Source organism: Phoenix dactylifera, chromosome 3 (assembly GCF_051530095.1).
Source record: "Phoenix dactylifera cultivar Ajwa chromosome 3, Ajwa_hap1_PhDact_Kaust_v1.1, whole genome shotgun sequence".
Taxonomy (NCBI): domain Eukaryota; kingdom Viridiplantae; phylum Streptophyta; class Magnoliopsida; order Arecales; family Arecaceae; genus Phoenix; species Phoenix dactylifera.
This window is the reverse complement of record NC_143192.1, coordinates 14,815,539-14,887,627: the sequence shown is the minus strand read 5'-3', so window position 1 is coordinate 14,887,627 and position 72,089 is coordinate 14,815,539. Positions and strand designations below refer to the sequence as shown.

The 72,089-nt window shown below is 39.0% G+C and overlaps 2 protein-coding genes, 1 long non-coding RNA gene and 1 pseudogene across 9 annotated transcripts; 2 read left to right on the top strand and 2 right to left on the bottom strand.

The window, feature by feature from the left end:
* Positions 1 to 23,864: 23,864 nt before the first annotated feature.
* LOC149767918 (uncharacterized) lies at positions 23,865 to 26,508 on the bottom strand. Its single transcript, XR_016399766.1, has 2 exons — positions 26,155 to 26,508; positions 23,865 to 24,119 (listed from the first exon to the last, which is right to left on the bottom strand). It is a non-coding gene; the product is annotated as an uncharacterized LOC149767918 (long non-coding RNA).
* Positions 26,509 to 34,972: 8,464 nt separating this feature from the next.
* Positions 34,973 to 54,730, bottom strand: LOC103698572 (leucine carboxyl methyltransferase 1 homolog). 7 transcript variants are annotated; one of them, XM_089929474.1, is made up of 14 exons: positions 54,465 to 54,730; positions 53,819 to 54,131; positions 49,737 to 49,825; positions 49,491 to 49,633; positions 49,115 to 49,162; positions 48,733 to 48,814; positions 40,682 to 40,784; positions 39,657 to 39,777; positions 39,520 to 39,567; positions 37,930 to 38,013; positions 37,741 to 37,805; positions 36,622 to 36,673; positions 36,438 to 36,476; positions 34,973 to 35,356 (listed from the first exon to the last, which is right to left on the bottom strand). In XM_089929474.1, the coding sequence occupies exons 3-14, from the start codon at positions 49,801 to 49,803 to the stop codon at positions 35,270 to 35,272; spliced, it is 939 nt and encodes a 312-aa protein (XP_089785600.1). In that variant the 5' UTR covers positions 49,804 to 49,825; positions 53,819 to 54,131; positions 54,465 to 54,730; the 3' UTR covers positions 34,973 to 35,269. The 7 variants fall into 7 exon arrangements, 6 of the variants coding, with proteins under 6 accessions (XP_089785600.1, XP_088573972.1, XP_088573973.1 ...); XM_088717846.2 differs by having other exon boundaries at positions 53,819 to 53,905; XR_016399765.1 differs by lacking the exon at positions 53,819 to 54,131 and adding an exon at positions 36,857 to 36,990 and having other exon boundaries at positions 35,250 to 35,356.
* Positions 54,731 to 60,675: 5,945 nt separating this feature from the next.
* Positions 60,676 to 61,309, top strand: LOC120108841 (uncharacterized; annotated as a pseudogene).
* Positions 61,310 to 62,022: 713 nt separating this feature from the next.
* Positions 62,023 to 63,508, top strand: LOC149767917 (uncharacterized). The gene has a single exon (XM_089929473.1). The coding sequence runs from the start codon at positions 62,109 to 62,111 to the stop codon at positions 63,207 to 63,209; it is 1,101 nt and encodes a 366-aa protein (XP_089785599.1). The 5' UTR covers positions 62,023 to 62,108; the 3' UTR covers positions 63,210 to 63,508.
* Positions 63,509 to 72,089: the final 8,581 nt, after the last annotated feature.

The following is a 72,089-nucleotide window of genomic DNA, read 5'->3' as shown; positions in this document are numbered from 1 at the left end:
GTGCCATTTGATCTATGATTGATTGTGTGTTCTGATTACCTCCTTTTTGATACAATGACAAAAAGGGGGAGAAATATTTAATATATATGTAAATAGAATCAACATAAAAGGAATCAAAATGAAAATTAAAACATAATTTGTTCTTAGTGGATTTGGTACCTCGAGGCTCATTATCTCTCTGTTGGGGCTCCTAATGGAGTAATCTCCAGAATCTATTCAAGGGATATTCGGAGATTAGTTGAATCCAACTCAAGAACAAATTGACAGATTTTTTCTCTAAAAACCAAAAATTCAGTTCAAAAACTTCAATGCATTAAAAGGAAATTCAGAGAATCAAAACAAAGTAGAATGCATATGTTGAGGGGGAGAATCTGAATTTTTAAGAAAGCTAAATCATTAATTATATATATAAGCCAAACAATTGATTGCATAATATGAAGGCTTATATAATTCCAAATGAAAGGGGGAGCTTTAATTCCAAAATTTATTGTTTCACACCTTTCAAGCTTGGATAAATTAAATAACCAGACACTTGAATTCATTAATGGAATTTATTTTTCTTGTTTATTGAGCAATTCACTTTACATATACTCAATGTTTTGTCATCATCAAAAAGGGGGAGATTGTGGATTGATTGATCATAACCCTATTTGATTTTGATGAGCTCAAAGCATCTGAGTATATCTCTTGTTTACTAATGAATTCAATTGAGTGTTTCAGTGAAAATCTTGTCTAAAGTGTTTCTAGACTTGGTTCATAATATTTTGGATAAGTTAAGAAGTCAGTTTGAACCAAAGTCTGAGACTCGAGTCGACTCCAGGATATTACGAGTCGACTCCAAGCGTATCAGAATCACTGGCACGGGCTCGAGTCGACTCCAGACCAGTACGAGTCGACTCCGACTGAGAACAGACAGACGAACAGAAAGCATCAACTCAAAATCTGTCAGCGAGTCGACTCCTGAAGTGCGCGAGTCGACTCCGATGCCTACCGAGTCGACTCCGGAGTAATATGAGTCGACTCCAAGAAGCTACAGACAGAAAAGTCAGAGAGCGTTTTTTCGACCCTGAGATTCGAGTCGACTCCTGTGGAACGCGAGTCGACTCCGATGGTTGGCAGGTCGACTCCAAAGAAAGTGAGAGTCGACTCTCAGTGGAACACAAGGCAAAAGTCAGAGAACCGTTTTCAGACTCTGAAATTCGAGTCGACTCCCGCAATACGCGAGTCGACTCTAAGACAGCGCGACCCAAGTAGACAGAAGATCAATTTGTCGTCTCTGAGAGCCGAGTCGACTCCCAGACAGCTCGAGTCGACTCCAAGGCAGCAGTACACCAAAAAGGCAGAAGACTAAGTTTCGGAAACTGAGAGCCGAGTCGACTCCGGGGAAGTTTGAGTCGACTCCAAGACTGGACGAGCCAAAAGACAGAAGATCGGGAGTTCGGGCTCTGAGCGCCGAGTCGACTCCCAGGATTGTCGAGTCGACTCGAGCGGACCAAATTGAAAAGTTGATCTACGGATTTCATGGGAGGAGCCGACTCCAAAAATGCCAAGTCAGCTCCAGAAGTTGGCGAGTCGACTCCGGGTCAAGACGAGTCGACTCCCAGTCGAAGAGGCTACTTTAATTCAAATCCGGAACAGTTGCCGAGTCGACTCCAGAAAAGCATGAGTCGACTCCCGCTACAGCCGAGTCGACTCCTGATCGCGCGAGTCGACTCCAACCCCAACGGACATATTGTCAGGTTGTGCAGAGTGTGCAGAACGGGCAGAAAAAGGTGTCTAACGGCTAGTTTCCGTGGGGGATGGCTTAAATAGCCACAGAGGACTGTAGCAAGGCAGAGAACTACCATTCCATTCAAAGAGATCAAGCTTTCATTCTCTGCAAGTTGGTTTTCAACGAAAAGAGGGAAGAGCGGCATTAACTCCATCCAACTTCCTCTTCCCAGCATTTAAAGAAGACTCCTCCTGCATTCAAGTCGACCAGACATTCAAGAGGAGACCCGAAGTTCAAGAAGCCCTACTCAACTCCAACTCAAACGTGTTTGAGGGCTTCTAACCTCTCTTCAGTTTATATTGTTATTTATCTGCTTTTGAGAAGCTTTGTTTTTCTGTTTGTCCTTTTTCTTTACATCTTATCTTTGCTTGGTTCAATCGGGGGATTGAATCAAGGGTGTAGAGGTTAGTTGGTGAGCCTAGGTTAAAACCAACGTGTAAGGGTTCGATTGTGATCCCGGAAAAACAATCGGGGTGGTTCTAGTCGGTGAGCCTGGAAAAACCGACCGAGTTCGTTGTGAGCTCGTAAAACAACAAGTTAGGTTGTGAGCTTGTAAAACAACCGGCTGTAATCCAAGGGGTTATAGTGAATTCCCAAGTAAGACTTGGGGAGTGGACGTAGGAGCAAGGGTTAGCTCCGAACCACTATAAAACTTTGTGTTTGTGATTGGTTGTCTCTTTCTATTTCTCTCATTTCATTCACAGCACATAGTAACGAATTAATCATCACGCTAAAGCATTAATTAGTCATCCACAAACGTTTTAAATAGCTAAATTATTTTAAAACCCAATTCACCCCCTCCCTTGGGTTGTCTATCTGGGCAACATCTTTTCTGCACATAATTAAGTCTTCTCTATATACAATTAAGTCTTCTCTGTACACAGTTAAGTTAAGAAAGCTCAATGTTATAAAAAGTTTGAAATCAGTTAACTCTTTTTTGAGTAGTTAATTCTTAACTTAACTGTGTGCAAAAAATATTTAACTGTATGCAGCGAAGACTTAATTGTGTGCAAAGAAGACTTAACTGTGTGCAGAAAAAATTTAACTGTGTTCCAAGATGATTTAACTGTATGCTAAGCAAGATTAAGTGTGTTCCAAGCTTATTTAACGTGTGCCAGGCTAGATTAAGTATCCAAACATCGATTAACTGCGTGCCGAGCTTACTTAAATGTGTGACATGCTATATTACCTGTGTACCAAACTTACTAACCTAATTGCAATGGTGAGTTAACTGTGTTCGAGGCTATATGAATTGAGTTCCAAGCTTACTTAACTAATTGTAATGGTGACAAATCCACTGTACCTATCAATATCATAAAGATCAGATTATTTTCTACTTACTCAATATTTTCTTTTCTTTCTTTTTTCTTTTCTTTTCTTCTTTTTTTCTTTTTTTCTTCTATTTTTTCCTCCCGTGAGGTCGATGGTGCCAGAACAGGGCCGGGCCGTGGTGGCCGCAGCAGCCGCAGAAGGGGGCCCAACGCAGCGGCTTTATTTATTTATTCGTTTATAATTATTTTATTTCATTACAATATATTATTTATTTATTTATTCATGCATTCATTCATATATATATATAAATATTTATTTATGCATTTATTTATTTATTTTTTTCTCTTTTTTCCTTTTTTTTTCTTTTCTTCTTTTTCTTTTCTTTTCTTCTTTTTTTTTCTTTTCTTCTTTTTTTTTCTTTTTCTTTTTTTTCTTCTCTTCTTCCCCTCGAGCGGACTTCTATTCTCGAGCTGGTGTCAAGCTTCGAGCAGATTTCTATTCTCGAGCTGGTCTCGAATTGGTCTTTCTTGTTCATCAGCGCCGCCCTTCGAGCCAGGCTCAAGGTGACCTGTGATATCAAATGAAGAGCTACAAGCTCGTTCGACTGAAGGATTATCTCCAAGCTAGAAGTAAATGCCGAGCATAAGGACTTCGGCAAACGCCCAACGCGGCTCCTGCTATGTGAGATAGGCCCGAACCTAAGCTACGCAGTTCGGATTTTGATAATCGGACACAAAGCAGGACGAGCTCTAATGCCTAGCTAGATTCCAAAAGCAAAGTAAAGCGAGCTCAAATACTTGGTCAAGGGTACAACATACTAAAAGAAATGTATACTTTATTGATATCAAAGAAAGGCCAAGGGCCAAATACAAGAGACCCCGACCTTGAGGTTGGGTTAAATACAAAAGGCCCAGGCGGCCGACTTTACAGAAATAAAAACAAAAACTAGTCGACCTGGACGACCTCTACATCGGCATCAGGGGTAGTAGCCCTGGATCATGGCGGTAGTAGCCCCCTCCGCCAGCTCATCAAGGTATTCCTCTGACTAGCGGAATCTCCTGACAGCCTCGCGGGCAGACTCCTCTATGAAACTTTAGAGTTGCCCGATCCTTAGCCTCAGGGCCTCGGCCTCGCCCTGCAGGCCGATTAGAGTGGCCTCGAGCTCGGAGATACGGCCTGTGGCGGACAAGCAAGCCTGGGAGTACTCGGCCTCCATATTTTGAATCTGGGCGAGCCTGTCTTTAATCAGGGCTTCGGCGGCCCGCACCTTCCTCCTGGCTCTCCGAAGCCGCTGCGCGGCCACTGTGGCCTTCTCCTCGGCCTCACGCCACTGCTGCTCGACGACCACCGCCCGCTCCTCAGCCTCTTGCTGTCGCTGCGCGGCAGTTACCACGCAAGCCTCGGCTTCCTGCCTTCGGAACTTAGCATGCTCCATCTTCGGCCGGAGTGCCCTCATCTCCTCCTGGCAAGCGAGCATGCCAGACACTAGCATATCGACCACATGAAGAGACTGGCACGAAAGATAAAATGTTGGTAGCGGTCGGGCACTTGCAAAGAAAATGAATGAGGGACAGGAGGGCTGTGTCACTCACCTGGACACTTGCCTGAATAAGCATGACGAACAAAGTCATCAAAGTCCTCTTCCATCCGAGCTTGGTCGCACGGGAGCATGATGCTGCGCACGAGCTCGCGAGCAACGTCATCGGACTCAAGCACCGTGTCATCCTCGAACACGGGACACTGATGCCGCCATCGCCCCCTCTCGGACTCGGAAAGAATGGAGCCAACCCCAGCTGGGTTCAAAGCCTCAGGGGGAGCCAAAATCCTAGCTGAGGTTGGAGCCTCAGAGAAAGCTGCGACCCTAGTAGGAGTCAGGATCGCAGGGGAAGTTGGGAGCTCGGGTCCGCTCCCCAGCTCGAGACCCAATTTGGGTAGCTAGACGGCTTCTCCAGCCTCCTGAACTCGGCCGATGGACACGACCGCCACTTGATCAGAAGGGCTCCCTCATGCCGCCAATGGGGCCTCCACTGCGAGAACTTGATCGGATCCAGCCCGAGCAGGGGCGGCGGTCTCAATTGGAGCAAGCTCACCCCGCTCAATTCCGGAACCAGAGGTAGCTCTGGCTTTCTTTGGCCTCCTTTCTAGCTGAGCCCACTCTGAGGTGGCCACCATCTTCCTATATTTGGGCATTAATGTCTCAGCACTAATGATTATCCCTGCAATGTCTAACGACAAAAGATCTTATTAGAATCCGGCACGGAAAGAGAAAGGGAGCAATATGCTACTCTTACCCTCAAGGCAAGCCGGCCTCAGGCCTATATTTACTAAGGCCTCCTCGCTGAGCAGGTCGGAAAGCCGTGGAGTTCCTTCCAGTCCGAGCAAACTGTCTAGAATGCCCTGCTCGGACTGTGACAACTGTGGGAGTCTGTTGTTCACCGAGGCCAATGGAAAGCTCCAGGTCGGATTAAAACCCCTCGACCACTTGGAGGAAACAAAGAAAAATTTGTCCTTCCACCCATGAATGAAGGTAGGGATGCCCCTGAAGAGCTTGTGGCCTCTCCGGTGGGAGAAGTACCACCATCCTTTGTCTGCGGAATTGCTTTTTAACATAAAGCAACTCCGAAAGACACTTATGAAGGGGGACAGACTATGCGCAAGGCAGAGAGTGAGGAAGCCGATTATCATTCTCCACGAGTTCGGGGCGAGCTGTGTGGGCACAAGACGGTAAGCCGTTAGAAGCTCGTTCACGAACCCGTGCAGAGAAAACCTCAACCCCTCTCGGAGCGTCTCTACGTACACCTCAATCCAACCTTTAGGTGGGTTGGTAACTCACCCTCCGAGTGTTAGGAACCCGCCCATGCCGCAGAAAAATTTCAAAAATTCAGATGCAGCGGAAGAGGCATGCGCGGGATCAACCGTTCATCGCATGAACGTTGTTTAAAACCGTTCGTAGATAGATAAGGATTAAAAACTTTTAAATAACATTAGAAGATCAGATCTTCACCGTGTGCGGGTAGATGATCACCGCAAACTGATGATCGTAGTTTTGGATGAAGGTTCGCTTGAAGCCGTTCAAGTGCCCGGCCTCTACGGATATCCACACGAAGCAAGAACCGATCAAGCTTCTTTGTCTCCCCGGGGTGCTAGCTCCCTTGCAGAGACAACTTTTAATGGCTGATCTCCTCTCTTTCTTTCAACTCTTGAATGTGCTTGAGAGGAGGAAGAAAAAAGATGAAGAATAGTAAAGGAACAAAACCCCTGCAGCCTTCTTTCTTTTCCTTGCGTTGGAAGGAGGAAGGGAGGATGAAGAGGCCACCTTTCTTTTTCTTCCTTTGCTTGCGGCTGAACCAAGGAAAGGGGAGGAGAGGGAGCCACGAATTGGAGAGGGAGAGGGCTTCAATGATACCCTAGGTCAGCCCCCACGCCTCCTCTTAAATAGCATGTAGAGCTCCTACTTTGTAGGAGCTCCTTGATAAACTTCCAAGAGGGGCGCCGACCCCTCTTCTTTGCCGCACCAAGCAAGGAAAAGGAGGAGGGGCATGTGCCCCTCCTTCATGGTTAACCTAATCCTCCTTTAGGAAGGTCACTCATGGTTAGGTCCTAATCTAATTAGGCTTGGACCAAGGGTGAACCAATTTGGGTTTAATCTAGGTAAGTCCTAATCCAATTAGAACTTAATGAACCATGACTCAATTGAACCCTTCAATCCTAATCCAATTAGGAGTCTTGTTGATTCATTGGATTAATAATTAATTAGGACTTAAGAAATCCTAATCCTATTAGGACTTATTTAATTTTGGGCCTAATCCAATTAGGACTCTTATTTGAATTCGAAGTCCTAATCCAATTAGGACTCTAGAAATCCTACTCCAAGTAGGAATCCAAATTTAATTCAAAACTCTTAATCTAATTAGGATTGTAGGAATCCTACTCCAAGTAGGAATCCCAGTCCTACTCCAATTAGGATTCCCAGTCCTAATCCAATTAGGACTCTAGGAATCCTACTCGAAGTAGGATTTGTGTTTAAGTCCAATTAATTAATTCCATTGTTCCTCTTCAACTGAATATCAATCGAATTGATTACTTGTGATTTCTAATTACGATTCAACCATCGGATCGGTCAATACTTCTAGTGTGTGTGACTCCATAGGTTCTACTCTGATTGGTAGTGAGATATATTATGATCTTTATCACAATATCATTGAAAACTCCTTTCAATGGGTCGGAACGATTCCAACTCTACTCATTAGGGTTTATCGATCATCAAGATAATCCCTATGAGTCCCACCATCCATCAGTGACACCTAGCAGCATGTAGTGGCTACCCAGCAGAATAGAATGATGAACCTCTAGGTGCAGTTATCATGTGATACAGTCCTTCTATCATGGATCCCTACAGACGGAGGTCATGGATAACTCGTCAAACCCCTTCGTCTGTCATATGTCAAGATTTATTCGACTTAAGTTCGAGAGCGGAGAACTCTTTCTCCACTGTGCAATCTGCCCCGGCCGAGGTCTTACGAACTCAGTCTTATAAATCACATAGGATCTCTCCTTATCTATCAAAGTCGATAGATTCCTTATAGGTGCATACCCTACACCTACAGTGAACCTACTGCAGCCAATCTACACTGCATGGACCCATATGGCTAGAGACCATGTATATGTGCAGTCAAACTACAATAACCTCACTGTGAGTAGCCGAAGCATCGCAGGTCAAAGGACCAGTCACACTGCTGCAACATCAAGCAAGTCACTGACGAGTGGATAGACATCCAAGTGACTTCTTGTCTTGGTCACGCTCAGTACCCTTGTTCTCTAATAAGCACCTGCACTATTAATTCAGTATCTCCACACCATGGACTCGAGTCTCGTCCATCCATAGGGAAAGTAATGTGTGCACTGATCTCATCGGATCGATCACCGTCCTCGTGATGATCCATCGATCAGGAGCCTTTTAGAAATTAATCACTAATGATACATGGCTCAACTTATTAACTCTTAAGAATACGCATCATCATCTTATTAATTCTTTGGACGATTCATAGACACATAAACAATATGAATAAAAAGATGCCTTTTATTTATTCAATAATAAATAGTCAAGTACAAAATTATGTCCCTAGAATTAACAATGTGTTAGCTAGATTGGCTTCTAGGGCATACATCTAACAATCTCCCACTTGCACTAAAGCCAATCAGTCATATATCTTAGTCCCATCTTCTCAAGGTGGGCATCAGTCTTTTGTTGACTTAGCTGCTTAGTGAATGGGTCTGCCACGTTGTCCGCGGAGTCTACTCTCTGCATCTCGACATACTTCTTCTCAACATAGTCGCGTATGAGGTGGAAGCACCGCTCTATGTGCTTGGACTTCTGATGAGACCTTGGCTCCTTAACAAGAGCTATGGCGCCATTATTATCGCGGTAGAGTGTTATGGCATCTGATGTCATCACGTCCAACTCTGCAATGAATTTCTTGAACCAGAAGCCTTCTTTAGCAGCTTCAGAGGCGGCGATATATTCAGCTTTCATAGTAGAATCAGCAATGATCGGTTGTTTAGAACTTTTTCAATTCACCGTACCACCATTGCACAAGAACACATATCCAGATGTTGACTTCCTATCATCGACATCAGTCATGAAGTCTGAATCTGGGTACCCTTCTACCTTTAACTCTTATGATCCTCCAAAGACCAAGAATAAATCTTTAGTTCTACTCAAGTACTTAAGAATATTCTTCACAGCTGTCTAGTGTTCTTCACCTGGATTCGACTCATATCTGCTTGTGACACTCACAGCAAGGGCTATATCAGGTCGTGTACATAGCATGACATACATGAGGCTCTCTATTGCTGATGCATAGGGGATCTTGCTCATGCGTTGAATCTCTTTAGATGTGTTGGGGCACATCTTCTTGGAGAGGTGAATTCCATGCCTTAGGGGTAAGAGACCCCTTTTAGAGTTTTCCATGCTGAACCTTTTCAGCACTTCCTATATGTACATCTTCTGTGATAGGCCAAGCATCCTTTTAGATCTATCTCTATAGACCTTTATTCCTAAAATATAGGATGCTTCCCCAAGGTCTTTCATGGAGAACTCTTTTGACAACCAGACCTTGACCGAGGTTAGCATGGGAATATCATTCCCTATCAGGAGGATGTCGTCCACGTACAGTACGAGAAATACGACAGCACTCCCACTAACCTTTTTGTAAACACACGGTTCCTCTTCGTTTTTGATGAAATCAAACGTTTTGATTACGTCATCGAAACGAGTGTTCCAACTCCGAGATGCTTGCTTCAGTCCATAGATGGACCTTTGCAGCTTGCAGACCTTGTGATCTCCATCACTAGAAGTGAAACCCAAAGGCTGTTCCATATAGATATCTTCATCAAGATATCCATTTAGGAAAGCAGTTTTCACATCCATCTGCCAGATTTCATAATCATGAAATGCTGCAATGGCAAGCAATGTTCGGATGGATTTCAGCATGGCTACAGGTGAAAAGGTCTCCTGATAGTCAATGCCTTCGTGTTGACTATACCCTTTCGCCACTAGCCTTGCTTTATAGGTCTCTACCTTTCCATCCGAACCTATCTTCCTTTTGTAGATCCATTTGCATCCAATAGGTACAATACTTTTGGTGGATCTACTAGGGTCCAAACTTGGTTGGAATGCATGGAGTCTAACTCTGATTTCATAGCTTCCAACCATTTTTCGGAATCGATATCATATATCGCCTCGTTGTAGGTTTTGGGATCCTGTATGTGATCCCTATCTCCTACTAGGAACATTTCCTCGGTATCCTCTTCTAGTATACCTAAGTATCTATCGGAAGGATGGGAGACCCTATTAGATCTGCGAGGTGGTTGAGGGACATCGTGTACTGGCTCTATATGAATGGGTTCGATAGGATCCATGACTCGTTGCTTTTCAGAGACTTTCTCTTCAAGCTCAATTTTTCTCCCACTGCCTCTATCAAGGATAAACTGGTTTTCCAAGAAGATGGCATGACGGCTCACAAACACATTGTGATCCTCTGAGACGTAAAAATTGTATCCTAATGACTCTTTAAGATATCCTATAAAACGAGCACTTATGGTCCTAGCCTCTAGCTTGTCCGCCTGTAGTCTTTTGACGTGGGCCGAACATCCCCAAATCTTGAGATGACCAAGACTTGGTTTCTTACCATGCCATATCTCATACGGTGTGGTAGGAACGGATTTAGAGGAAACTCTATTCAGTAGATATACTGCGGTAAGTAAGGCATCTCCCCAAAGAAACATTGGTAAATCAGTGAAGCTCATCATGGACCGCACCATATCCAACAGAGTCCGATTTCTTCTCTCTAACATCCCGTTGAGTTGAGGTGTACCCGGAGGAGTCCATTGTGAGACTATGCCATTGTCCTTGAGATAGTCCCGAAATTCTCCACTAAGGTATTCTCCTCCTCGATCTGATCGAAGAGCCTTAAGAGGTTTTTCAGTTTGTTTTTCTACTTCATTTCTGAACTCTTTGAACTTTTCAAAAGATTCAGATTTGTGTCTCATAAGATACACATACCCATACCATGAATAATCATCGGTAAAGGTAATGAAGTACGAAAACGTCCCCTGACTTGCACATCGAATGGGCCACACACATCTGTGTGTATCAGGGTAAGTATTTCAGTGGTCCTCTCCCCATGTCCTACAAAGGGTAATCTAGCCATTTTTTCTTGAAGACAGGACTCGCAAACTGGATATGACTCGGAAGTCAATGAGCCGAGAAGCCCATCTTTATCCATTTTGTTCATTCTGTCCTCTCCAATATGGCCAAGCCTGAGGTGCCACAAATATTTTTGGTTTATCTCATCCCTGGATCTTTTGGATCCTTTGGCATTCACTTCTTGCTCAGACATATTTACAGATACATCCATATGCAAATGATAGAGACTGTCAATTATAAAACCACGTGCGACTATTTTATTTCTGAAATAAATAGAACAGCAGTCTTTGTCAAATGTAAAAACATGACCTTCCTGTGCTAGACATGAAACAGAAATCAAATTTCTGCTAGCAGCAGGTACATAATAGCAGTCTCTAAGTAATAAACTAAAACCAAACGGTAGTCGCAGATGGTAGATGCCCACAGCCACAGCAGCAACTTTTGCCCCGTTGCCAATCCGAAGGGTTACCGCACCTTCCGCCAGCCTTCTACTTTCATTTAGACCCTGCATGGTAGTGCACAAATGAGCACTAGAACCAGAATCTATAAGCCAACTAGAAGTAGAAGAAACCGTTAGATTAGTTTCAATTATGAGCAAGTCTATACCTTCTGAAGGTGTGTCACCTTTCTTGTTCTTCAGGCTCTCGAGGTATGAAGGATAGTTTCTCTTCCAGTGGCCGTCGACATTGCAGTGGAAATATTTTCCTTTGTCATTAGCCTTTTTCTTTTGAACTTCCTTCTTTGGCTTCTTGTCTTTCTTCTGCTTCTTAGCAGGCTTCTTTTTCTTCCAAGTAGACTTTCTCTTGGAACCAGAAGTCAACTCAGCAGCAAGGACATTGCCCCTTGAACCTTTCAAGGCTCCCTTAGCAGTTACCAACATATTTATCAGTTCAGTCTTAGTGCATTCAATCTTATTCATGTGGTAGTTTACTATAAACTGTCCAAATGAATCAGGTAGGGATTGAAGGATCAGATCTACTTGCAATTCCTTGTGCATGTTCATACCGAGCTTCTCAAGCTCCTCTAGGTCCTTGATCATAGTCAGACCGTGATCATGGACCGACTGCCCCTCGCGCATCTTTGCTTTGAAGAGCCTCTTGGACACTTCAAAACAAGCTGTGCGACTCTGCTCACCATATAACTCTTGCAGGTGTGCTAGTATGTCCCTAGCAGTCTTCATATTCTCATGCTGGCATTGGAGTTCATTGGACATGGATGCCATGATATAGCACTTGACTCTGATGTCATCATCCGTCCACTTTTGATGTGTCACACGCTGATCATCAGTAGGACGTGCTGGTAGTCTAGGGATATCATTTTCGAGTATGTAGCCCAGTTTTTCACAGTTCAAAATAATTTTGAGGTTTCTTAGCCAGTCCTTGTAATTGGTTCCAGTCAATCGGTTGGTCTCAAGAATACGGGTCAAAGAGTTTGAGGCTGACATTATGATCTGCAGAGAGTAAAGATTCTAGTTAGACTTTTGTACTTGATCCTTAATCTGTTCTAAGGACTTTTAGAACAAATGTACCTCCCACTATTTTCTCGAATCCCTTACACTTCCCTGGTAAGAAAACAGAAATCGTACGTGACTAGGGTTTCTAGTAGGTACTACGGTCTCACCAATCTACATGGCACCTCACCTAACAGTTATTGGTGACACATAGATGGATGAGTGTACAACTCTTGTACAATGCTTCTCAAGCATGTTGTAGTACAACTTGGTCTCTAAGCCATGAAGACCTCACCTAACAGTTATTGGTCCTATTTCTTAGTTAAGTCAGACCCACCGTATAACCGTAGAAATAAAGTCGTCATTGGGTCCTCACCCAACAGTTATTGGTGCCCAACCCCACCTTTACCCTACAACATCTCATGTCTATAGAGAGGTCCAGCCCCCCGATGCAACTTGCCCACTGTATCCAGCCGAGACAAATCAACATTAGAAAGACCTTAGCAGCTCTACTACAGTGGAAGACCTATTGACTTAATATTGGTTAATCAGGTCTTAGTGTTTGCAACTTGAGCTCTTCATAAGAGGTAATCGAACAATTGGTCAGGTAAGCAGGTGGGAGGCTCCCCTTACTTAGAGAGTAAGGTCCTAATTAAGTAACCATCTTTCATCCTTTCCTAGACACCAATTAGATCAATTAATCTAATATGACTCGCTCATGTTGGTTCACTCTCGACTTGATTGAGGAGGTTTTAATTTAGGTCTCAATTGGGTTTGCTACATCACATGTAAACCTATCTACCCCGCTCTCATTCACATCACATGCAAACGGCACATCACAGGCAGTTATAATCGCAGCATCAAATAAAGCTAAACTTTAAATAGGTGATGATCATGGATTCTAGTTAGGTCGTATTACAAGCACATGCACGTCAATCGATCAATTGGTCTTCAACTCTTGAATTGGTTCCAAGCCTCCTTGATTCGATCCTTGATCAACTCTTGATCCCATCGCCATCAACCGCTTAGATCGCCGTTCATCTCATGCCTTGTTTTCAACTTGATCGTTGACGTACATCACATCACAGAAATACAACCAGATGTAAAATAAAAATAATAATAAATTACATCCCTTTTTAGGAGGCACGCAGGCCTCTCAAAACATCAAATAAGATGCATACAAGCATCTGAAAAATTACATGACATTACTGATTACATCGCAGGTCATGAAATTTGATACCAAAAGGATTTGAACCTATGATCATCACCACATGCAGTAATTATAATTTTCAGATCTGAAATCTAATTGATTATCTCATGACATAGGTTGCTGATCATGCAAATCATGATTCTAAACTTTGTAATCCCATTAACAATGCAATTAGAATCATCTTTTTATCACATAAAAATCAGCATGCAAAAATCAGCACCCTAGAAAAAAATCTGTATGCAGAAAATTTTCAGCATGCATAATCATTTAAATTTCAGATCTAATAAGCCTATTAATAATTAATCCTTACCTTAATCTATGATGCCTAGGCTCTGATACCACTGTTAGGAACCCGCCCATGCCGCAGAAAAATTTCAAAAATTCAGATGCAGCGGAAGAGGCATGCGCGGGATCAACCGTTCATCGTATGAACGTTGTTTAAAATCGTTCGTAGATAGATAAGGATTAAAAATTTTTAAATAACATTAGAAGATCAGATCTTCACCTTGTGCGGGTAGATGATCACCGCAAACTGATGATCGTGGTTTTGGATGAAGGTTCGCTTGAAGCCGTTCAAGTGCCCGGCCTCTACGGGTATCCACACGAAGCAAGAACCGATCAAGCTTCTTTGTCTCTCCGGGATGCTAGCTCCCTTGCAGAGACAACTTTTAATGGCTGATCTCCTCTCTTTCTTTCAACTCTTGAATGTTCTTGAGAGGAGGAAGAAGAAAGATGAAGAATAGTAAAGGAACAAAACCCCTGCAGCCTTCTTTCTTTTCCTTGCGTTGGAAGGAGGAAGGGAGGATGATGAGGCCACCTTTCTTTTTCTTCCTTTGCTTGCGGCTGAACCAAGGAAAGGGGAGGAGAGGGAGCCACGAATTGGAGAGGGAGAGGGCTTCAATGATACCCTAGGTCAGCCCCCACGCCTCCTCTTAAATAGCATGTAGAGCTCCTACTTTGTAGGAGCTCCTTGATAAACTTCCAAGAGGGGCGTCGGCCCCTCTTCTTTACCGCACCAAGCAAGGAAAAGAAGGAGGGGTGTGTGCCCCTCCTTCATGGTTAACCTAATCCTCCTTTAAGGAGGATTAGGAAGGTCACTCATGGTTAGGTCCTAATCTAATTAGGCTTGGACCAAGGGTGAACCAATTTGGGTTTAATCTAGGTAAGTCCTAATCCAATTAGAACTTAATGAACCATGACTCAATTGAACCCTTCAATCCTAATCCAATTAGGAGTCTTGTTGATTCATTAGATTAATAATTAATTAGGACTTAAGAAATCCTAATCCTATTAGGACTTATTTAATTTTGGTCCTAATCCAATTAGGACTCTTATTTGAATTCGAAGTCCTAATCCAATTAGGACTCTAGAAATCCTACTCCAAGTAGGAATCCAAATTTAATTCAAAACTCTTAATCTAATTAGGATTGTAGGAATCCTACTCCAAGTAGGAATCCCAGTCCTACTCTAATTAGGATTCCCAGTCCTAATCCAATTAGGACTCTAGGAATCCTACTCGAAGTAGGATTTGTGTTTAAGTCCAATTAATTAATTCCATTGTTCCTTCTTCAACTGAATATCAATCGAATTGATTACTTGTGATTCCTAATTACGATTCAACCATCGGATCGGTCAATACTTCTAGTGTGTGTGACCCCATAGGTTCTACTTTGACTGGTAGTGAGATATATTGTGATCTCTATCACAATATCATTGAAAACTCCTTTCAATGGGTCGGAACGATTCCAACTCTACTCATTAGGGTTTATCGATCATCAAGATAATCCCTATGAGTCCCACCATCCATCAGTGACACCTAGCAGCATGTAGTGGCTACCCAGCAGAATAGAATGATGAACCTCTAGGTGCAGTTATCATGTGATACAGTCCTTCTATCATGGATCCCTACAGACGGAGGTCATGGATAACTCGTCAAACCCCTTCGTCTGTCATATGTCAAGATTTATTCGACTTAAGTTCGAGAGCGGAGAACTCTTTCTCCACTGTGCAATCTGCCTCGGCCGAGGTCTTACGAACTCAGTCTTATAAATCACATAGGATCTCTCCTTATCTATCAAGGTCGATAGATTTCTTATAGGTGCATACCCTACTCCTACAATGAACCTACTGCAGCCAATCTACACTGCATGGACTCATATGGCTAGAGACCATGTATATGTGCAGTCAAACTACAATAACCTCACTGTGAGTAGCCGAAGCATCGCAGATCAAAGGACCAGTCACACTGCTATAACATCAAGCAAGTCACTGACGAGTGGATAGACATCCAAGTGACTTCTTGTCTTGGTCACGCTCAGTACCCTTATTCTCTAACAAGCACCTGCACTATTACTTCAGTGTCTCCACACTGTGGACTCGAGTCTTGTCCATCCATAGGGAAAGTAATGTGTGCACTGATCTCATCGGATCGATCACCGTCCTCGTGATGATCCATCGATCAAGAACCTTTTAGAAATTAATCACTAATGATACATGGCTCAAATTCTTAACTCTTAAGAATACGAATCATCTTATTAATTCTTTGGACGATTCATAGACACATAAACAACATGAATAAAAAGATGCCTTTTATTTATTCAATAATAAATAGTCAAGTACAAAATTATGTCCCTAGAATTAACAATGTGTCAGCCAGATTGGCTTCTAGGGCATACATCTAACACTGATGTCCGAGAGCTCGAGGACAAACTCTAAAGGAACGAAGAACCGGGCTCAAACCGAGCCCAAATCCTCATTACTCATGAGCGAGCTGGTCCCATACGGACCTGGGTCCGTCTCGAGCTCGGCCTCCGCCACATCGGAAGAAGCCTGGGCTCGAGACGAACCTGCGCCGAGCATCAAGGCCCTCATGGGCGAACTCATTGCCTTGGTCATAGAATTATAAAGAAATGAGAAGACAAGGAACTCTCCGAACGACCGAGAGAGGGATAAAATGCCTACCCAAAAGCTCGCCGAAGAAGATGACTGGAGAAAAGAAGAATGATCGCCGGAGATCGAAAATAGCGCTCGACGCAAAGGTCGACGTGAAGCTCCCAGAACGCCCAAGGAGAAGCTCCAATGCTACAGCAATGGCGGCCGGAATGAAAGGAGGTAGAGGCGAAAAAGATCAAATAACGACCCTAGGGCCCCTCCAGGTCTTATATAGCCCACTACGACGGCTCTGATTGGATAGCCCGAGCAATCAGACGAGCTAAATTCCGCCACGTAGCAGGCCCCAAAATGACCTCAACAAATCTTTCTCGATCGCGGCACTAAATGCCAATCATTATGGCGAGGTGCTCCGGAGAGCAGAACATTAATAACCGGGTTCTCATGTTCCGTCAGGCGAGACGCTTCGGAGAAGTGGAACATTAATAGCCGGCCTTTCGCGTTCCATCCAACAACCCCTCAGAAAGGAGCACGCACGTGGAACATTAAGAAGCTCCCACGGTGAATTCTGATTAGGGTGACGTGGCAGCTTAAGCCACCTAAGCCCGGCTCCAAAAGCCTGACTCAAAGCCCACAGCTATAAAATACACCAAGTGTCCCCTACTCGGCGTGCGCGTCTTCGCAAGCGTTTGGCCACACTGCAGGATGACCAACAATCTGACTTCTTCCTTCGTCCGAGCCACAGGGCAACTCGACCTTGGAAGTCGGGGGGCAAATGATGGGGGCCAAAATGGATCGTCCTGCTCACAACGATGGGGCCACTCAATTTTGGGCAATTGGGCCCCAGCACCGACCAGGCCGGATATCGGCCCCGGCAAGAGCCAATCCGAGCCTAGACTCCACCGAAGGCATAGTTGACCTCGGCCGAATCTCTCCACTGCTGCGACCTGCAGCAACCTTCTGATGCTCATGATGACGCTCCGTGCCCAAGCATGGGATGCCCCAAAAACTTCTTCGACCTCGGGGCGCCTCCTGTATTCACCGACTCGCCCCGACCAAGCTAGGGGCGCCTCCTGTATTCGCCGACTCGCCCCGACCAATCTCGGGGCGCCTTAGGTATTCGCCGACTCGCCCCGACCAAGCTCAGGGCGCCTCCTGTATTCACCGACTCGCTCCGACCTAGCTCGGGGCGCCTCCTGTATTCGCCGACTCGCCCCGACCAAGCTCGGGGCGCCCTCTCCAATGATACGCCCCGACTCTTGAACTCGTGGTGCTCTGCCGAGCACACCTCGGAACCCGGGATGCTAGGCTAACCTCAACACCCGTTAAGTCGACCTCGCCAAATGCATGATGCAACCTTTCAACGAGCTCAGCCTTGCCAACGGCCGCACCCATGTGCGTGCCTACGCCCTTTACGTAGCCGTACATTGCGACACCACTACGCCATGCATCCTGGCTCACGACAGTCAAGGACAGCGCCGTGCTACTTCAGCCATACCCTACTACGACTGTCGATGCCTTACCACTCACAAGGATGGACCGCACCATGTGCCACAAGCAAGCTCTGGCTGCGCGTTATCTCCACTCATGATGAAAACAGGCCATACCTCCACCACCTGGGCGTCACTACCGGGGCTATAAATGACCCCATCAGGTAACGGTTAAGGGACTTTTGGCTGGACCAACTGAATACCACTCTAACTTGATTGTCGGAGGGTCTTCACCAGAAGCACCGGTAAGGCTTTGTGCAGGTACACCGTCGTGCGGAAGGTGGCTCTCATCCTCTTCCTCCACAGACCGGTGCTCCTTCGACTCCACCGGCGTGGTCACCCTCGGGCCAGATTTGAACCACAACAGGGCTCATGTACGATTTGTTGATAAACTTTTAGATCAGCAAATAAATAAGTAATTAACATGGATAAACATTTAGATGATGTCCTTGCAATGGGTTGAGCCCATCGTGGTTCATAGGTCATTTATGGTCTTTTACTCTAGATACAATCACAAGTAATCGCCATGGACTACACTACAGCAAAAACAATATTTTCCGACGCCTTTTTTGGCTTTTACCGATGCTAAAAAGCGTCTCTAAAATTCTTCCCGACGCACCCTCAAGCGTGGCAACCTCGTCGGCTATGCGAGCGTAGAAATGGATTTTTGCAATGCCCAGTTTTGCGTCAGCATTAGATGATGCTTTAAAGCGTCGCATATTAGCGACGCTGTTGTCCAGATAGACAACCCAAGAGGAGGGGTGAATTGGATTTTAAAATAATTATTACAATTAAATGGTTTGTGAAATACTAATTAATATTTTTTGCAAGTTGGTTAATTAGATGCTATGTGCAGTGAATGAAATGAAAGTAAGAGACACAAAGGCAATCACAAACACAATGATTTTATAGTGGTTCGGAGCTAACCCTTGCTTCTACGTCCACTCCCCAAGCCTCACTTGGGAATTCACTATAACCCCTCGGATTACAGCCGGTTGTTTTACAAGCTCACAACCCAACTTGTTGTTTTACGAGATCACAACGAACTCGGTCGGTTTTTCCAGGCTCACCGACTAGAACCACCCGATTGTTTTCCCGGGATCACAATCAAACCCTTACACGTTGGTTTCAACCTAGGCTCACCAACAAACCTTTACACCCTTGATTCAATCCCCTGATTGAATCAAGTAAGAACAAAATGGATAGAAAGAACAAACAGAAAAATACAGCTTCTAAGCAAGCAGATATTAAGCAATTTAAATAATAGAGAAGTTAAGAGCCCTCAAACAAGTTTATGATGATGTAGAGGAGGGCTTCTCGAACTCTGGGTCTCCTCTTGAATGTCTTGAAGACTTGAAGGCTGAAGGAGACTTCTTTAATGCTGGAAAGAGTTGGTTGAATGGAGTTAATGGCCCTCTTCCTTCTTTTCCGTTGAAATCCTTTTGCAGATGAAGATTTCTTGTTTTCTTAGAGTGGAATGTCACTTCTCTACCGTGCTACAGTTCTCTGTGGCTATTTAAGCCATTCCCCACGGAAACAAGCCGTTAGACACAATCTTCTAGCCTTCTGCACATTCTGCACATCCTGACAATGTTTTCGTTGGGATCGGAGTTGACTCGCGCGATCTGGAGTCGACTCGGCTGCAGCAGGAGTCGACTCATGCTTTTCTGGAGTCGGCTCGGCAACTGTTCTGGATTTGAATTAAAGTGCACTTCTCGACTGGGAGTCGACTCGACTTAACCCGGAGTCGACTCCCCAAACTCTGGAGCTGACCTGGCACTTTTGGAGTCAACTCATTCCAAGGAATCCATAGAGGTATTCTTCAACTTTGCTCACTCGAGTCGACTCGAAAATTCTGGGAGTCGACTCGGCGCTCAGAGTCCGAACTCCCGATCTTCTGTCTTTTGGCTCGTGCAGTCTTGGAGTCGACTCGGACTGTTTCGGAGTCGACTCGGCTCTCAGTATCCGAAAAACAGTCTTCTGTCTTTTTGGGGTAGCGCTGCCTTGGAGTCGACTCGAACTGTCTTGGAGTCGACTCGCCTCTCAGAGACAAAAATACTGTCTTCTGTCTTTTTGGGGTCGCGCTGTCTCGGAGTCGACTCGGCTCTCAGTGTCCGAAAGTTGCTCTCTGACTTTTGCCTTGTATTACACTGAGAGTCGACTCTCGCTTCCTTTGGAGTCGACCTGCCAACCATCGGAGTCGACTCGCGTTCCTCAGGAGTCGGCTCGGCTCTCAGGGTCCAAAATAACTTCTCTGTCTTTTTGTCTGTAACTCCCTGGAGTCGACTCATACTACTTTGGAGTCGACTCGGCAAGCATCGGAGTCGACTCGCGCTCTTCAGGAGTCGACTCGCTGACAGGTTTTGAGTTGGGTCTTTCTGTTCGTCTGTCTGTTCTCAGTCGGAGTCGACTCGTAATGTTCCGGAGTCGACTCGAGCCTGTGCCAGTGCTTCTGATACGCTTGGAGTCGACTCGTAATATCCCGGAGTCGACTCGAGTCTCAGACTTTGGTTCATATTGACTTCTTAACTTATCCAAAATGTCTTGAACCAAATCTAGAGACACTTAACCATAAATTTAAGAGAATTTCACTGAAACACTAGATTGAATTCATTAGTACACATAAGATATACTCAAATGCTTTGAGCTCATCAAAATCAAATAGGGTTATAATCAATCACTCCACAATCTCCCCCTTTTGATGATGACAAAACATTGAGTATATGTAAAGTGAATTGCTCAACAAACAAGAAGATTTATAATAAAATTTTAAAATGAATTCAAGTGTCTGGTTATTTAATTTATCCAAACTTGAAAGGTGTGAAACAATAAATTTTGAAGTTAAAGCTCCCCCTTTCATTTGGAATTATATAAGCCTTCATGTCATGCAATCAATTGTTTGGCTTATATATATTTAATGATTTTGCTTTCTAAAAAATTCAGATTCTCCCCCTCAACACATGCATTCAACTTTGTTTTGATTCTCTGAATTTTCTTTTAGTGCATTGAAGCTTTTGAACTTAAATTTTTGGTTTTTAGAGGAAAAATCTGCCAATTTGTTCTTGAGTATGATTCAACTAATCTCCGAATATCTCTTGAATAGATTCTGGAGATTACTCTATTAGGAGCCCCAACAGAGAGATAATGAGCCTCGAGGTATCGAATCCACTAAGAACAAATTATTGTGTGTTTTAAAAGTTTTCTTTTTATTGATTTTCATTGATTTCTTTAACATATCTATTAAATATATTTCTCCCCCTTTTTGTCATCGTATCAAAAAGGAAGAAAGCAGAACACACAAGCAATTAGAGATTAATGTGCACAATAATTGAGGAAAATTGTCTACTCATTGTATTGATGTATATGTAGGTACACTTGAGAATACAAAGAGTAAAGCAGTAAATACATGTCAAAATAAAAAACAATAAGCTAGGGCTTCCTCGAGGAGGATGTGGCTCCCTTGGTCAGTCTTGATTGTTCCATGAGTAGACTGACCCCATCAGTGACGTTCCCTAGCTGTGTGATGATCGCCGAGGTGGCCCTACTGTGCGTCGTGGAAAGCTCAATCAGAGTCTCCTGGAGTTTGTCCAACTTGGCGATCAACACATTCGCCATTCGCTCGGCCCCCTGACTCTTAGTGCCCATGTCATGTCGGATGTCATCTCGCATCTTCCGTGTGTTGCTTGTAACATCGCTCATGTTGGAGAATTGGGCTTGTATAAGGCTTCTGACATTGAAGATCTCCTCCCTCAGATGAGCCGTCATCTCGGTCACGGCTGATAAGGAGGGAACTAATGCAGAAGAGGGGGCAGTGGCTGGACCTCGGAGCTTCCTCAGTAGGTCGTCCCGAAGATCCTGTACAATCTCCTGCCGCAACTCCCGGAGCTGCTCAGGAGAGATCCTGACCTTTGTCGGCTGAGTGGGTGGTGCTGAAGAGGAGGGTCCGGCTGAGGTGGATGGTGCTGAGGTGGAGGGATAGGTGGAAAAGTCAGAATTAGGATCAGGATTGGGGGAGTGTCGAGTGGTAGGTGTGGAAGAGGATTTTCTGACCCAGACTCCCTATACCTTATCAAAACCCATCCTGTGAAGGGTTCCCTCACCCATGCGATCTGTGTATCGCAGTGCGCGAGAGGGTTCCCCCTCAGGAATGGGGATCTCAGACTCCCTAAATATCAGGGTATACATCATCCCATATGGAAGGGTGAGCCTAGGTTTGTCTAGTGGCTCACATAGGTATTTGTAGATCATCTTAGGGAAGTTAATAGGGGTGTCTTGGAGAATGTAATACATGAGGGCTAGGTCCCTCTCGGACACAAAGTCAAAACGGCCGGTCTTAGAAAATAGGGTCCTAGATATAATACTTAGGAGGAGCCGCATCTCAACAGAAAGTGAACTAGCGGACACCTCATCTAGTGGGGACTGGGGTGGACTCCCTAATATGGCCGTAAGGGCCTCAGTCCTATCGGTCGGGTGTGTAGGAAATACCCCTACTTGAGAAAGATGTAGGATTTGTGCTATAAAATCCTCAGAAATGAATAAAGGGACACCCGCTACGGTTCCCTGAATTTCACCATTACCCCTAGACACAGTCCCATAGAACTTCCTAACTAGCCCTAGGTAAGTGGGGAGATCTAGTGAGCAAAGGAACTCTAGTCCTTGGGCCCTCAACCTATCTCCTATAGTGAAGCCTTCCCGGGAGAGATAGTCGAAGTTGACATATCTCCCGGTGGAGACCGCCTTCCCGGCGCACGGTCGCGAGGGAACCGGCCTCGGCGGGGAACGAACCGGAGGTTGTGGCCTCACGGGATCATTCCAAGCCTTGGACCGTCGCTCGGCGCCGCTCGCGGGTTGGGGCCTCTTCCGGCTTGGGACAACCATCTTACGGGGCATTCTTGACCTAGGGATGGGGAATAAACCTAATGGACGGAAGAAGGTCGACGGAAAAACCCTAACGGAGGTCGGAGACGATGTCGGAGACGGCTCTAGGGTTTGTGAACAGTGGAGGTGGTGAATAGAAGTGTTGATTAAACGCTTGGATTAGGGTTAAAACCTCGGATCCCGACCGCGAGTCGACTCCAGTAAGTCGCGAGTCGACTCGACCTCGAGTCGACTCCAAAATATGCGCGAGTCGACTCCCCTTATGCTGCCATCGTCCTCGAGTCGACTCCCGTCTATGTGCGAGTCGACTCTCCTGATGCTGCCATCGACCTCGAGTCGACTCCCGTCTATGTGCGAGTCGACTCCCCGTCATGAGCCGACTCTGAAACTTATCCGAGTCGACTCCAACTCTGGTACGTACCTTAAAATCATGTTATTTTCGTGCCAAACAAGGGACAATCACTAAGTTATGATCTGATTTGATGATCATAGATGAGAAACTCTATATTTAACACAAGCTAATCATCGAAATCAATGAATTAGAAGAGAACATCACTAGGATGGATCAATCACTCCTAATCCTCTCCTAAGCACACTAAACCTCTCTTCACTCAAGGGTTTTGTGAAGATGTCTGCTAGTTGATCATTTGTGCAAATAAATTGAAGTGTAACATCACCATTCAATACATGATCTCTTATGAAGTGATGTCTTATTTCAATGTGTTTGGTTCTTGAGTGCTGAATTGGATTCTTAGTTAAGTTAATAGCACTTGTGTTATCACAATTAATGGGAATTTTATCTTGTTTAATTTCATAATCTTCCAATTGTTGTTTGATCCACATGATTTGAGCACAACAACTCCCGGCTGCAACATATTCAGCTTCAGCAGTAGATAATGCAACCGAGTTTTGTTTCTTGCTAAACCATGAGATTAAATTTTCTCCTAAGAATTGACACGACCCGCTGGTGCTTTTTCTATCAAGTTTACAACCAGCAAAGTCTGAATCTGTGTATCCTATTAAGTTCAGGCTAGATTCTTTAGAATACCATAAATCTATATTTTTTGTTCCTATTAGGTATTTAAAGATTCTCTTGACTGCAATTAGATGAGATTCCTTAGGATTAGACTGATATCTAGCACACATGCATACACTAAACATGATATCAGGTCTACTTGCAGTGAGATATAATAAAGATCCTATCATACCTCTATACATCTTTTGATCTACAGATTTACCTGATTCATCTTGGTCTAGTTTGCATGATGAGCTCATGGGTGTGCTGATTGACTTGTTTCCCTCCATATCAAACTTCTTAAGCATCTCCTTGATGTATTTAGCTTGATTGATGAAGATCCCTTCTTCAGATTGTTTATTTTGAAGCCCGAGGAAATAGTTCAGCTCTCCCATCATGCTCATTTCAAACTCACTCTGCATCAAGTCAGCAAATTCTTCGCAGAGGCGATTGTTAGTAGCACCGAAAATAATATCATCAACATAAATCTGCACTACTAACATATCTTTGTTTTTCTTCTTTAGGAACAGTGTTGTATCTACATTTCTCCTAGAGAACTCATGTTCTAATAGAAATTTGCTGAGTCTTTCATACCATGCTCTAGGTGCTTGTTTCAAACCATAAAGTGCTTTGTTTAGTTTATACACATGATTAGGGTATTGATGATTTTCAAAACCAGGAGGTTGTTCTACATACACCTCCTTATTAATATACCCATTTAAAAATGCACTTTTTACATCCATTTGAAATCCTTAGAGCATGCAAATGCTAATAATAATCTAATTGCCTCAAGTCTAGCTACAGGAGCAAAGGTTTCATCAAAATCTATACCTTCTTCTTGATTATAGCCCTTTGCTACTAGTCTAGCCTTATTCCTAATTACAATTCCATTTTCATCAAGTTTATTTTTATATATCCATTTGGTACCTATAATTGAATATTCAGAGGGTCGTTCAACTAGGTTCCATACCTTGTTTCTAGTAAATTGGTTTAATTCTTCTTGTATTGCATTTATCCAATTTACATCTTTTTCAGCTTCTTCTATGTGTTTGGGTTCAAAATGTGAGACAAAAGCTAGATGATTATTTAAGTTCCTAAGAGATGCTCTAGTCCTAACAGGTTGAGATGGATCATCTAAAATTAATTCCTTAGGATGCCCGTGAGCATACCTCCAAGCCTTAGTCAGCCCATGATCCACAATAGCCTCTTGGCTTGATGATGCATTTCCAATTAATTTTTGTTCATCATCTTGTAATGTCATCTCATCAATCTTTTCTTCAAGAATTTCAGCATCATCATCAAGATCAACTCTCTTGCTAGAAGAGATATCACTAGAATCATCAAAAACAATATGTATAGATTCTTCTATAACTAGAGTTCTTTTATTAAATACTCTATAGGCTTTACTAGTTGTAGAGTACCCCAAAAATATACCCTCGTCAGATTTAGAGTCAAATTTACCTAGATTGTCTTTCCATTATTATGAACAAAACACCTACATCCAAAGACATGAAAATAGTTTACTTTTGGTTTTCTGTTTTTCCAAAGTTCATAAGGTATTTTCTTTATAATGGGTCTCAATAAAACTCTATTTAATATATGACATGAGGTATTAATGGCTTTTCCCCAAAAGTACTTAGGGAGGTTACTTTCACATAACATGGTTCTAGCCATTTCCTCTAGAGTTCTATTTTTCCTTTCTACAACTCCATTTTGTTGTGGTGTCCTAGGTGCAGAAAAATTATGAGTTATTCCCTTTTTACTACAAAACTCATCAAATAAATGATTTTCAAATTCGGTTTCATGGTCACTTCTAATAGCTATGACTGAAGTATCTCTAGCATTTGTTACTTCCTTATGAAATTTCTTAAAAACTGAAAATGCTTGATCTTTATGAGCTAAGAACATGACCCAAGTATATCTAGAAAAATCATCTACAATAACTAGGCCATATTTATTTCCACCTAGACTTGTGGTTCTAGTTGGTCCGAATAGATCCATGTGTAGTAGTTCTAGAGGTCTAGAGGTAGAGACACAATTTATGGATTTAAAGGAGTTCCTTGATTGTTTGCCATATTGACAAGCTTCACATATTTTATTCTTTTCAAACTTCAGTTTTGGCAAACCTATCACGGAATCTCTTTTAACTAGTTTTGATATTGTATCCATGCTTGCATGACCTAACTTACGGTGCCATAACCAACTAGCATCATTATCCTTAGTTTCATTAACAACTAAACATGGGTTATGTTTGGCTAGATCCTCAAGGTCTACTACATACACATTCTCACGTCTTATTCCTTTAAAAACTAAACTATTGTCATTTGAGTTGGTTATGATGCATAGGGATGGTTTGAACAAAACATCAAAACCTCTATCACACAATTGACTAATGCTAAGTAGATTATGCTTAAGACCATCAACATATCGAACATTATCACTAAAGGTTGAAGGGGTGATTTGTACTTTACCTATACCAATGATGTGACCTTGGTTATTGTCTCCAAAAGTCACAGCACCTCCCTTCTTAGCCTCAAGGGTGAAGAATTGGTCTTTGTCACCCGTCATGTGTCTTGAGCAGCCACTATCCAAGTACCAACAATTTTTGTCGACCTTGGCTGCAAGACACTCCTACACAAGCAAATCATACAATTTTAGGTACCCAAGTTTTCTTGGGTCCTTCATGGTTAGTAATGTTGGTTCCTTTTGGAACCCAAACCCTTTTAATTTTTCTTTTAGTTTTTTCTTTTCTATAATCACACACATTTGCTTTATGTCCTAATGTTCCACAACAAAAACAGGTTATTTTCTTAGTTTTACTTTCTCCTGCTTTAACAAAGAAATTACTAAGGAGTTTTTGCTTATTTTTAGGTTTATACCCTAAACCAGCCCTATTGAACACAGCTCGTTGACTATTAAGTATCATTTCTAATTTTTCTGAGCTATATATAAATTTTTCTACAAAAGGCTTGTACTTTTCAAGTTCTAGTGTCAATTTTTGATTTTCTGTTTTTAGTCCATTTAGGTCTTTTGTGAGACTCTCTTTTAAGATTTGTTTATTATTTTTAAGTTCTAATATTTCTTTGTTCAGCCTTTCGTTATCTTTAGTTAAGGTATTAGTCTTTTGAATTAAGATTTGGTTGCTTGTCTTAAGTTCTGAATTTTCTTTAATAATAACGTCTTTATCCTTAACTAATGTATCATACTTACGGAGGTGAGTTTGGTTAGTTAGTTTTAATTCTTTGTTTTTAAGGTTTATTGTCTTATATTCGTCCATTAATTCATTGAAGGCATCATATAATTCATCGAAAGTAAAATCTAAATGTGTTCCGAATATTACCTCATTGTCGTTAGCCATAAAACAAAGGTTGGCCTTTTCTTCTTGTTCCTCATCCGATGAAGATAATGATGTGTCGGAGTCCGATAGGGTGGAGACAAGGACTTTCTTTTTCTTGTACTTGCTCCCCTTCTTCAGCAAAGGACACTCAGCTCTGAAGTGCCCCGGCTTCTTACACTCATAACATCCGATCCCCTCATTTTTCCTTTCCTTACCTTTATCCTTGTGATAGGAACTTGAGGGGCCTCTCCTTTAATGAGAGGACTTCTTCCGATTGATGAATCTACGGAATTTTCTTACAAGGAGAGCCTCATCATCATCTCCCTCATTGTCTTCTTCTTCACTGCTACTGCTGCAAGACACATCCTTGTTAATGGAAACAGATTTTAGTGCTATTACCTTTTTCTTGTGAGAGGATTCTTCTTCATTGTGTTGTTTCATCGTTAGCTCATGTGTCATGAGGGATCCAAGTAGCTCCTCGAGTGGCAGCTTGTTTAAATTCTTAGCCTCTTGGATTGCCGTCACCTTGGCTTCCCATGACCTTGGTAGACAACGAAAAATCTTCCTGACAAGCTCACTGTTAGTATAATTTTTGCCAAGGCTTTTTAGGCCATTGACAATGTCAGTAAATCTGGTGAACATGCAAGTGATTGTTTCATTAGAATCCATCTTAAATAATTCATACTTGTGAACTAATATATTTATTTTGGATTCTTTGACTTGATTCGTGCCCTCGTGGGTCACTTCAAGTCTATCCCAAATTTCTTTTGCAGAATTGCAAGTAGAGACTCTATTGAATTCATTTCTATCTAAAGCACAATAAAGCACATTCATTGCTTTGGCATTTAGTTGTGCCTTCCTAATGTCATTCTCATCCCAATTCTTTTCAAGTTTGGGTACAGTGACACCCTCTAGATAAATGGATGGGATGTATGGTCCATTTAGTATGATGGTCCACATCTCATAGTCTTGGGCTTGGATAAATATTCTCATCCTAGCCTTCCAATATGAGTAGTCGGATCCATTAAAGAATGGAGGTCTTTGGGTGGACTGGCCCTCAATATGAGAAGATCTAAATGGGGTTGTCATTTTGATCTTTTACTCTTTGGGTAAAAGAATTCTGGCTCTGATACCATTTGTTGCCCAGATAGACAACCCAAGAGGGGGGTGAATTGGGTTTTAAAATAATTATTACAATTAAATGGTTTGTGAAATACTAATTAATACTTTTTGCAAGTTGGTTAATTAGATGCTATGTGCAGTGAATGAAATGAAAGTAAGAGACACAAAGGCAATCACAAACACAATGATTTTATAGTGGTTCGGAGCTAACCCTTGCTCCTACGTCCACTCCCCAAGCCTCACTTGGGAATTCACTATAACCCCTCGGATTACAGCCGGTTGTTTTACAAGCTCACAACCCAACTTGTTGTTTTACGAGATCACAACGAACTCGGTCGGTTTTCCCAGGCTCACCGACTAGAACCACCCGATTGTTTTTCCGGGATCACAATCAAACCCTTACACGTTGGTTTCAACCTAGGCTCACCAACAAACCTTTACACCCTTGATTCAATCCCCTGATTGAATCAAGTAAGAATAAAATGGATAGAAAGAACAAACAGAAAAATACAGCTTCTAAGCAAGCAGATATTAAGCAATTTAAATAATAGAGAAGTTAAGAGCCCTCAAACAAGTTTATGATGATGTAGAGGAGGGCTTCTCGAACTCTGGGTCTCCTCTTGAATGTCTTGAAGACTTGAAGGCTGAAGGAGACTTCTTTAATGCTGGAAAGAGTTGGTTGAATGGAGTTAATGGCCCTCTTCCTTCTTTTCCGTTGAAATCCTTTTGCAGATGAAGATTTCTTGTTTTCTTAGAGTGGAATGTCACTTCTCTACCGTGCTACAGTTCTCTGTGGCTATTTAAGCCATTTCCCACGGAAACTAGCCGTTAGACACAATCTTCTAGCCGTTCTGCACATTCTGCACATCCTGACAATGTTTCCGTTGGGATCGGAGTCGACTCGCGCGATCTGGAGTCGACTCGGCTGCAGCAGGAGTCGACTCATGCTTTTCTGGAGTCGGCTCGGCAACTGTTCCGGATTTGAATTAAAGTGCACTTCTCGACTGGGAGTCGACTCGACTTAACCCGGAGTCGACTCCCCAAACTCTGGAGCTGACCTGGCACTTTTGGAGTCGACTCATTCCAAGGAATCCATAGAGGTATTCTTCAACTTTGCTCACTCGAGTCGACTCGGAAATTCTGGGAGTCGACTCGGCGCTCAGAGTCCAAACTCCCGATCTTCTGTCTTTTGGCTCGTGCAGTCTTGGAGTCGACTCGGACTGTTTCGGAGTCGACTCGGCTCTCAGTATCCGAAAAACAGTCTTCTGTCTTTTTGGAATAGCGCTGCCTTGGAGTCGACTCGAACTGTCTTGGAGTTGACTCGCCTCTCAGAGACAAAAATACTGTCTTCTGTCCTTTTGGGGTCGCGCTGTCTCGAAGTCGACTCGGGCTTTGCGGGAGTCGACTCGGCTCTCAGTGTCTGAAAGTTGCTCTCTGACTTTTGCCTTGTATTACACTGAGAGTCGACTCTCGCTTCTTTTGAAGTCGACCTGCCAACCATCGGAGTCGACTCGCATTCCTCAGGAGTCGGCTCGGCTCTCAGGGTCCAAAATAACTTCTCTATCTTTTTGTCTGTAACTCCCTGGAGTCGACTCATACTACTTTGGAGTCGACTCGGCAAGCATCGGAGTCGACTCGCGCTCTTCAAGAGTCGACTCGCTGACAAATTTTGAGTTGGGTCTTTCTGTTCGTCTGTCTGTTCTCAGTCGGAGTCGACTCGTAATGTTCCAGAGTCGACTCGAGCCTGTGCCAGTGCTTCTGATACGCTTGGAGTCGACTCGTAATATCCCGGAGTCGACTCGAGTCTCAGACTTTGGTTCATATTGACTTCTTAACTTATCCAAAATGTCTTGAACCAAATCTAGAGACATTTAACCATAAATTTAAGAGAATTTCACTGAAACACTAGATTGAATTCATTAGTACACATAAGATATACTCAAATGCTTTGAGCTCATCAAAATCAAATAGGGTTATAATCAATCACTCCACAATCTCCCCCTTTTTGATGATGACAAAACATTGAGTATATGTAAAGTGAATTGCTCAACAAACAAGGAGATTTATAATAAAATTTTAAAATGAATTCAAGTGTCTGGTTATTTAATTTATCCAAACTTGAAAGGTGTGAAACAATAAATTTTGAAGTTAAAGCTCCCCCTTTCATTTGGAATTATATAAGCCTTCATGTCATGCAATCAATTGTTTGGCTTATATATATTTAATGATTTTGCTTTCTAAAAAATTCAGATTCTCCCCCTCAACACATGCATTCAACTTTGTTTTGATTCTCTGAATTTTCTTTTAGTGCATTGAAGCTTTTGAACTTAAATTTTTGGTTTTTAGAGAAAAAATCTGCCAATTTGTTCTTGAGTATGATTCAACTAATCTCCGAATATCCCTTGAATAGATTCTGGAGATTACTCCATTAGGAGCCCCAACAGAGAGATAATGAGCCTCGAGGTATCGAATCCACTAAGAATAAATTATTGTGTGTTTTAAAAGTTTTCTTTTTATTGATTTTCATTGATTCCTTTAACATATCTATTAAATATATTTCTCCCCCTTTTTGTCATCGTATCAAAAAGGAAGAAAGCAGAACACATAAGCAATTAGAGATTAATGTGCACAATAATTGAAGAAAATTGTCTACTCATTGTATTGATGTATATGTAGGTACACTTGAGAATACAAAGAGTAAAGCAGTAAATACATGTCGGCGAATAAAAGTCGGGAATTTAATATTTTTACGTAGTGCTAGCTCTGTGTGTATGAACAAAAACCAAGTCTTTAAACTTGCAGGCTTTAGGTGCCCACGAACTTTGTATAATTAAGAAAAAAAAAAAGGAGAGTTTCTCTATTTTGGACTTTTATCTCTGATACAGATATAACAAAGAGATGCAATAAAGAAAATTTGACCTATGATCTTGTGAGAGGAAGTCCCATTTGATAGAAAGTTAAGGTTTTGTCTAGTGGCTGATAGCTTTGAGTGCAGTAAGAAACCCATTCAATGATCTTAATGTTTTCTAACCAAAACATCTATTCATATAATGTTCTTTGAAAAAGATGCCAAATAGTATTTCCAAGGCAAAATAGTGCCTGTTTTGAGATGGATGTAATAAAATGCAAATTCATTGATTCATTGGTGCATTGTCCTTACAACGTAGTTGAATCAATTTATCCTTTCTTTAGCAAAAGTTTTAGACATTTTTGCATTTTTTAATTACCTAAAAATAGATAATTTCTATGAAAGTTTTTTTTAAGAGAGTGCACTATTTATCTCAGAAAATGGTCTATAATTATCAAATGCTATACTTATATTTTTAATAATAACTTTAATATTTTTATAAATAATTAAATTGAAAATTAAATTTAAAATTTCAGAATGATCTAAGAACTTTTATTAATGGAAGGCTTTTTAAATATCTGTCCCATGTTCACAACATGTAAAAAAAAAATTGTCCCAAACAATGGTGTTTTAAGTTGAGTTGATTTACACTATACAACAATTTTGGGTTGAGATTAGGTGGAACCCTAGCACGTTCAAACCATGCCCATTTTGGTCCTAGGATGTACAAATCATTCCATTTTAAGATTAATTTTCATTTAAATTAAATTATTAGAAGTTAATAGCTAGAAACTTTATTAGTTAAGGTTCTAGGTTAATAGTATGTACAAATCAAGTTAATAGCATGTTAATATGGTCATTTATTTTTTAAAAAAGTTTGTGAATGCCATATAAAATTACATAGAGTTACAAATGGAATCGGATATTCGGATACAGATCGGATAGTTGTCTATCCATATCCATATCCATTTTTCTTTGACGGATATAGATACAAATACGGATATTAGTCGGATGCTCAAATTTCTAGCCATATCCAGTTAGATTCGAATACGAAAACGGATCCAGATGGATATTATCCGATCCACTTTCACCTTTATATCCATTTAGTATCTGTATCCGTATTTGTTGAAAAATATAGATATACCAATATCCGATCTATATTCGATCCATTTTTAACCCTATTTGAGTGCCATATTAAGTTCTTACATTATGAGGATTTAGCATTGCTCCCTTATCAGATTGAAGTGCTATGTCAGAGGAGTGCATAAATATAAGTTGTATCATTTATCAGACATAATTTACATGAGTTATTGAATGTATCCTGTATAAGCACTGCCATGCCTGATCATTGGATTTTTGTTATTGGTAATGTATGAATGATACAATCAAAATATTGTCACTCACCCTAACATACTGCCAGTACTATGTGGCCATTAAGTAGTCAATTAGGAATCAGGACTAAATGGGTATGATCTGGTTTCTTGTTTCCACTCCTCTATTCACGTTGGACTACCTCTGACGGCCATCTAACACAATTCATTGTTTTCATTGATATCTGCTCTATGTTTGATTAAGGACAGGAATGAAAAATAGGATTAGAAAGGGCCTACATTGCAGTATGCTTTGCTTATCAACTGAAAAATGAGTCAAATTTTTCCTTGCCAAAATTAAGTCTTTGTTCAACTGGTATGCAGAGAGAGCAAAATCAACTTTAGTGAGAGAAAATTTTTCCTTGTCTAATTTAATTCTTTGAAGAAAATGCAATCCAACTGAAAGGGAAATTGATATCAGTAGAAAAAATTTATTGCAAGTGTCTGTCGCACCCTAAATCCTGGATATAATACAACCATGGTACTGAGTGGCACAGCCGATGATAACATGAAGCCACAATCATAATCTCTATCTGTTTTAATACATTGCTTTCCCTCCGATTGCAGGTAAGGATAATAATCTTACAACATTTATTTAGAAGAGATAATAAAAAGAAGCTGTAGTCTAGCCTCTTCGTTGCATTGTTGAATCTCCTACATCTTACACTGTTTCTTGTGCTGCTCTGTATTGTTATTAAGTGTGTAAACCCTTTCTATATTTCTTTTCTTTTAGAATTTGTACTCTTCCATGTAAGTCCTGAATTTATACTTATTTTGCAAGATCTATGTTACTTCATATGCTCTTAAGGCATTCAATATCGTTTGCTATTATCCTATCTCTACTTGAATACAAACAGATGTATCTATATGATATTTGTATTCAAATTGCAGTTCAAAGGAACTGATAGTTTCCCGTCTTTAGATTATATTAATTTTAGATCTTTATATTATCGGAAAATACAGAGAAAATAATTACCTACAGAAATACTATCAATAATGCCATTAGTTTTTATTTTACAATTTTTTATGTTATTAATTTAAACATGTTTCAAACAAGTTGGATTACTTTACCTAAGCATTCATCCGATGTTTTCTACTTCCCAAATTGCAGCATTTACTTGACATTCTCCTTGAATGTATTGGTGAATGATATTCTTTTATTTTTTTTTGGGGGGTACATGAATGATATTCTTTTCAAATCATTGATAGCAAAGCAAATTTCCAGCAGATAAATTACAGGAGCTACACCCTATTGGTATTCATAGAATTGTGAGAAACTATGCACTGCCCTCAACACTTTCTGATGTTTCTGATGACGAAGAAGAGATCCAAGATGACACAGATGTATGTTCTGAACAACCACATCCTCTCAGCAAGGCTTAACATTTGCCCATGCAAACTGAGCAATTATGCTTCTGGTCATGCAACAAACCTATATAAATAGTGTTTTGCTATCCTAGACTATTAAGCCGAATCAACCTTGTGGCAATCTTAAGCTGAAGTCTACTTTAGAATGTAAAGAAACTGTTACCAATGATTAAAATTGGCCAAGACAATCCAGTATATTCTTCCTATCCTGTGCTAGGTAACATAGGATATATAGATGTTCAACAGTTCCTGCTTTTCCTATTTTATTATATAACTATTGTATTGTGTGGGAACAGTTTTATTATATTGATATATTATTTTGGTCCCCAGCTCAACATTTGCCTAAACCACTTTAGTTTTTAACTGGGATCAAGCAATTTCAATGTTTTTGACTTGTTCTATATTTGAGGCTTATTATCTCATTTCTAAACAATTTGACCTATGCAGATATAACTACCCAAGCATGGAGTGCAATATTATGTTTGGATTTGATAGGTGAGTCATAATGCTGCTAGAAGCCTTGCATATATACTTTTATTTATCTTTCTTTCGTCTTTCTGGACTATGTTAGCTAATTACTATATCATACAGACCTTCTGTAACAGTCCCAGAACTGCAACCCATGCATCATGCAAAGAAAAAGCTAGTTTCATAAAATAGGTGTTCCTAAGATGTTCACCAAAGCTTGGTTCAGTTGGGTGAGAAGCCTCAAGCCTAAGATGTGTTAGAGAGCACCTCAAAACCACACCATGGGGCAACAGAGCAGATCTAATGCCTCACAACCACGCGATTTGCAGGGGATACATCATTTTGTCATGGCATTTTTAAGCAATAATGTACAAACCAAAATACATTTGCCACATAAACTAAGCCCACAAGGCTGATTACCTCAAACAACTCTAACCAAGATGATGATTATGCTACTCATAACTATTTTCATTTTGCTGAGGCAACTTATTTGCTCCTGAATGTCATTTTCCTCTGAACAAATCAGGTAATGGTGTCTCCAGTTATTCATCGATACTGTACTGTGTGGGAAAGGACCAAGAAAAAAGATAGTATATATGTACAGACTTTTCTGACACTTTGATTATTAGCTAGGGTTAAGGCTGCACCCCTGCTGACCAAAACAGCATTCATCATCGGTGGCATTAATTTCTAGGTATATTGCAGTTATCACAGTATGATTCCTGCAGATCAACAATACTTCCCACTTGATCACTAAAATTCTAAGAAAAAAATAATGGAGGAAGAAGAAAAGGAGTGATCATCTTTAAATTGCCAACCAATCCCCCCAAAAAGGAGATTTCATAAAAGCATAATAAAAATTCAATTTTCCAAAACATAGTCTTGAATGGTGGCTAAAAGACATGTTTCTTCAATCTAGACAACCCTGCGCTGCAGAATACTATCATGCCACCAGCACATGCATGGGACTTCATATAATACATCCCTAGATGAATTATCTTTTCTTTGTTTTTTTTTTTTTTTTTTTTTTTTTTTTGCGGCAGTTGTGGGAGGTTCGGTCCAACTAATAATGGTTATTCCTTGATCTGCAGAGGATGAAGCTTCTGAGATTGGCTGCTAATATGCGGGTCCTTGGAGAATCCAAAATCCCTAAACAGGCCCTGCAAGTGAACAGGTAGAACACAAGCTTCGTCAACAAATCTTAATCAAAAATAAGCTGATGAACTAAAATGTTCTTCTGTAAGGGCAACAACTCTGGTGATGCTAAAACATTACTCAGAAAATTCAACTTTTGCATTAGCATTGATGATATTAATTATGATAGCTAGTCCATTCTAATGATAATCGAGAAACAGGTAAAATCTCTTCTTCCATAAGTCCAGCTTAAAATATTGTTACAATAGCTTTTTTTTTTTTTAATGATGATTCAGACCCATTGGTTTCATGGCTAGATATTCTCACCAAACATCATTCCACTCTCTTGAATTGGCTTTAGACTGGTTTGCAGCATAAGCTATTTTTTTAAAGTAGCATTCTTCTCTCTGACGCCTTGAGGCATTTCAAAGATTCCACCCATGTAGTTGTATAAAACATGAATTGTAATATTGACAACACTTATCAAGCTATTGCATGTTGAAACTTTAAATATAAGAAAAATATTATAAATTAAGGAAAAAGGGACAAGGGAGAAAAAAAAAGAATTTTAAATTATACTTAACCAGTGTGTTCATCGAGCCTGGATCCTTCGAGGCTAAAATCCCGTGGCTAAAATATTGTACAATAGTTTTTTTTTTTTTAATGATGATCCTAGCCATTCAGACACATTGGTTTCATGGCTAGATATTCTCACCAAACATCATTCCACTCTCTTGTATTGGCTTTAGACTGGTTTGTAGCATAAGCTATTTTTTTAAAGTAGCATTCTTCTCTCTGACGCCTTGAGGCATTTCAAAGATTCCACCCATGTAGTTGTATAAAACATGAATTGTAATATTGACTACACTTGTCAAGCTATTGCATGTTGAAACTTTAAATATAAGAAAAATATTATAAATTAAGGAAAAAGGGACAAGGGAGAAAAAAAAGAATCCATGGCCCACATCACATGGGCAAAGTATGGCCATACAGAATCCATGCTTGTGTTTTCAGTTTTATTATCTTTGTTTTCATGTAGTGGAAGCAAGTAAAATATGCCTATATCCACTTCAGATATCTGAGCTGCTGAATGTATTTGCTACCAACCTCAGCATCATTAATTGCGCAAGCCACACAGTAATGTTCCTGGAGGAAAAGAATTAATTTATTAGAAAATGCCTTTGACGATGAATGGAGATGCTGCTACTTAGGTAAAGGCTAATGAGATACTACAATGTTGACCTGAAATCATGACATTAACCATTCCACATTATATTAAACATGCACTTGCCTGCATCATGTACCACTCTTCAAACTCATCAAACAACTCTAGCCGTTCGATCCTGCAACAGAGTAAAGTTAGAGGCTATTATTACCTTATTATTCGGATGACTTATTTTAGCTTCATGCTTAGTTTTGGACTCATAAATGCAATTCATGCCTTCAGTGAACTGGGGCCAGAAACTCAGGTTGTGGCAATACAATTTACCCATATTCAGATTTAATAGAGTATGATAGTCATATACCATCGGTAATCATAGTAGAGCTGAATAATCAAGAAGCAGCAAGAAGGAAGGCATTTAGAAGCCAACTTTGCAGTTGAAAAATGAGTTGCATCAATTTTTTACTTTTTTGTGAAAAATACTTGCATATTGCAAACCTGTCCAACCGCACAACATAAATGAAATTAGTGTGTGCACACGTCACCAAAGTCAACGTCCAGCACAAACATGAAGTTCCAGAAACTACTATTTAGCTTAAAACAGCTTTCAGTGGTAGCCCAACCAAGATTTGAAGTCTCGGAATCAGGCACCAGACTGGTATGTTACTGATTCAGTATGATATGGTCAGCATAGCATGGTAAGCACCCCATATACCGAGATAGCTCCCGACCCCATTTCTCACTTTTATCATGGTACCATCTGAAACTGGGCAGTACGGGTCGATATGTGACACACCCCAGTTTTGGACAATATCGGGTGGTAGGGTACAATTTAGGCCGATATGGATCGATTCAGGGCCTGTATCGACCCGAATGATGTTTTCGTGCGGATCCCATATAGTGCTCAGTAATCATGCCTAAAATGTATACAAATGACTCTAATATTATAACTTGAACAACTACCCATTTTGTTATGCAGCCGTGCATGGTAAGGAGTTTGTCTGGCGATGATAAGAATAGTAGTGAAGTAAAGAAATGCAAAAAACCAAGAGGGAAATGACAGAATATGAACCATGAGAAAATCTTATGTGAAGACAAATCTTGGTGCTCATTTTCTTCCTCTAGCATGTAGCAAACAAAATAACATTTCTAAATTTCACACTGCATTTATTAAAAGAAAGTTGTCAGCATTGTTAGTTTTACACCCTCTGCAGCAATTTTTGTATAATTCAATAAGAAAAATCTTACCTGTGTTTTTCTTGAATTTCGATAAATTCATTATATATCTGCAGCATATCCCATGCAACAGCTCTCTGCATCATCAAATATTAGAGGGAGTGGATCATGAATTTTAGCTTCAATATGTGTAGGCATTGTTTATATCTAACAAAGAGAGAGTCTTTTGCTAGAAAAATGCCATCTATTGAAAGAACACACCTGCCATCCATGATCAACGAAGAGTTTCTGCTTAGATTGTAAGCTCGGTGTAGCATGTATACCAAGGAGAGGGCATCCTCGACTCTGCAAAACAAGCCAATATGCATACATCACTTCTATGATTTGTCCGGGCAATTTTTTATACATCATCAGTTAATAAATAAAAAATACATGGTAAAGACAATTATCAGAAATGCAGAGAATGAAAAAGAAGCATATTTAACAGGATCATATTTAAAGAAAAGGGTAAATAAAAAAAAATAGAAACTTGAAATCTATGCCAAGGAAGATTGAAAGCCTACAAAGTGGTTTTTGATGATCTATAACCTCAAGATAAAAGAGGGCATAGGTGAATGTTGAATATGTATGTTATGTTGGCAATCAATAGAAATAAGTTGTGACGATAGTCGAGCTAAAATGAGAACATTATTTCCAAGATTGAAAATAGACATGGTTGCATTGATTAGGAAAAAGGGGCAAGCTTGCATAGACCCTAACAGCACTTTAGTCAGAGAATCTTGGTAAGTCCAAGAAATTAGTTTTTTTTTTTTTTTGTGAACCTATCAACAACTTAAAAACTGGAACCAACAGGTTTGATACTTAGATCATAGCAAAACATCATACCATGTCATTGAAGCTGTTTTTTTTGTGCACCCTCTCCAATGCATGAGTTTAAGGTCTTGGAGACATGGTTTTTGGTTTCTAAGAATTGTTAGTAGTGAGATCACGACCTATGATGTGGATCTCCAATTTGGATGGTCAATAACAGCTTTTTGTATTATTAAATCTTGTACCAGATATTCAAAGTTACCTATGCCATTTAGATTGAAAATTAACCAAATCAGGCTACAGATTCTATTAAATATTAAAATTGAAGAAATCATGAAACATCTTATTCAGATTCTGATTTGGTAGCAAGCAGGTGATTAACATGGATCCTGCTTGAATTGTCTGGTTAAAGCTAATTTATAAGCTGATACAGTAGGAACAACAATCACATACAAAGTTCATATCAGTGCATCAGGTGCACCACCGCAAACTATTGAATTTTCCCATTAAAACAGGTTAAAAAAAATCTTATATTTATTCAGTAATCATGTCAGCTCCGACTGCAGAACAGACCATGCATCCCTCAATTCTCCCCCTTCTTTCTCATGTTTCCTTTTCTTCTAATTTCTTCACTCTCTTTCTTTTTCATTATTTCTTTTCCCCTTTTCTTTCCTCTATTACACTACATTCCTTGAAAGAATATTTTTCACTACAGCAATTTCTGTCTGAGGTTTTAAGTTTAGTGCTTCCAATGAAGAAAGGGTTCAATCTCAGGAGCACAGAGCAAATCTTGAGCCCCAACATAAACAACTGTGGAAGGGCACAAGTTTCCAGCTGACCTAGTGCACATCTTAAATTATAAAGAAATTGTTTAAAGTCTTTCTTGACTTCTTGATTAGCTCCACTGCCGTACTGTTGGCATGTACAATTAAAAGCTCAATTGGCTGCAATGACAATAATATCAGATTCATAAAATAGAATACTTACACAACTGAGATAAAAAAAAAAATACAATCATGATGATAAGATAATTTATAATACCTCAAGATTTTTTATCATTTGCTCTCCAAAAGCATCATCAGGATGGATCTAAGTAGCAAACCAGGGAAAATTGTAATACCTCCAAAAATAAAAGCTATTAAAGTAGGCTGACATCATGGCATGAAATGGAAATCAACCTGTTCATATAAGAAAAATACTGCAGTCGAGAATTTTTTGGCAGCCCATCCAACAATAGCATGGGTCGAATCTGGATCCAAGTATATTAAAACGCACTCTGCAATTATAAATGTTGGCAGGCTGATGGCAACATGATCAAAATGAACCAGTTTAATATTTCTCAGACATAGATTTTTTGCATCCTATAGTAGAAAAATCTCAGTAACATTAACATTTAGATTTATATCTTGTAAACATGGCAACATATGTTAATTTTAAGGCTAAAGTCCGAATGTCCCACCTTAATGATAGTAGTGCAATCTCTATGTATTAAAACAACTGCAATGAATAGTAGAATACCAAGTAATGCAAACTCACAATTCTATATTTCCGAACTAAAGTGCTTTCCTTTTAAAATTCAAAAATAAATCTAGAAAAAAATCTAGATAGAACCACAGTTATATGGACAGACTCGAGAATTAGATTCTGGCACTTGTCCAGGTGTCAGATATAAAACGGAGGACAAAGATGATGTACGTAGAACAAAATATAATTTAAATAACTTTTAACGTATCACCATATCTTCATTTACAAAATAATATATATTGAAATTTTTATGTTAATAATTTTAAAAAACATAAAACATGGTTTAATGTATTATATATAAATAAAATAATAAAAAAATATTAAAGATATTATTTATTAAGGTTTTCAATATACATGTTGCTCATTCACACTTTCCAACAAGCTTAAGAATTTCCAAATATATTTTGCAAACTTATTTTAGTACTCTGTTGAAAAACAAAACCTAATTGTAGTGGATTGAACTCATTGTAAGTCCAACTCTCTACCAACTTCTATAAGCTGGATATGTATCTGGCAAAGATTCTGGAAGCTGGATGCCACTGTCCAGGTAAGACACGAAAGAACAAAGAAACTTATCATTGTGTCATTGATTATGACCTTAACTTAAATCAAAATAAGGCGATAAATGGTCCACATTGACTTGATAGATATGAGAATAAGGAAAAGTGGGAATATGTACCTGGGATCCAAGTGAGCCAGACCTATGATGCTATCTAGTTTTTGGATATCGCGTATATCAGCAGAGAGTAGCTTGTAATGATCACTTAACACTTCACCTCTTTCTGACATAATGAAAAACTCTATCATGAAAGCACAAGAATACAAGGCATAATAACAACATAATGACTCAAGTTAAACAAATATATCATACAAAGAGCTTAAGTTCACATCCCTGGTAAAATGGTCTCATGCTCAGTCAAGAACTTGTGCTCCCGCATAGACATACAAAGAAAACTCAAGATATAACATATACATGGCCCACAAATATTATTGGCCTCAAGCAAATCCATAGCAGGGTTGCTTCATTGTTTAAAATGACTAATGTTATTGCTACATCAGATCTTGACATATGCCATTCAAGTGATTTTTTAAAAGAAAATATCGAATAAATGGTTCTAATTGCATCTCTATTTCCTTTCATATCTGAAATCATGAACGAATATAATCTTTGTCCAATATCTATATATCTTCAAAATGAGCAGATAAGGAAAGCAAAGAAGAGAATGTAAATATATCTTCCCCCCCTTACCTGGTGTTTTTTCCGTTCCTTCACTTGGTTGTCATTTTTATTTAAAAAAAAAAAAAAGAAACTTTCAGTGCATTGTGCAGAATCTTAGACATAGGTAAGAAATAAATTTGGGAAATAAATTTGGGACAGATTTCTTATTCTCTTTAGACATAGGGCCCATGGAAAAAGGTGAGAGGATTCAAGCTTGGATGTCAGCTGCACGAAGCTGGGCCCAAGCCTTTTGCACTATATATAGCAAGTGTCACCTATGTTATAATACCATTAGGTCTTGACACATGCAATCCACATGTTTTTTTAAGAAAGTAATTAATAAAATGGTTCTAATCACATCTCTCTTTCTTTTCATAATTGAAATCATTTACAAGTATAATCTCCATCTAATATCTATCTTATCTTAAAAGATAAGGAAACGAAGATGGGGATGTAATTATATCTTCCCCCTTTAATAGTGTTTTTCCCCTTCCTTCACTCACTTGTCTTTGGTTTTGTTCATTTTCTTTAGGAAAACTGTGAAGGTCATGCAAGAAATAAATTTGGGATGGATTTCTTATCCTCTTTAGACACAGGGCCTGTGGAAAAAGGTGAGAGTTCAGGCATGGAGCTCAGCTGCACGAAGCCAACCCCAAGCCTTTCCCATTATCTACATATATACAGTAGTAGATAACAGTTTCATTCAATGCATTTCCATTGAATAATGAGCATCAATGACGTAATATAAATTATAATTACTTAAAAATATAATTTTGCAATCACTACAGTAGCATTATGTAATGGCCATAAATGCAATCCTTGATATTACAATTGTTCAATATTATATTGTTCATTTTTATCTAAGGCCACTAATCAAATGTATCTTTAAGATCATTGTTTAAATATAAAATACTCATGATGTTGCTATACCACGGCCGCTATATGACAAGAAAGAAAGCTAGCATTACAAGCAACATTTTGAACCAAAATACATTCTTCAAACTTATTTGGCTTGTCAACAGTCCTTGGGATGGTCTATAACAGTTTTATACATATATACATATATACAGTAGTAGATAACAGTTTCATTCAAGACATTTCCATTGATAATTAGCATACATTGTATAATATAAATTATAATTTCTTAAAATATAATTTTGGAACCACCACAGTGGCATCATGTAATGGCCATAAAAACAACTCCTGATACTGCCACTAATCAAATGTATCTTTAAGATCATTGTTTAAAGACAAAATACTTACAATGTTGTTATAACACAATTATGAGCTGCTATATGACAACAAAGAAAACTAGTACTACAAGCAACATTTTGAATCAAAACACATTCTTCAAAATTATTTGGCTTATCCGCAGTCCTTGGGATGGTTTATAACAGTTTTCCAGGTTCTGTTGGATTTGTGGATGAGGGCACAATTGAATCAATGGATGATTTTGGATTGTGAATGTTTCGAACTTTAATTTTATGACTGGTACAAATGGCATTTGTTACAGAAAAGAACAGGTGAAACAAATAGGAAGACAAAGGGAAAGAACAAGAGAGTATACCTTTTATCACCACAGGAAACAACTAAATTTGAAACTAATTTATGAAAAAAAGGTAAAAGATAAATAAAAAAGAAAAGAAAACAGCACAATTTTAAACCAATATGTCCATCAGTAAAAACAGATTGACCTCTTGTAAATTAATTAGAGTGCTGATTGCCAGCACCACTCCACTCCCTGCTGAGAGCACCAGTTCCCCATAGCAGTCAGGGATTGGTGTGGTATACGGGGGTCACATGGGAGACAAGCAGGCCCCCTGTGCCAACTTACCAATCAACGCACACAAGGACTAAAGCGGGGATGGTGAAGCATTCTTCGATTAATTAAGTTCTCACCTGAAGTATGAAAGCCCATCCAAGCACATATGAACCACAATAATAATGCTCCACAGACTTCAAAAAAACTCATCCACCTTTAGGATCCACACTATCATAAGATCCTCAATGGACAAAGTAATGGCCAAGCTTCAGCTGCATTTGTTTCCATATGGACTGATAACTTACAAATGTATAGTCAGGATGGGATCATTAACCACTGCATTGATTCCAGCAAGCCACATATACGAAGGAGTCAGAACTGACTCACAAGACCTACTTTTACAGAACATAATTTGTAATTCCCATTCCATCAAAGAGATATCTGATTTCACTTGTTCAATACATCATCAAAGCCGAGCTCCACATGATCTTCTCCACAAAAGCCACTTATGGGATCCACGAAGTAATGCAACAAGAGCAACATTTGCTTCATGACTTTATTCTGATTGTTTTTTAAATTTTGATTAAAAAAGGAAAACTTAAACCCATCAAAACTGCTGAAAAAGTGGAACATTATTTGCAGATCTAAGAAAGAAACCAAATCCTCAAACCTTGGCTACACTGCATGTGTGACTTTGCTGACACAGCTATCATTTGTTTAGTTCATGTATTTTACCTAGCATCAATTAGCAAAAACATAACAAGTATAAAGTACCACTTGCCTTGCCACTAATGCTTAACTAATGTTGACCAGAGATTAATGGTCGAATAGCCTATAAAGTGCTGTCCAAGATCGGTCAACTTTAACGAGATTTAGCAACCTGTCAATGTCTAAACCGGCTGAGTTTTGTTGACTTTGGTCACCATCAGCAAAATCAATGACAATCTAACAAAAATAAGTCAGTGATGATCAACTACATAATAAAATTAGTGGCGAACAATTATGTCCAATCAGGCAACTATGATGAGTATCAGTCAATTATCACTAATGTGGTCCATGTTAGCTATTGATGATTACATATGTCTTAGGTCAACTTTGATCAGTAACAAACAATTGCAGCCAACAATCAGCTCTGATGAGTATTAATCAGCTCCAACAAATTTTCCAATATTTCCTTCTAATACTAGCCACATATTAGTGCAAGAGAAAGAAAATAAAAAATTGTAAACTTACCATTTTTCCGGACCACTTTCCATGGCAACTAATCAACAATATTGGCTACACTGTCTTACTCGGAAACTCTTCAAATTCTTGAAGGTAAACTATATCTAATGCTGTTCTGAATAATCCCAACCGGGTGATGCAAGACCAATAGGGGATGGCCTGCAATGCATCAAAGGACCTAGGGAATGCACTGGAGTAGGAATAGGTCTAGTTAGATTGCTTGTTGTCGTGAACCTGTATAGGGGACGGCAATGGTCAATCTCCAAGATCAAGGACAAATAACAACACCAAATAAACCCAACCTAGGGTTTTGTGATAGGAATGGATAAGAGGAACTAAGTGTTAAAGGGTCTTAGGATAAACAACGGGGTTTATATTGATGTATTACTAAAATTCAGTACCGTCTAAGGATAAACAATAGGATTTATATTGATGTATTACTAATCACTAAAATTCAGAATTGTGCATACAGAATAAAGACATATAATTATACATAAAGATAAGAGAAGGGTCATCTAAAGGGGGGAAGAAGAGATATCAGGGTGAGGGGGATAGAGAGAGAGGGAAGGATCCTTGAACCTTCAATTCCTTTCACAAGAAAAACCGGCATATATTATCTTTCGCTCGAAACCCTTTATAAAGATTCCCAAGCTTGACCCACAAATTACTGAATTTCAGTCTTTGGGGGTTCCTTGATAGATAGAATTCCCTCAATAGAATCTCCAAAACAAGCTACCTATCGACCCCTAACAACCCAATGTACTGTAGCATCATTATTTATGCCAAAAAGCGATGTGTACAGAACTGATTACCCTATCTACCTTCAGACCTCCAAAACTTAATGACTCAAAGATCTTATGACAGCGTTCACTGGTTGTTTTTGGACTCTAATCAAATTAAGGGCAAAAGCACTATGGGTTTTAGTCTAAGGCCTATAATTAAATGACTTTGGATCAGCAAATTTCAGACCATTAAATGCATTAAAATCTACTCCAAAATCATTCGCTTCTGTTGCATAAATCTCAACCCAAGATCCAGATGATTCATCCTCATACTCAACCGTTGGATCATCAGGATTTGATGATGGAGGCCCACATAGGACTTTCATGCTATCATGTTGCTAGTTGGTTGTTCTAGTGCCCTTTGATTGATGATGAAAACGCTATAAATCATCCACTGTTTTAATCTTTTGCAATGGAGATATCTAATGGATCAACGATCACAAGATTCTCATTTCATAAATCTGCATAATCACAAATCTTACATATATTCTCGATCATAGACTCACCATATGAAGAACCTTCAATTCTAGATTCATCATTTTTAATGGTTCTTCAGGTTTGCAACTCTTGACCTGTGGTCTTGCCTCAAGGAATTTTTCAATATTTAAATGCTGCTACAATCAAGTTGCTGTAGCATTACTGACCGCACATCATTATTGATAGATGTCAGAAGATCATTGCTTTTGACACCCAACTCCTCATTCTTTATTATGATAAAGGGAAAGAAAAAAGAGGCAAATAGAAGATCAAGAAAGAAGAAGACAAGGTAGAACTCTTTTGCTGTGAGACCAAATTGATGCAGACTAATAGGGGATGCCCTGCAATACATGGAAGGACCTAATGAATGCACTGGAGTAGGAATAGGTCTAGTTTGATTGATTGCTGTCCTGAACCTTTATATGCAACAACAGAGACCAATATCTCAGATTAAGGAAAATAACAGGTCAAGTAACCCTTTCCTAGGGTTTTGTCAGCGAAATGGAAAATTCAGAATAGTGCATGCAGAGTAGAGACATACAAGCAAAATAAAAGACAACAAAAACATGATATAGAGGAGAAGGAAAAAGAGATATCAAAGAGAGGGAGCGATGGAGAAGGGGGGGGGGGGGGGGGGGGTGCGCGCGCACAGAGAGAGAGGGAGAGGGAGAGAGAGAGAGAGAGAGAGAGAGAGAGAGAGAGAGAGAAGGAAAAGTAAGTGATGAACCTGACCTTAAACCTTCAATTTCTTTTATATGAAAAACCATCATACATTGTCTTTTGCTCACCCTCTTTATAAAAATTCCGAAACTTGACCAACAAATTATTGAATTTCAATGCTTTTGGGACTCTTTACAAACTCAACTCAACTAAGCCTTAATCCCAAACTTGTTGGGTTCGGCTACTTTTGGGACTCTTTATGAAGATAGAAACAAATGCCCCAAAGAATCTCCAAAAGAACCTACTTATGGACCCTAACAACCGATTGTACTCTAGCATCACTACTCACGATGCTTGGACATAAATGGTACCAATTACATTTAAGGACTTAAAGATCTCATGACACATACTTGACTATTATTGGACTACAAACAAATCAAGAAAAAGAGCCTAAAAAATTCAGTCCAAGGCCTAGAACTAAAGAACTTTAGATCAGCAAATTCAGGCCATTAAATGCATTGCAATCAATTACTTTATTCCAAGGATTAAGGCATCAGCCATACCGGCCTGATACTACTCCGTACGTACTATGCCACTAGGTGCCAGTACTCCCACAAGATGGGTTCCACAGGTAAACTGATCCCATATCAACCTCTACCACCCAAAGTAGCGCATAGTGTTAGTGCTTCATTTTTTCTTGGCTCATTTGAATCAGCCTTGTGCTAAGCATGTACCCCCCTCCCCCACAAAAACCACAGGACATATTGTACCAGCCAGTGACTGATACTTGCGTGTATCTTGAGTTTAAAATTAGGGGTGCAAGTGGTACCCAAAACTTTGATAAACCAACCGATTATTTTATATAATCGGTATCGATACATATAATTTTTCGATAACCTTATTGGATCAAATTCGGATTCTATATATAGAATCTGATTGCATATGAACCAAAAAACTTGGATTTAGCTACGTTAGAATCCAAAAACCAAATAACCCAAATACTGGAAAAGCAAACTATATATGCAGTATAGGAATATAAAGAAAATTGGCTCCATGATTTGTGTCAATTCCTTTTCTTCATATTTGGATTTACATTTTTTTCGCATGTGTGCTCTCCTTAACTCTTGCCCACTGCTATTTTAGTTCCAAATCCCAACCGACATTGGATTTTCATTATGTTTCAATCAAATTAAACATATATAGAAATTAAAATTTAAACTTTTTCAAAGGTGATTTGACTTTTTCCAAAAAACAATCATTCACTTCCCATATCATGCTTCCTTCATATTGCAATCTGTCACAAACAATTGTGATAAGAGTCCTTTTAGTTTTGCAAAATGTTGAGCCTTGGACCTACTAAAATCATGTGCCAGATCAAACCTAAAAAAAAAAAGAAAAAAAAACTCAAATCCAAACTCAATGCAAGTTTGGAGCTTACTCATTTTGATGGACCTGAAACCAAATCCAAACTTGATTTTTCATATTGAGTTTGGGTATGGACACATGATGGATATGACCTGAATCCAGCCCATTCACATCTCTATTTCAAATTCTTATTCCCAGATCTTGTTCGATTTTTATTCCATATGCAAAACATGGCCTACTAATCCTTCAAATCCACCTAAATTCCTAAACATATAGCATATATCAAATTTAAGGACGCCATCTTTTCTCCATTTCAAAACAAAGGAAGAAGAAGAAACTTGATCAACAAAGTTTATTTTTACAACAGTTTTAAAGAAACTTCATGCTACATCTGTAGAATAACAGCCCTTCATAATTTTGCCCAACAAACATGAATATCAAGTGAAAGCATTCCAAGAGCTTAACTAAGGAAGATACTTACATAAATCTTCCTCAAGTGAAAAACTGAGCCCTAATCTATAACAAAAATAATTTATCAGGTTTCAAATTAATATGTTCACATCATCCAATAAACAAGGGGTCATTGCTTGGAACAACGGTAAAAGGCTTGTACTACCAAATGCAATGGCATGGGTTCAAGTCTTGGAGCAGCCACTTTGTGCAAAAAAGGAAAAAAAAAAACAAAAGTTAGGTCTGTCCCTTGAATGCCCCTCCCAAGACCCCAGACTGCAGACCATAACTAGTTAATGGCTTTTTTTTACAGCATCCAATAAACAGTTCAAATTTTCTGATATACAGACATCCTCCGCATCTGCCACCAGATATAGTTTCAAATAGCATTGACATGCTGCAATTCCCTACTTTGATAACTTAACTTCCACAAGGATTTAATATATTGTCTGTTACTTGAGTGTCATATGGACTTGACAAGTGATGAGGTATTTTTTGTAACTCAGATTTTTATGGAGTATTGGATAACATAGCAATTAATTGCTTTGTCATTAAATCCTCGTAGCCATTATTTCCCATTTTTTCTTTGTATATAATTCCTATGAATAAAATTCAGCCAATATATGTTTTTTACTTCTATGATTATGCATCTATGAAGATAAATGGTCAGTGAATTTAAAGTGCAGAAACACAAAAATTAAGGAGAGAAAAAGGAATTGCAGCACAAGTAGATTAAAATATGATGATAAAACAACTGTTGAAAAACATTGTTTTAACAAGAGTTGACTTACCTATTGAAATGGATGCTTCTGGTCCAACTTTGTCTCTTAATAGGCTATAGCGTTCTACGAGAGCTGCCTTTTTACTGGTTACCTAATAAAAATGAAAAGAATCAAATATGTACATACATTTGTAATGGAATTGAAAAAAATTAATGCTTCAGAAGACACTTATAACTTGGGATGGCATGCTGATCAGGATATTAGAACATCTAGAACAATTAAAATAAAATGTACGCTTCAAAAGAAAAAATCATGGAAGGGGCATTTATAATTTTTATCTCCAAAAACTACAAATTCTTCATCTAGTGTAGCAAAAGATACTCAGGGTACAAAAATGAACTAAACATTCACTAATCGATTATTATAAAATTCTCATGCTTTAAATTCATACCTCCTTAAAATCCACTTCTACATAAAGATGTGGTGCAATCCCTTCATTCTGTAAAAATAAGATAAAATAAGATAAAATAAATTCAGTAAAAAGACCAGGATATTAGTGGCAGACCGAGCAAGAAAGGAAGACTCAGAAAACCTGATTGGAATTTGTTATGTATTTTAATTTATAAAATTAAATTAATATCAGGTGCAAAAGATGATCAGAGAGCATCTGCTTCCCTGGATACCAACTCATTCCACGCTCCCAAAACACTGAGACAGTCTCTTCTTGGTTATGAGATTTGAATTAACATCATAAAGAACAGAAATACACATCAAGTATAGTTGGAATCAATTTAGATACACAAATTAGATGAAAGAGTGTCACGCACCACCAACTGAAAGTAGGTTGTATCAAAGCCAGCTCCAAGAGACAAAATCTGTTTCTTTGTCTGAATGTTGTCATTGTTGTGTCTCTCGGACTTGAGAAACTGAAGAAGGAGCTTCCGGAGAGCAACCCAACGAGCATAGTACCCTTAAAAATGCCATTTGAAGTACCACATGAAAAGTTATTAATATTGAATAATCTGAAAGATGAGAAATAACAGATTTCTAGGTCCAGATGCAGGAAATCGAACCACGGTTGATTATGGGCGCTCTCTTTACAGGTCTTCTAACAAACAAGTGAACATATTCATCCTTCATGTATCCTTTATTCACACAGGACCTTTGTGAGCAACAATATAATAATTAGTTCTAGCAATAGAAGGTCACAATAACTGTTTAATAGAACTTCATCTGCAAAGAAGTTAAAAGTAGAGCAGAATCACATAATGGATAAAAGACAGTGACTGTAGCAACTGATATGCCAAACAGAAAAACATATGATAGCAAGATGCCTGCAACACAATATGCTTCTGACATGCATTTTACGTAAGTAAGTGTGAGAAATATAAGGGTCAATATGGACAGGACGGTGGTGCTGCCATCATAATCTTGTAGGTCGTAGCATGGTACGCTGAACCAACCGGAACCGGTCGGTACGGTATATAATTTCAATTCCGACCCAAAAGGATCAAAACCGAATGGTTCCGTACGTGTACCGGTACGAATCGGCTCGGTTTGCGCCGGTACATACCCGTACTGGTGGGAACCGGCCCGGTTCGCACGGTACAAGCCGGTACCGGTGCGAACTAGGCCAGTTCGCACTGGCCCAAACGCGAAACCCTGCGCGCGGGGAAGCGCGCCCCGCTTGCGGAAAAGAGCGTCCGCACGGTTTTCTGCGCTGGAAACCTCGCCCACGCAGTTCTCCACACTGGGAGTCACGCCCGCGCACACGGCAGCGCGTGCACGCCCACACGGGCTCGTGGGACAGCTCGCCTATGCGGGGAGCGCGCGCTGCCCCGCGCGGGAGATTCAATGCCACAAAGTGGCATTAAATGCCACGCGCGTCCGTGCGGTTTTTTTTTTTTTATCTTCGTCGGTACAGTACCGGTTCGGTTCAACACTGTTTTGGTACCGTACCGATACCGACGCCCATCGGTACGTCTGTACAATCAGTACGGCGGACCTTGGGTCGTAGTTTACATATAGCTGCCCGACTGATTCTACCATAGAAGCCAATGATCGAAATTAACTCCCCCCGAACACAGCATGAAGGTAATTAATATATGATTTGCAACAAATTAAAGGTATGCACAAACATGGTGTGAGTATGAACTGAAAACTGGTAGGTTCTTCTTCTTGTTTCTTTCAATTTTTTTCCCTTTACCAGGCAATATCATGAGGGTTTTGGTAGCTTCTTCATCTTATTTTCTTCTTTCTGCATGGACTAGATAAGTACTATTGCCCCTATATTTTTTATCTTATTATGCCTAGGAAAGTTTGTGAGGGTATTTCTAGTATTTGTATTCAATTAACTAAAGAAAAGTGATTGGCACATGGTTTTGAATGGGTATGGATCATTAAAGCAATATTATCTTGCTCATGTAGATTCAGCCTGCTCCACTGATAGACATGCTTAACAACATATGAAATTTTATAAGAAAAAATCTGCACTTATATGGAAAGAAACTGAAACAGGCTTGATTTGGGAGCTTTACTAGCCCAAGACTTAAGACCAAAGTCCACCAGGCTGCCAAGGCCAAACCCATAGGCTAGAAGATTCTACCAACTTTTGATAGCTCAATGTCAACCCATTGACAAGAATTACTTAGCTAATAGCCAACTAACTGCTAGTTGGCTCCTTCCTATGACAACTTAATCCAATTCACTGATAACCATTAATTAGTTGTTTCTGAGGTATTTTAATTGCAAACCTCCTTTATAAAAGGAGAGAAGATGGCCTTTGTAAAGGCATGTAACATTGTACGCTAAATAACCTGTCTAGGTCCTAAATTTGGTGAGATGTCAAGCTCCTGAAGGAGTGTTTCCTCTTTACTAGGTGTTGTTCCTAGTAAACGCTAGGTGTGATTCCCGGGTCGAAACCTTTAAGGAGAACTCTATAATGGAAAGCTTTTTGAACTTACTCCAAACTAATGACCTTCTTACAAAAGTACATAAACCACTCACTTTAAACACCTAATGACCTGCTTTTTTAAATAAATTTGCAAGATATCTTATATCTAAACACTCCTAAGATGTTCATTAAATTAATGCAAAATAATCTCACTATCCAAATAATTAAAAAGGAATTTTAGTTTTTTATATAGAAAAATAAATGGAGTGGATATGGCTCAGATATGTGCATAAACAAATCCATATTCTATTTGTATTGCAGGCACGCACATGAATGTTTGCATAGTTCAGATCTTGAAGCTTATATTTGTCCTTGTAGGATGACATGAAATATGAACTTGACATGAATACAACCATATCTAATTTAAATAAAAATAAATACAATTGGGAATGTGGAAGATTTCTTATACAAAATAGAGGTTCAATAAGAGTAAATTGGATTGACTTAAGGCTAACAGACTTATCCAATCAATCAAATCACATCTGGAGCCCAGCTTATACCAATATGGAGCCAACCACACAAACCTGGAATTCACATGCCTCCTATAGTTCAACCAAACGGAATTGGGGTCGGATCTATCAAGTTGGTTCATTGTTGTATCTTAAACTCCTCACAGCATTTTGATCATGAAACCATCTTTACTTTCATCAAGCAAAAGGTTATGCTAGGTAGGAGGCCCGTAAAAGAGGTATGGATTTAGTTTCAATAAGTCAGATCTGAAAATGAATTCCAGGTTGCCCAAGGCTTCATATTGAATTAACCCATCAACAAATCAAGCTGACATTTTCCAACCCAAGCCTGGCCTCAGCTAGATGCACAATTACTCAACTCGGCCAAACAATGGGTTGGCTCTGGTAGGGTTTACATCAACCCAGTTCAAGTTGCACTAGTCAAGTTAATAAGTTGTCTCATATGCTTTCTTGTCATCTCATGCATAATAAGTTCCGATCATATGGATTTTTAGCAAAACTACATAATAATGTTGGTTAAATCTTCATGAAATTATGTTTTGTTTTATAAAGATTTTTTTTTTTACATCCATGCCCATTAATTAAGACATAATGACAATCTTATCCAAATCCAGATTATACAAATGTTCATTAAATTATATGTATTCATATCCAAAATATAAGAGCATAACCATATCAACATCCAAGGTCAGATGACTTCAAAACCATTCATCCACCAAATTTAATCACTTGACAATTGAAATTCGAAAAGAACACCAACACAGATTCAGCATCTCAGCATGGACCTAATATGATTATTGCATCTGACAGCAGTGGAATCCGATGGTGATATCCAACAATGACAGAAGTATTAGCAGAAGGAAAAAAAAAAAAAGCCTCCCCCTTCCCTTTCCACTATATTCTCTTCTCCCACCTTCTGTTACTCCTGTTCCCTCTACAAACCTTTCCCTCTTTTTTTATCTGTTTATTTCATCCTTTTAAGCCACTGTTGCTGCTATTAAGGCACCAAAACTAATGGCGGCAGCAGCAGGTAGCAAAGATATATGCTGTTTATTATAATGTGCCAAGAAACTAAGAAGTTGTGGTTGCCAATCAAGCATCAACAATTTTTCAAACATACCTTCTCCGTATATACCAGTGGGATAGAGTAGAGAAAGTCATGCCCTCTCTAAAACTCATCAAAGTTCTCAGAGAAATCACAGAAGAAATCAACCATATGTAGCGGCCACACCATTCTTTTTTAATATCCTACTAATTTCCATTTCTTTTAATTGTTCATTTAGTTGACACATCATCCCTTTTAATGTCCTATTAAATTATTTATCCTCCTTAATTTTGGCCATAATTACGCAACATTTTTAGTAACATTCCCCTTAGTTATTGTAAAGCATCAAATGTTTTCAACTTCTAGTTTCCCACTATGACACTAGCACGAGACTCATAATTCAATGACCAATATAAAACCATTCAACTTCCTCCCACCACACAAATTCAACTAGTCAAGGAAGAGCCTGGATTCATTAACTACCAAAACAAATCATTCAGCCATTACTTGGATGCTCCAATAAGCTACCTTTGACATAAAAACAATGTCTACCAAAGCTGAGGAACAATTGATAACCAGAGGGTTTGTGACATTAAAACCACACACTACAGCACAGAAACCAAGAAATCCCCGATTCAAATCCTCAAAATTTAGCAACAGCAATAACTCCTACATATTACAGAATACCTTATCTGCAAGCATTTGCATATGTTTTGTATTTCCAATTTCTCTAAACAGAACCTGAACTCCAAATGCTCCAATCTGTCCCATTACCTAGCAACATACAACATCCAAACATGCATAAATCACCAATTTTAAATGGAGAAGATAGAAGTTTCTATGTGGATGATGAATCTACCACCTGCATGACCGCCCAAACAATCCCATACTTTATATACAGTTCTACCTCAAATTTAGGGATTTTCCACTCCGCAACTCTGCCTATTTTCTTTAATTTTGTTTCCTCTCATAGTTGTCGTACCTCTATAGAAGATTTATTCTGGCGTAGAAACAGGGCATCTTAGATTGAAGCATATAAATTATGAAGCTTAAAACAATATCGATCTAAAACAGCACGCCATGCCTAAGATATCAACCCAATCAAGTTATGCCATGAGAACATCGACGCCTACAAATATAAAAAGTGAAGCAATTCGAATAAGAAAAACAAAAGGAGCAAAAGTATTTGTATTAAGAATGGGAACAACGGGATCAGCGAGTTCAAGATATAGAAATCATGACGAAGAATCTAACTGATATTATGAATTTTGTTATGTTCTTTGGATTGGAAGGGAAAGAGGGAAAAGAAAGAAGAGGGGTGATGGACACGCACAGCTTGCTGGCGGCAGCATCGTCGTTGGTCGCTTGAACGGCGGCGGTGCTGCTGCTGCTGCTGCGGGAATCGGCCGCTGCTCTCTCCATCGGCTGCGCAGTTCGCTGATTCGCCTTTGAGTGGGAAAAAATCCTTCAAGATAGCAACTCTATCCTGTGTCTGGATTTAGAAAAAGATATAATTCCAAACCAGAGGGATCGAAAGTATAACACAAAGACGAAAGAGGGAGGAAGGGTGGAACGGCCAGGTGGGGGGCCGCGGGGCGCCGTGGGTCCAGAGCACCCCTTGTCTTCAGAGATGTGGGCCGAACTGGGCTTAATCCAAAGAGGTCTAAACGGGCTTCAACAGAAGGTGAAGACTTGACCTTTTAACAATAAAGATTACTATTATTGTTAAGCAGGTGAAAGCAAATGGCAGTCATCTACTTATATTATCAATAAAGATAGTCTGATTCTAATACTAAAAAATTAAAAGTGTTTACACCCCAACTCAACAATATAGCTAGCAGCCGAAAGCAAGCACCATGTGAATCAATTTTAATGGAATCATGGCAAGCGAGAATCACATGACTTTTATTGGACTAAGTAGAGTTCAGTTGTCGTATATCGCACTAAGGGTGGAGACAAGCTAAACAAGTAGAATTCGGCCATAACATAGAAAAACAGGTTGAAAGATTGAACCTTAGCTATAATTAACTACAAAGCATGTGAAGACGGCCCGTAGAAGACTGAAGTGACTGAATCGGTCCTAGAGGTATAGGAGACTGTATTGTAGGCCGAGAAAGAAGAGAGACAGCCAACGCAGGCACCTTGGATAAATTAAAACCAATAAAAATTGATTATCGGTTAGTGCGAAGCAACATGATGACAAACGTGGGGTAATAGAGAGCGGTTAGCATCAGTTTCCAAAATGGACAAGAGTAGAGGCCAGACGTAGAGAACAACCGTCAAAGTGGGCACTTATCATGTTTTAGGGTAGTTTTTTTTTATTTTTCTATAAAATAATGGAATTGTACTTTTTGTGGGGATGCTTTAACAATTTTAAATCAATATATCTTTTTATCTTATCTTAGTCTTAACCTACTAGTAGTTAAGTAGCTATAACTTAAATTTCTACCACAGCTAGTGCTACACCCTTACCGAGTCCTATATCCTATCATGGCTTAGTGCTGCACCCCAACAAGATCCATCTCTTTTAAATAGTGGTGTGACGGTGACAGAAGTTCTTGAAGGTCAAGGTATCTGGACCCATGTTACTTTCTATCCTCTCGTCGATCTTTAGATCCGCATCATCATCTTTCCGACTAATTTAACATTGGTGGTATGCTTGCATACATCTACCCTATTGCCTTTAAGACTAGACGCATATCTCCACTAGACACTCACCTAGATGGGATGGGAAGGGTGGCAACAAGAGACTACATGTCATTTAAAGAAGAAAAAAAAACATTCTTGGGGTTGAATTGAAGAAAGAGAACTATCATGTCAAATTATCCTTATGTCACAATACTTGGACCATTATTTACTTAACTATATCGAACCAACTGATACAAGACATACCAAAATAGATTAATTGATGATCAGCGCAATTTAGGCTATTAAAATAAGATAGGGTATGTACACTTAAGCCCCCCTCCCCTATCTATTAAACCACTTGTAACCTGACTTCCCCCCCCCCCCCCCCCCTCCCTCCCTCCACCACCACCACCACACTCGGACTACTCATGATGGTCCGCCCCACCCCCTTCCTCCACCACCTACATTTTGATAAGTTCCTCCCTCCCATCCTCTCTCTCTTTCTCTTAGGTTATAGGGTTAAGGTTTCCCTCGCACTCTACCTTCCTCCCTCTCTCTCCCCATCTCTCTTTCTCTCTCTCTCTCTCTCTCGCTCGCTCGCTCGCTCGCTCACTAAGGTTAGAGTTATGGCTTCCCTCGCCCTCCCCTTCCCTCCCTTCCTCTCTCCCTCTCCTTCTCCCTCCCTCCCTCTATCTCTCTCTCTCTCTCTCTCTTCCTCTCTCCTTTTCTTCCTCTTCCCCTCTTCGGCTCCCCTATGTCAATATGCTCCAGAATAGCATGGTATGAACCTATACCATACCAAACTAGTCACTAGCCAATATGCACCCTAGTATCGGTTTGGCGAACCTTGGCTTGGACCATTTGGAGGGCTAGAAGTATACCAAGGGGATGTCTAATTACTTGCATTTGCTTAGGGATGTAAATAATGCTAAAAAAACCGATAATGTAGTGTCAATCTAAATTAAGTTTTTGATAATCTTATCTGATCAAAGTTGGATTCTCTACCTAGGTTCTCATTTCTTATGGAATCAAACTAATGTAGCTATGTTCGAACCAAAAACCTGATAACCTGAATATATATACATAAACTATATATGTAGTATATATCAATAAAGGAATATAAAGGGAATTGGTTGCATGACTTGTGTTAATTTCGTTTCTTCATATTTGGATTTATGCTTTCTACTCAAACTTGTCCTTCCTAACTCTCTCCCACTATTATTTCAGTTCCAAATCTCAGTCTAAGCTTAGATTTTGATTATATTTTAATTATACTAAACATAAATATAAATTTGAATCTCTTTCAAATGTGATCAGAAAAGAGAAAATAAAAAATTGGATATTTTTTATATTTTTGGGTGAAGTATTTTGTGCTTAACAATGAAAAAGATAATCTAGATAAATTTGATGCCAAATCAGATGAAGCCATCTTTCTTGGATACTCTTCATCTAGCAAAACATATAGAGTATTTAATAAAAAAACCTTAGTTGTTGAAGAATTCATTCATGTGATATTTGATGGAACTAATGGCCTTCCTTCAAAACAGAAACAAGATTTTAATGATGAAGTAGGTTCATTGAATAAAGAAATTAATGACCTTACCTTGAAGGATACATCTACACAAGAGGTAATGGACCATGAAGAAAAAGCTAATGATGATAAAAAAAAGAGGATCGGCCGGAACAACAATCTCAAGGTAGACTAGACTTACCTAAAGATTGGAGGTATAATCCTAATCATCCTAAAGAATTAATTATTGGTGATCCTTTGCATGGAATAAGAACTAAATCATCTTTTAGAGATATTTGTAATCACTTAGATTTTGTTTCACAAATTGAACCTAAAACAATATAAAAGAAAAACTGAACAAAATCATAATTAGTTAAATACTATGCAAGAAGAAGTGAACCAAGTTGAAAGAAATAATATGTGTTTGGAAACTTGTAAGTAAACCCAATCTTGTCTTAGAAACTGAATGGGTTTACAGAAACAAATTGAATGAATATGAGAATATAATATAAAATAAATCCAGATTAGTTGTTAAAAGATAACTAAGAAAAAGGTATTGATTTTGATGAAATTTTTACACTTGTAGCAAGAATAGAAAATATCTGATTCTTACTTGCATTTTCCTTGCTACATGAAACTTAAAGTATTTCATTGGTTGTCAAAAGTGCCATTCTGAATGGTTTTATTACTGAAAAAGTTTATGCGAAAATTAAAAATCATAAATTTCCAAACCATGCATTCAAATTTAACAAGGCTTTATATAGTTTAATGCAAGCTCCTAGAGCTTGGTATGAATGGTTAAGCAAATTTTTGTTAGAAAAAATGATTTTTCAAGAGAAATTGTTGGTAAAACCCTGTTCACAAGAAGAAAGGATTATGATACATTAATTGTACAAATTTATGTTGATAAGGTGCTACTAATAAAATTTTATTTCAAGATTTTACTAAGTTCACGTAGGAAGAATCCGAGATGAGCATGATGGATTAGCTTACATTCTTTCTCAGTCTCCAAACAAGCAAACAAGAGATGAAATCTTCATCAGCTAAAGCAAGTATACAAAAAAAATCTTGAAAAAATTTGGCATAGAGAATGCAAAGCATATCAACACTCCTATAAGCCCCTCTTGTAAATTAGATAAAGATGTGCCTGGTAAAGGTACTGATTTAAAACTTTATTAAGGCATGATATATTTCTTATTATACTTAAAGGCTTGATATCATGTTTTAATTTTTGCTTAAATGCAAGGTATCAATTTAACCCTAAGGAAACACTCTTAACTACTATCAAAAGAGTACATAAATATCTAATTGGAACAATGACACTCAAAAGAATACATAAATTTCTTATTATACTTAATTACCATGTTAATTTGTTTTGATTTAAATTCTTGCAAATTTTCTTAGTGCTTCTTAACTGAAATTAATATTCATCATCTAAGCAGTTAATTATGTTGTATTATTAGATAGAGTTTTTGAAAAGCCCAATTCATCCCTTCTCTTGGGCTGCATAGTTGGGCAACAAGCACTAAGCATACCTTGAGAGCCCTGTCATTTCAAGAAAGTTAATGCTCAAGCATGCATAGAAGAATTCGGTTTCTTCGTTCTTGGATCTTCTTCCATTCTAGGATCCCTCAATCCTTATCTTCTTTCATTCATTATTCTTTTAAAGAAGTTTTCTTGTATGAAAGACTGAACTTCAAAATTTCAATCTAAAGTAAATTGAACTTCCACCATCTATGGTCTACCAAGACTCTTCTTTAGAATCTTTGGTTCAACCGAGTTTTCCAATAAAAGGCCACTATTTGGGAGGCTAATGGTCTCCTCAATCTTTTATCTAATTTGATGTCTCCTTCCATGGCCAACTATCCTTCGATCATGGCAGCCACCTATTTCTGGTCACCCACCTCCAATATCTTTTTATTTCAACTTTGGTATGTCAAGCCCTAGTCACTTGAATTTATGATTTCTTTTCATCATTCGCTCCATCGAGGAAGTGTACATTGCGAACACTCTGGTCAAAATTCTTCTTATTAATTTTGGCCTCAATTTTAGCAAAAATACTAATTCTATATCATATACTTTGAACTTTTGCCATCAAACCGGGCTTGTCTCCATGATAGAGTACAAAACCTTCTTTCTGATATGGATCTCTAAATTCTTTTTCTGTTGATGGTTAGTAGAAAGAGTCAAAGCTTCCCTTTAACTCGCAGTTGCCTTGGCCAAAGATCAATCCATACCTCTTGGACACTTCATTTTAGACCATCTTTACCAATGTCTGGAGGACTCAAACTCGAAACTTAGAAATATGGATCTTTCAAATTTGGCTCTATATTTATTTTCTAGAGATTCATCCTTGGGCAAAAATTTCTGAAGCTCCTCTTCTTAGCCTTCATTTTGCTCAATTAATAGAGTCGATTCTTTCCTTTACCGAATACTTTAAGAAATTTTACAAAAGTTCGGCTCGCCATACCAACTCTTTCCTCTGTCCATTCCTTGGGGTGCTCACTCTATTGGCTTCTTTTGCCTCTAGGAGACACGGCTCCAGAAGAAGCTGGTGCAATAGATGACCAATGGAGATAATTTCTCGTGCCTAATGACCTCCATGTTGGTTCCACCATTGAGTATTTAGGCAACAATAAATGAGTGGTTGAGTAGTATTGCCCGAACTTTTCTTCTGCCAATTCAAACTCTCCTAAGCAATCCAATATTTGCCTCTTTTATGTCTTAATGAACATTATTATGATCAGCTTTTGATCACATATCCTGAGGTGGTAGATCTCGTGCGATTATTTCTATCACCACACCTTTGTCCAATTCATACTTATGCCAGCCATGCATTGGTAAAATAAATATATATCACAGGTTTGGTCTTGGCCGATGACTTCCGTCCTAGCTGGATAGATGAATCTGAGCCTCAATGTGAACCATCCTCCTCTATCCCTAATAGGCCTATTAACGAGCCGAGCCGAGCCCGAGCCTGTACAGAAACTCGGGCTCGGGCTCGGTACCGAGCTCTGTATTGGGCTCAAGCTCGGGCTTGCTTGGCAAAGCAAAAGCTCGGGCTTGAGCCCATAAAGCCCGTTTCAATTACGAGCTCAAGCTCGAGCCCGGGCTCGGGATCAGGCTCTCAACTCCCCCCTTGCTCCTCTATACTCTCAACCTCCTCTTCTCCTCTTCCCTTACTCACCGCCAACTCCCCTGCTCCACCACCACCACCTCCTCCGTCGTCACCGATCCACTCCCCCCTCGCTCCTCTATATTCTCAACCTCCTCTTCTCCTCTCCCCTTACTCACCGCCAACTCCCCTGCTCCACCACCACCACCTCCTTCGTCGTCGCCGATCCGGTCCTCCAGCTTTCCTCCTCTAATCTATTGTCCATACTACCCCCTCGACCACCAACGCCAGATGCGGGGCATCGTCTGGCTCGACAAGCCGGTGAAGGATTTCAGCAACTTTGCCTCCGCCGCCGGCCTCCCCGCCCTCAAACTCTCCGGTGACACCGCCCGCTTCCCCTACACCCACCGGCAAGGCAGCCGCTCAGCCATCCACATCTCTCGCGTCGTCACGGAGACCTGCTGCCTCGGCCTGAACAACGTCTGGTGGTTCATCACGGGCGACGACGACACCGTCTTCGTTCCCGACAACCTCGTCCGCATCCTCTCCCAGTTCGACCACCGCCAGCCCTACTACATCGGCTCCATCTCTAAAAGCCACCTCTAGAACATCTTCTCCTACATACGCCATGGCCTATGGCGGCGGTGGGTTCGCCATCAGCCGCCCCCTCGCCCGCCTGCAAGACCGCTCCCTCCACCGCTACCCGACCCTCTAGGGCAGCGACGACCGCATCCAGGCTTGCATGGCCGAGCTCGGCGTTCCCCTCACCCGCCACTCGGGCTTCCCCCAGTTTGACGTCTACGGCAACCTGCTCGGCCTCCTTGCCGCCCACCCTGTGGCCCCGCTCGTCTCCCTCCACCACCTCGACGTCGTCTAGCCCGTCTTCCCCGATGCTCCCTCCTCAAGCGATTTTGGAGAAACATAGTTGATTTTGGGGAAAAAGCCCATCTTGCCGCCGCCCTCCTAAGACTAGGAGAGCTAGAGAGGAGGCCTTGGCCTGTTGGATGCAGGGTTTCCAAATGATCTCGGCCATCGAATTTCGAACTCATTTGGTCATGTTAAGCCACGAGCTCGTTTGGACTCGTGAGCTGCTCGGGCTCGGCCCGTTAACCGCCCTAATCCCTAACTCTTCAAACGATATTGTTGTCTTCTACTATGCAGGTGTAGCAACTCTAGTCTTCTTTAAGAAAAAAAGTATACTTTGAATTCTTGTAGATGAAATTAAGAAGTATAGGAAATTTTATTACATCAAGTTATTTTCCAATAAGATGATTGTGTATTTAACATAAAGCAATGCAAGCTACTTATATACATACATACAAGCATATATGCATCTATATATATATAATATTACATACATACACACATACATACGCGTGTGTGTGTGTGTGTATGCAAACATACATATATACATGTACATATTATAGAGACATATGTTTCAATTTTTCATTAAGAATGATTCTTCATAAACAAACAAAGATAAAACAGCCCTGAAATGGAAATGTATAACTTTTATTTTAGCTACTATATCAATTTGTTTTATAGAATTTGCTTGATTTTGCTTTACTTATTATTGGAGGCAAGCCCGGCTCACAGGTTAGAAAAGAAAACGACGGTATTAAACCGACGAAGCGGCCCAGGTTGGTTCGAATACCTTTCAAAACCCTTCCGTTCCGTCCTCCCTTCTCCCTTCGGCTTCGTCCATCAAACAAACGAATCCGAAGATGAAGAAGAGGAGCGGCGGCGGCGGCAGCCAGAAGCCCTCGCCGGCTGCGGGGGACGGCGAACTCAAGACCCTAATCCACGGCCACTCTGTCTACTTCGATCACCTCGTGGAGCTCATCCCCGCCCGCTTCTACCTCCCTCCCGACGACGACAAGCCCTGGTTCCAGGGCCTCAGCAAGGTCGCCAAGGCCGCCGCCAAGAAGGAGTCTCGCGAGAACCTCAAGAAGGCTCGCCGCGCCCGCCTCGACCCTGAAAAATCCGCCACCACCCTCGACCTCCTCAAAAAGAGCATCTTCGAGGCCGCTGACAAATCCTCCGACGGCGGCAGCGAAAGCGACGAGGCTCCCGAGATTGACGAGAACAGCAGCCGCCCCGTCGTCGCGGACGACCGCTCCGTCACCTACGAGGAGCTCCGGCAGCGCCTCCACCGCCGGATCGAGGAGCTCCGGTCAAATCGGAACACCCGGCCGTCTGAGAAAAAAAAGGAGAAGAAAGAGAAGAACAAGAACAAGAAAAATAAGAAGAATAAGAATAAGCAGGCAGGAGAAGAGGCGGAACCCTCTTCTCAGGGGAAGCGGAAGCGACAGAAGGAGTCGGAAGAGGAGAAGGACAACAAAAAGAAGGCGAAGCCAGACAAAGGGGGAGATGCTTCTTCGCCCGATTTAACATTCGGCCAGGTCAAGATTGGAGGCGGGGACGACAAGAAGAAGAAAAAGAAGAAGCTTTCCAAGCAGCAGGCCTTGGAGAGGGCGAAGAAGCTCGAGGAGGCGAAGAAAGACCCGGAGAAGGGGGAGAAGATTTCGAAGAAGCATTCTTGGAAGGCTGCGGTGAGTAGAGCTGCAGGGGTTAAGGTTCACGATGATCCAAAGCTATTGAAGGAGAGCATAAAGAAGGAGAAGAAGAAGCAGCAGAAGCATGCAGGGAAGTGGAAGGAGAGGATGGAGAGCGTGGAGAACCTCAGGGCGGAGAAGCAGAAGAAGAGGACAGAGAATATAAAGGAGAGGATCCATCAGAAGAAGATGAGGCGGATTGAGAAGAGGGAGAAGAAGCTCATGCGCCCAGGATTTGAAGGCCGCAAGGAGGGATACATTAATGAATGAATCATGCTTTTGATCTGAAATTTATGGTATATGTGAGATTAAGAACTGGTAATGGTTTTATAGGTTGAAGAAGCTGAGGTAAGGTGAGTCTTTTGGGTTTTTGCTTAACCATTTGGGGGGACTAGTTACTCATGTTTAATGTTAGATGTAGATTTATCATCCATGTTTATGGTATATTATTTTGTCGGCAGTTTTTAAAAGAATTGCTGTGGAATTGTTGGACAATTGTTGCTCCTTTCAAACTTAACCATGAATTGCTGCTGTTTCATGTGCAAGGAAAAGTTTGCAGTGATTTTCAATCTTGGAAATTTTCATGACGAGTTGGCTTCATATACTATGTGATGACCCAAAGATTGAGTTAAAGATTGATTTTGATGATCACAAAACCTTGAAGTATAATTACTAATGTTTGTGTTGCAAGAAGAAAAGATAATTTATTTTGCAAAGAACATAGCAAGTTGGAAAAATACAAGAAGGCCTCAAAAGCTCTCAAGAAAAGTTAGAAGAAAGCTACAATTTAATGGCCCAAGTTTCAAGTTCAAAGGATTCAAGTTGAAGGAGCAAATTCAAAGAAAGATTCAAAAGAATAGTCCTCGAGTCGACTCCGGGAAGTTTAGAGTCGACTCTGGCACTCTAGAGTTTCAAGAAACAGTGCTCGAGTCGACTCCGATACTCTACGAGTCGACTCCGACTGAGAACAAACAAAAAAACAGAAAGTTGATTTTCAGCGCTACAGTGATCTCGAGTCGACTCCAACTTCAGTGCTACAGTGCGGAGCCGACTCCCAGCTACAGTGCCGACAGACTACTATTCACAAGTGACTCCTGTTTCAGCCGAGTCGACTCCTACTTCAGCCGAGTCGACTCCAGCACGCTGGGAGGCATAACGGCTAGTTTTTTCTTGATTCCAACGGCTCTATTTTTGTCTCTAACGGCTAGATTTTTGTTTCCACTCCCTCTAAAGCTATAAAATCAAGAGGAGAGCTAGGAAAGAGGGTATGGAAGTGGGAGAGAACATTTAGGGAAAAGATTTCAAAGAGATTACACGGGAAATCTTCCATAAGCACAAAAGGGCCATTCAAAGTAAAATAGAGAGAAGAATAGCATCCAAGTGAATCCCAAAGCTTCCTCTCCATCCGTGTGCTGCCTCGGTGATCCTCTACTTCGTGCAAAATCAGAAGAGGGTCAAGTAAAGAAGAAGCCGAGTTCCTCCATCTACAAATTTGTTTGAAGGCTTCTTCCCTTTACTTTACTTGTTTATATTTGCTATATTCGCTTATTTGAGAAGCTTGTACTTGATTTAAACTCTTGCTCTAAATATCTTGTAACTTGATTCAATCAAGGGATTGAATCAAGGGGTTAAGGTTTGTTGGTGAGCCAAAGGGAAAAACCAACGTTGTAAGGTTGTGGTTGGTGAGCCTTTGGGAAAACCAACTGGGTTGATTGTGAACCCGGAAAACAATCGTTGTAAGGTTGTGGTTGGTGAGCCTTTGGAAAAACCAACTGGGTTGGATTGTGAGCCTGTGAAAACAATCGGTTGGTTCTAGTCGGTGAGCCTGTGAAAACCGACCGAGTTCGTTGTGATTTCGCAAAACAACAAGTTGGGTTGTGAGCTTGTAAAACAACCGGCTGTAATCTGAGGGATTATAGTAAAATTCCCAAGAGGTCTTGGGGAGTGGATGTAGGTGCTGGGATGCACCGAACCACTATACTTTTGTTGTGTTTGTGATGCTCTCTGTTGTCTGACTTCCACACTCACTTACTTACTTAGATACTATGCGTGCTTAACTCTTTTTAATATCAAAATAAGATCATATATTTAGAAATTTTTGTTTGCAATCAAGATCATCGAAAGACACATCATTTGGACCAATATTAGTACATTTTAACGATAAGAAAAGATATGTTTCGGATGCGTATCGGAGCAATCAACCAAGGCATCAAAATTAATTCTGTTTTTTCTTAAATTAAGATTTTATTTTAGAAATCATATTGAGTTTAAGCTTTTATACGAAATCAGATTCTGAATTTCATAAAGATTTTCAAAAGAGGCTTTCAAAGTCATAATTTGAGATATGGATCTTCCACATTGTAGCTTATCTTAAATCATTACGATTGAAAACACATATTTCAAGCATATTCAGAATATTTGTATTTATGTTGAATTTTGGTATGAGTTAGTACATTATATACCAAAGTTAAGCAAGTTGATGGATAAGACAAACTCAATTCATTTTGCCTAAATAGAGATATCCTTCTCTTCTCCCTTTTTTTTTACAAATTTATTTAACTTTCAGATTTTAACGATGATTGTGAATAACAAATCTGAATTTTCTTTTCAATAAAACCAAACAAAAGATGTTATGTAGCATTTCAAACATTCAATCAAATTGTCCAAGTATGGGGTACTACAAAAGATATTGAGAACCCATAATTTAAAATATCATGCCACATGCAAAATATAGTGTGTGTTAAGTCATACATTAAAATATTAAGAACAAGCATGTCAAGTATCAAAATCAATTCTTTTCAAATAAACTCCCCCTATTTAAATATAATTTTGCACTGATTTCATCCTTAAAGTGTGTTTCCATGTGACTAAAAATTTGAATTGATTCTTTCTTGTATACTTTCATTTACTTTGTCTTTCTTTTAACTTTCTTAAGCTCTATACTCTATTTGCTCCCTATCCGGTGGAGTTGGGAAGGGGCACGAGGTACTACCATTAGCCTCCCTCTTGTGCCGTCCCTAATATGCCCTACACCGAATAGTTGGGTCAAATAGTGCCGGGTACTACCACTAGCCTTTCCATTGGCACCATCCCTATGATGAGCAATATAGAAAGGTTAAAATGTTTACTTCAAACTCTCCCTGTTTGAGTGTAATTAATTATAGATTTTATCCCTTCCAAATGTGCCGAATATATTATGCTTGTTTTGCTTTTCCTTAAGATTGAAGTACTTGCCTTTGCTCAGATTTTTCATCTCTTGAACAATGTCCATTTTCTTTTCTTTATCTCTCTCTCTTTTTGTTATTCTCAAGTAATTTACATGAAAGAGCAGAATAAAGAAATAATCTTATGTATCATATATATGTATATCATGCAAACAACATTTTCATTATGCTCAAGGATTCATAACTTCTCACAAGTTATTTTACATCAAAATTTTAAGCATATACTTGTGTATTTCATGGTTATGATATAGGCAAAGAAATAATTTAGTTTGGGCAAACCATGAAACAGTTTCTAAAAGTACAAGTCAGTCAATACACATATAGACATGATATCAAAAATTAATAATTAAAGAATTTAATCATGCCATAATAAGATTTAAGTTATTGACTTTACTCAATTAATTTGTGAGAGAAGTATCTAGAATTACCAATTCATTCTGCATTCTTCAGTCAAATACCTACTAGATTCCTTATGTATGAACTTTTGGCTGAAGAAGGTTCTCTCTCTTGTTTGCATGTGAATATTTATTGTATCTTACACGGAGATATCCTTCAAGTTGAGATCTTTCATTTTCTTGCTCAAGGATCCTGCATTATTAACAAACTCCTTTTCTTTCTTGAAAGAAGGTCTTTAGTTTCTTTAAGATACAAAATATTCATTCAACATATAATAATTTTTTTTAAAACTAGATGACTCAACATAAGGTAAGACAATAGTTGAATATTGAGTCACTTTACTTCAAGAGAATGCCTAAATATAAGCAAGCACATATCACTTGAACTAATGAGATAGTTTCATTAACCAAGATAGTTCAAGGACAAGCATGTGAGGCAATAGAAAGATTTATCGAGGTCAAATCAATTTCTTATTTTCAAGATCAATTTAGTTTGGATTCTATTTGCTTAAGATAATTATTAATAAGATAAGTTAGCCTAGTGTTAATCAACTTATCTTAAACGTTTGTTTCTATCAAAATTCAGAATATGATTTATTTGTTATCAATAAAATATGATTCATTAAAGTTAGATTGAAGTCTTGCACAAGGTCTTATAATGAGCATACAATCTGGTCTACTAGCTGTATGATAAAATAATTATTCTATCATGCTTCAACACAGCTTTAAACAATAGATCTACTTTGCTCATCCTTTACAATTTCTACAAGATGGGGTCATAGATATACCTTCTTCACGCCAATCTTCTATAAGAGTTTTCTTGTGGACTAACGTTGGTCAATGAAGATCCCCTTTCCTGTTTGTCTTAATTTGGAGTTTGAGAGAAGATGTTAATTCATTCATCATATTTCAAACTCACCTTGCAATATAACTCTTCATTAGTAGAACCAAAAATGATGTCATCAATGCATACTTTGAGCAAATAAGATTCACTAATTCTTCTTTTTGATCCATAGATTTATCACTATTACTTTTTATCAAAAAGGTTACTTAAGCTTTAATATCATGCTTTTGATGCTTGTTCCAAGTTATATATTGCTTTATCATATTTGTAATGAGTGTCTTCAAATATGGTGGTTATTTAACATATATCTTCTTTAATAAAATAAGTACCTAGGAGTGCATTCTACACATTCATTTGATAGAATATAAAGCTCATAAAGCAAGCAAATGATAATGGTGATCTTTACTTCTAGTCATGCAAGAATCAAGATCTATTTCATCTTTTCTTGATTTAGTCTTTTAGTAGTCATCAGTTTTTTTTTTTTTTTTTAAGTGCATTTCTGAAAAACTTAATTTTGTTATAATTATTAACAAGTTTTCAGATTGTTATATGTAAAAGATTAACCATATATAATTTGATCTTAGTATCTTGACAATAAATCATTAGTCTCATAGAGAATAAGACGACTTGATATTTTTGCAACTAAAATCTTTTCATTGAATATTCTATATGCATTGCTTGATGAATGATATCCAAGGATAGACATATCTCTATCAGATTTGGCATTATTTTTCATAAGAACATATCAAGCATAACATGTACGACTGAAAAATATGAAAGATATGCAATGGTTCATTTTCCATTTTTCAGAAGATCAAAAGGAGTTTTCATCAAAAATAGATCTAATAGAAATCATATGTATGACAAGCAGTGATGATAGCCTAAAAAAAATCATTTAAGTAGATGACTATCATACACAATTGTCTTTTTCATTTCTTCAAGAATTCTATTAACCCTATTTTACTTAAGGTCTCCTTGGTGCTGAAATAATTAATTTCTGTATAAACTTTATCAGGATTTTGGTTTTCAACACTGTGCCATGATACTCTTTATCTTTACAGTTTGGAAACCTTTATCATTTGAAACATTTTTACAAGATTTAGCAAATACAGAAAATATTTCAATTTTATTTGCCAAGAACACATCCAATGTAAGCTTTTGAAAACTTAGTGATGGAAACAACACCTTTAGATTTAGAAATTGATTTTTGTTTGTTTCCTTAGTTAGCATGCATAGTGAACTTTGACCTTTCAGAAGATAATCTAAGTAAGCCAATGGCAAGGTCTTTTGAGATTAAGTACATACTAGCATGAGTTGATTTTATATGCCAAAGATGGTTTCTTTAATCTTGGTATTCATAGTGCATATATTCAAAAGCATACCAAGTACACATTATCATATCTATGATCAATAAATAATAATGCCATGGATAAAAAAAAAACTCTCAATCAAGCATATAGAGAATTCATAGAGTTATTCTTAATGAATTGATTAATCTTTTAGCAACTTATCCAATAGTGAGTAACGTATACTATAAAATGAAGTGATTTGATTATATTTCCAAAAGTATTTTCTATATCACAAAATTGATCAATACATGCAATTCATATTTTAATCGAATACTAAAGTAATTTCAATATGAGAGGATGCAATAATAACTTATGTCATTATTTCTTTTATTTAACTCATTCTTCTTAATTACATTTTAAATTCAATTCCTTAGCACATGTCTAGAGCACCCATTGTTTAGATAACATCTTTTATTAGAACCTTGGATAGCTAGACATACTTGCTGAAGAATAATCATATTTTCAACTTAGGAACCCAAGCTCTTTTGGGTCCTTGTAGGTTAGCTATAATTGTTCCTTTTGTAACCCATATTTTCTTAATAGCTATTTTGTCCATGAATTTACAGATTTTAGGATTACAAGGGATGTATTTCTGTATCCTCTTGTTGAATTTAACAAACTTAGATCGAACATGAGTAGTAGAAAAACTTTCGGTTTTCTGTTTTTCCCTTTTAGGTTCATCAAATTTGTAATGTATAGATTTAGGAACAACAGGAGAGATTTTACTTAGCTTTTGTTTATCAGTATTATGAGAATCTGTTTTAGAATAATTAAAAACTGTTTTAACAAACATATTCTTAAAAGATTTTTGGGTGTACCAAGGTTGATATCCTAATGTAGCTTTATCAAATTCAGCTCTTTGATTATTTATCATTAGGTTCAATTTTTCAGAGCTGAGGGTAAATCTTTCAACAACAGGTCTTAATTTGTCAACTTCTTTAGTTAATCTTCTGTTGTCTTCTGAAAGTAATTCATTGTTTTTCTTAAGTTTATCATGACTTTTAGTGAGAGATTGATCTCTTTGATTTAGTTCTTGATTTTCTTTCATTAAGATTTCAGTTTTACTAGTTAGTTTCAGTTTTTCATCTATTAGAATTTGATTTTCTTTTGAAATTTTCAGATTTAGTTTCTTAAGATTTTTATTCTTTACAGCTAATTTTCTACATTCACTATACAAATCGTGAAAAGCATTTAATAATTCATCATAAGAGAATTCGTCTTGAAAATCATTTGAGGTAAAAGTAGATTCAGATTTTACCTTGTCTTCCTGTGCCATAAAGCACAAGTCCGTTACCTCTTGTAGTTTCTTGGAGCTAATATCATCATTGTTGCTCCTAACTTTTATTTTCTGGCTTGACTCTTTCTTGGTCAAGGCTTTCTTCCTTTTTATCTCTTTCTTCCTTTCTTCTTGCTTCCTTTTCTTCTTTGTCTTTAGGAAGCTGATTTGCCTCGGAGTCGACTCGGACTTTATTGGAGTCGACTCGGTGAACTTGAGAGTCGACTCTGAGATACTTGGAGTTGACTCGACTGAGGGAGATTCAACACCCTTTTCTGCAGTCTCATTGTTAGTATATATTTGAAGCACATGTGAGCTAGTCTGAGATTTATCATAAATATTTTCTAAAGTATCCCAGATCTCCTTAGCAGATAAGCATGCAGAAATTTCATTAAACTTCGTTTCTTGAATAGCACAATATAACATGTTCATAGCATTAGCGTTCAATTGTGCTAAGTCATTTTCATTAATAGTTTGTGAGAGTGTGTGAAGGTCATTTGTTATGATTTTCCATAGATAATAGTTTTGTGATTGAATGAAAATGCGCATGCGTATTTTCCAATGTGGGTAGTTTATACCATTAAACAGTGGAGGTGTAGCAATTGATTGTCCTTCTCCTAGAAAACTATCTATTTGAGTTGTCATGATCTTTGGCTCTAGTCGGTTAAGACTACAAATAATATTTGAGCACCTGCTCTGATACCACTTGTTGCCCAGTAGATACAACCCAAGAGGGGGGGTGAATTGGGTCTTTTAAAACTTTTATGCTACTTCTTAAACTTTTTGATTAACTATGCTAAGTTGTATAGATGCACAGTGAAAGTTAAACTTAGCAAGGGATTGATGTATAGACTTCGACTTGATTAAATATGCTTGCAACTAAGGGAAGTGCGGATAAGAATTAAGCAAGCAATTTATCTAAGTAAGTAAGTGTGTTAGTTAGACAATAACTAGAGGCATTACAAACACAAAGGACATATAGTGGTTCGGTGCACCCCAGCACCTACAACATAAATACAAATATTCTGAATATGCTCTTATATGTTTGAAATATGTATTTTCAATCGTAATAATTTAAGATGAGGTACAATGTGAAAGATACATATCTCAAATTATGACTTTGAAAGCCTCTATTGAAAATCTTTATGAAATTCAGAATTTGATTTTGTATAAAAGCTTAAACTCAATATGATTTCTAAATAAAATCTTAACTTAAGAAAAATAGAATAATTCGATGATCTTTAAAGTGTACTAAAGATCTGAAACATATCATTATAAAGTGTACCCAATATAATGCCTAGATTGCTTGCCCCGATACGCATCTGAAACATATCATTTCTTATCTTTAAAGTGTACTAATATTGGTCCAAATGATGTGTCTTTCGATGATCTTGATTGCAAACAAATATTTTCTTAAATATATGATTTCATTTTGATATTAAAAAATTTATTGGGCTTCATGTATACATTGCTGAAAAACTATGATTAAGAAATTGAGATCTATAACTATATATATATATATTATTAAAAGAGTGAATGATCTTAAGTCTAGAAATATTTCAGCTCACTCAAATGACTCTTAAAAGAAAGAAAATGTAAGTGCTTTTGAAAGAATTTGAGCTTCAAATGAATCATTTTCTGATTAATATTTCAGTACATTTTCTCAAAGATTAAGAGGAAGCATAACTTGTTCTTGAAAGATTAAAAAGAGTGATTGCTATAAATTTTGAATAGTTCTAGATTACTCTACATTCTCGATATCATAGAATTTCAGTTTTATTCACGCTTGTCATTAAAATCTGAAATTCAACAAAAGAAAAGAATGATTAAAGAGGAATGCATCTTTTGAGGGGGAGCTTTAGATATTCAGTATCTTATCCTAAAGTTACTTTAATTTGATGCATACCTTGATTTTTATGGATTGATTTTGATGAACCTCCTTATATAGCAAGACTTGCTTTAATTATATAATAAGTTTATACCTTGAGATGAGTTCTATAAAGGTTGTCTTATCTCAAACCTTGAGTCTTATGAAAATAAGCTGAAACTTATAGAAAATATA

What these genes read in the sequence shown, in the direction of transcription:
- LOC149767917 (XM_089929473.1), top strand. Translation starts at nt 62,109, where the DNA reads ATGAAGAAGAGGAGCGGCGGCGGCGGCAGCCAGAAGCCCTCGCCGGCT.
- LOC103698572 (XM_088717844.2), bottom strand. Translation starts at nt 54,553, where the DNA reads ATGGAGAGAGCAGCGGCCGATTCCCGCAGCAGCAGCAGCAGCACCGCC. An exon ending in AGCGCCCATAATCAACCGTG is followed by an intron (nt 49,634 to 49,736) that starts GTTCGATTTCCT and finishes GGCATTTTTAAG; the next exon opens with GGTACTATGCTCGTTGGGTT. An exon ending in AAGAGTGGTACATGATGCAG is followed by an intron (nt 36,477 to 36,621) that starts GCAAGTGCATGT and finishes CTTTTCCTCCAG; the next exon opens with GAACATTACTGTGTGGCTTG.